At 41.7% G+C, this 72,089-nt stretch overlaps 2 protein-coding genes across 3 annotated transcripts; one reads left to right on the forward strand and one right to left on the reverse strand.

The window, feature by feature from the left end:
• Positions 1–6,601: 6,601 nt before the first annotated feature.
• On the forward strand, positions 6,602–26,520 carry LOC134211914 (CLIP domain-containing serine protease B4-like). 2 transcript variants are annotated; one of them, XM_062689303.1, is made up of 4 exons: positions 6,602–6,716; positions 25,317–25,730; positions 25,789–26,076; positions 26,142–26,520. In XM_062689303.1, exons 1-4 carry the CDS (start codon positions 6,632–6,634, stop codon positions 26,456–26,458), a joined length of 1,104 nt encoding a protein of 367 aa, XP_062545287.1. In that variant the 5' UTR covers positions 6,602–6,631; the 3' UTR covers positions 26,459–26,520. The 2 variants fall into 2 exon arrangements, with proteins under 2 accessions (XP_062545287.1, XP_062545297.1); XM_062689313.1 differs by having other exon boundaries at positions 6,611–6,716; positions 25,320–25,730.
• Positions 26,521–56,131: 29,611 nt separating this feature from the next.
• LOC134207103 (uncharacterized protein K02A2.6-like) lies at positions 56,132–58,126 on the reverse strand. The gene has a single exon (XM_062682823.1). The coding sequence runs from the start codon at positions 58,124–58,126 to the stop codon at positions 56,132–56,134; it is 1,995 nt and encodes a 664-aa protein (XP_062538807.1).
• Positions 58,127–72,089: the final 13,963 nt, after the last annotated feature.

The raw sequence follows: 72,089 nt of genomic DNA on the forward strand, positions 1-72,089 counted from the left end.
GTTGAAACAAAACCCATTCTTTATGTTTACTATTTCTAATAATGGAATACATTTTTCGTTAACACTGCAGTGAGGTGGCAGAAATTGGAAATTAAAGGTTAATACTTGTGAAAGTACTCATAGAAATAGAACTCTACACTACTGGCGGCACCAGCCATTGATATTTGATGAGACACCACTTGGTGCAAGCACGTTGACTTTGAGAACTTAAGCGTGGTTGTGACGACTGGTACCTCACCTCTCGTTCCGGTAGTGGTACTCTAGCTTCAATGAAATACCATAATATGTTGCCTGCTAGACTATTTCATTCACTTCTAAAATTTTATACCTTCTTTTTTGGAATTGGTCCCACTGTTCGCTGCCTTTCTTCGTCACGATCTTTGCATTGAACATCTAAAATCATCATTTCGTTAGGTTTTGTTTTGGATTTCCGCGTATTCTTTGAAATCTCAAAATAATCTTCAGATTTTCATGGCTAAACTATATTATTCATCCAAACATTTCTCCTGTTCCATATAATTTTGCATATAAGCAGTGTGGTACGACTTGTATGCAATGTGATTGGTAGCCACACAAAGGCTGCAAAAAAGTGGAACGTAACTATCCGGCTGGTTCCGCTACATGAAAATGTTATCAGCCTTCAGTAATCGATTTTTGACATCCCACAGATTGTTCTGCGAAAAAATTAAGAGATTTGATTGAAAAGCCGCTGAGATCTGGATACCGAGATCTTGGTGATTTACAATATAGATCTTGGCTCTGAACCTGTAATAGTAACTATTTTTTTCTTAATTGCGCCAAATCATATTTTAAATGGTGACATAGAATTCGCGCCTTCGAAAAAATAGAGCTAAGTTAACCCGTAAATGCCCAGGACAAACTTTTAATTTTGAAAACCATGTATCTCGGAGGATTTCAGAGGCTTTTGTTTGGAATTTTCCCTAAAATCAATTCATTACATTCACTCATTATTGTTTTACTTTTCTCATTAGAATACGAATTTTTGATGAAAATTCAGAATACATAAAAATTCCGATTTTGCCAAGAATGTCACAAATGCAGATTCTCAAAGAAATGGTTCATTTGGAACTGCGCGTAGTTGACCTGGTAGACCAATTGAACTCAGCTCCCGTTCAATTTGGAGACCCTAGAACATCTGCGTTGGAATTATTTGAATGGTGTAGCACTTCCATAGAAATGAAACACACATTTATGTATAACTCGGGAACTAATCAAGCAAATAAAATTAGATTTGGCATGTTTTCTTTTCAAATAATAAAAAAAAAATCTATTCAAATTATACCGCTGCGTTGACTTTTCCTTTACAAAGCTGTGCCGGCAGGTTTCTTATAGTTTTGCTGTATGATTCCGGACGTAAAAGAACTTTTGTAACAGATTATCTGTGGTAGCAAATTTTTAAAACTAAACCACCAGTTTTTCAAAAGTAAAACTATGGGGTGTCAAGTCACACCGCAGGTGGTGGAGGAAGACTTGGGAGGGCTACGCCCTCAGGGGCACCGGTAATGCTCGCAGGAATATCGAAACAGCAACGGTAACATAATGGCAAAAGGAGTGGGACAACCATCGCCTAGCCCCAAGTGTGTCTGCGTGGATTAGCAGACCTCATGAAGAGCTAAACTTTTGCTTGACCCAGTTCTGAACAAGCCAGGGATGCTCCAGGTGGTACCTGCACAGGTACGGACATGCTGCAATGCCCAGACGTGACCAGAAACGGCTGAGCACATCCTGTTCACATGTCCCCAGTTCGAAACGGAAGGAAGTGCGATGTTGGAGGCATGCGGAATAGACACTACCACCGATAACATCGTCAGCAGAATGTGTGCCAGAACTTAGAACAGTGGAGAGTGGTCACAAGAGTGACGTCCAGGATAGCTGACATCCTCAACGAAGTTGGCGCATGGAGCAGCAGCAGGCCGCCATTGCGGATATCGGACCATTAGCACTCCGTCGCAGTAAATATATGTCGATTATGTATGAGAATGCCAGTGCCAGCTACCAACGATGTTAGCTTGCGGCGACCGCGTAGCCGCAAAACGTGGCGAAACGGCAGGTTTCGGGAGAGTCCCGCTACCGGGGATCTTCTCGTCGGAGTAGGTTAGATCCGTTGTCGGGGCCTATCCGTGTCGTCCGCGATTGCAACCGAGGCGGGAGCTAAATGGTTCAACGAATAAGGTGGGAGCTGAATGGCTCAAGGGTATCGAAAGTCGGTTATCAGAGTAGGCTAGGCCCACTGCCGGGTACCAGCTGAGTGGATCGTGGCATGTGAATGCACCGGATTCAGGTCGTCGGGGAACCATTGAACTGGAAGTTCTCTCCACTCGGAATCTTCGGATCTGTCCGGTCACCCGTTGGTTACGGGAGAGCTTCCGACGTCGAGGAACTCCCCGTCGGAGTAGGATAGATCCGCAGCTGGGGACTATCTGAGTAGCTTGCGAGTACTAATGGCACAAGGAAAAAATAAATGATCAAAAGTTAGCCAAAGGGATCAGATCAGGAGAAGTATGCTTAGTACTGTTTATCCTCCAGAAGTAATGCTGGAAGGTAGTTCCCGGGCGATCAGGGTATTAGCTGGATTTAGTGGGTCGGCCTGTCGGCTTTCCGGAGGAAAAAGCGCCAGCAGGATGATCGAGACCGTGAAGAGGCGGAGCAACTGTACCGGGCTAAAACATACGAAAATTCTATGAGAAGTTGAACCGGTCACGTAAGGGCCACAGCCTGATATGTGTAAGGACATAAACGGGAACCGTCTTACGAACGAGCGAGAGGTGATCCAAAGGTGGAGGCAGTAAACTACTAGGAGAGCTATTTAAACACGGTGGTGAGGCACTGGCTGTACTGTGCCATCACCAAGATTTGGGAGGAGGAAGTTTTGCCGCAGGAGTGGATGGAAGGTGTCGTGTGTCCCATCTACAAAAAGGGCGATAAGCTGGATTGTAGCAACTACCGCGCAATCACATTGCTGAAAGCCTCCTACAAGGTACTCTCCCAAATTTTATGCCGCCGACTAGCACCAATTGCAAGAGAGTTCGTGGGGCAGTACCAGGCGGCCTTAATGGGCGAATGGTCCACCACGGACCAGGTGTTCGCCATACGCCAAGTACTATAGAAATGCCGCGAATACAACGTGCCCAAGCATAGTCTATTAATCTACTTCAAAGCCGCATATGATACAATCGATCGGGACCAGCTATGGCAGCTAATGTACGAACACGTATTTCCGGTTAAACTGATATGGTTGATCAAGGCGACGAGTTTCAGGGGCATTCTCGAGACCCATTGAAATGCGAAGATGGTTACAGCAAGGTGATGGTCTTTCGTGTCTGCTATTCAACATCGCTCTGGAAGGGGTAATACGAAGAGCAGGTATTAACACGAGTGGTACAATTTTCAATGAGTCCGTCCAGCTATTTGGCTTCGCTGACGACATAGATATTTTGGCACGTAACTTTGAGAAGATGGAGGAATCCTTGATCAAACTGAAGTGGATCGGACTAGTCATCAACACGTCGAATACGAAGTACATGATAGGAAGAGGTTCAAGAGAAGACAATGTGAGCCACCCACCGCGAGTTTGCATCGGTGGTGACGAAATCAAGATGGTAGAATAATTTGTGTACGTGTACTCAGGGGGCCCTCATTAGCCGTGCGGTAAGATGCGCAAGACCATGCTGAGGGTGGCTGGGTTCGATTCCCGGTGCCTGTCTAGACAATTTTCGGATTGGAAATTGTCTCGACCTCCCTGGGCATTAAAGTATCATCGTGTTAGCCTCATGATATACAAATGCAGAAATGGTAACTTGGCTTAGAAACCTTGCAGTTAATAACTGTGGAAGTGCTTAATAAACACTAAGCTGCGAGGCGGCAATGTCCCAGTGTGCGATATAATGCCAATAAAGAAGAAGAACGTGTACTCAGTTATTTACTTCAATCAAAGTTATTTACCTATTTTCCGGGTATTGGACCACCCGACTTGGACGTTACTGAGAGTCGTGGGTTCGAGTCCCATCGAAGGAAAGTGGTTACTTCTAATACATTTTTCAAATCAAAATCTTCCACATAATGTTTATTATTTACATGTAAGTTTTCAAAGAATTGGAAAGAAGTTTATATTTTTCTTTCCAAAACATCCTGTACGTGCGACATCAGTCTCATTCTAGCTACTGCCACGCACCGGCATACAATGAACGTACGTACAGCCTAAATAAACCGCAACATGTCGTTTGGAGTTCAGAAATCGGTTCGACCTGACGCGTGCTCGTCCTGGGGTGCCACACAGTAACGCTCCTGGGCATGATCCTGTTCGTGGCCATGGCTGTGGGAGAATAGTGGCGATGCACATGTATAGGGAAAACCACACCGTGAGTCGTTGGACACGGAATTGAAATTCAATAGTTCCACAGAAGGTTCGGCGAAAAGGTTTTCCCAATTTTGGGGCATACGATATTGAAAACTCCATTACAGTGAGAGAGTAATGCTCGCCATAGTATATTGGTTCGTTTGACCTAATGTTTGCAATAAATTGTCTACCAAGTGCTAATGATTCATATTTTGCTTTTGGTTTACGAATTTACAATTAACGAATGTCTATGAGATTATTACCACCGTTGTGCGTCTAAATTGAAAGTCTGCATTTGGCAATATAAGTGTTTCGAAAAGTGAGGATTCCTTTGTTAAAATATAATTCAACAACTTAAAACTTGAACTTAACTTCAACTTAAAACTAATGAGAATTTGGATTTGACATAATTTGAGAAGTGTATGCATCCTTGAAGTCCTCTGTGAAATGACCACCCGGCTCCATCCGCTGAACATGGGATGTCATCTCAAATCACGCTGCGTAAACAATTTCTGGCAAATCTAATTACCATTCATCACGGTATCATCAGGACTATCTTGGCGTGCGTGTTTCTTCTGCTCCCCGACTGGCATCGGGCTGCTCATTATGTCATTTAGAGCTGATGCGGTTCCGGAAAAGTGGTCTAAATGTACATGCATCCATCTTGAGAGAGAGAGGCTACATTACACTCGTGAAGCGGAGTTGAAGAACAAAGGATTCAAATTACACATACGCTTGAGATCCAGACGGGAGCTTATATATCGAATAGACTGGACTAACATTTATTGTTTATGGGAAGTGCCTTAAGTTATTAGACGGCTAAAACATAATAGTTTCTTGTAAAATAGTAGATGTTTCTTGAAAAAGGTGGAAATTACTAGTAGAGTGGAAACAATATCTGAATAGAAAATATTTTGAAATAAAAAGTTCATAAACAAAAAAGAAAATAGCGAAATCGTAATAAAAAAATGAAAATTTTAATTGAGAAATCTACAAAAAAAATTAACCAGAAAAAAGTAATAATTGCAAAGCTTTGGTACATGAAAACTAGAAGAATAATAGGTCAAAAAAAATAGGTCAAAAGAAGTTCTGACTTAACAAATCAAGGAAAAGAGAAGAGAGGCAGGGTAAAATATGCATAAAAATAATAATAATAATAAAAAAGATCCGAAAAATCCTTTGGGTAAATAGAATGATGACTTGAACAAGTGATCTGTGGACCAATATTTAGATGTCCGTTAGATCAAGAAGAACCGCAGCCGAAGAAAACGTTCCATTCTACTTACGAACTCGTCTAAATCTTCAGCACAGCATCGAGAAGCTGCACCCGAGCAATCGTGCTTTCATCGCACGTAGCCGGCGCGTATCACTGCAGCAATTAGATCCGCAATCGAGCTCATGTTTCAATCTGAGCTGCTGTTGCCGCTGCTCTGTACGCGAAGACGCTCTGCTGCGATGAGCGGAAATTCCTAAACCAGATATGGCAAGACAAGCATGGCGAGACGGACTGTTGCACTCGAAGCAGCTTAATTGATTGTCACTTGCAAGATGATTCCGGTGGCATTGCTGTACTTAACCGCTTGGAAAATGTGGACGCTGCTGTATACAAGAGAAAATGAAGTACGTTTTCGGCTGGAGCAGTACGGGAATATGAGATTGAAAGACGGTTGGGGTGGGGAGGGGGTACGACGACGATAATTAAATGACAAATTGGTAGTAGTTTGCGTCATGCGGCCAGTCATTCGTTGTAGCCTGTGGGGCTGAAATGCAGCATGGCACTGACAAATTGAGGAATTCAGTGTGACATGTATCCCAATCAATCAGCGCCTGCTATTTGGAGTTTTGACGTCATCTGAAATGGGATACGCGTTAGACTTTGGACTTGTTCTAGATTTATGGCAATGAGTTGAGAATATAAATCGGTGCTAGTACCACAACACAACTTCCAGGCAATTTTCTTAGTTTGCACTTAAGGTACTTATTCAGGACGTATCGATATTCACTGCGTTCCTCGTTCAGAGGAATGAGATAATTCACAAGTTCACTATTGAAAGCCTTTTCAGCGTTATTCAATGAACAACCGTACAGTAACCGTTTTGTGCCTCATGTGAATTTATATTTGCTCATGCATCCATCCTAATCAAATCTACCAGCAACCGCTGCCATGGCATTATTGAAGTCCGGTGATTTACACGACTGTCTTGATAAGGCGATCATCCATGGTCATCGGTATGCGAGAATGAGTGTCAGTTCGTTCCTAAATTTCACCCGAAAATGCTGCGATCGGTTGTGATTGCGTTGCTGGCTTGTGTAGTTCTTGTACAAAGTCAAACTGCTAGCAGAATTAATTCTGATAAAGGTAAATTCATATCAAAGACTGTATTTGCTAGAAATGTGTGCATTTTTTAGGAATACAGAAAATATGTGTTCCAATGGAAAACAAATAACTAGAACAAAAGCGTTAGTTATCTTCTAAACCTTAACAAGTGTGTAGTGAAATCTCAATGAAATTTGTGGTTGAGCTGTTGTACTCAATTTTGTTTAGGTGTTGTACTCAATTGAGAACTGGGTTGGTATATAATAATATATATCATGTGTGTATTCAATTGCTACCAGTAAACGCTTTCATTTTACATATTGACTATTAGTACATTATCATCTCACTTTGAAAAAATGCCTAAAGTTCAATGGCATTACATATGCCATTTGCCACAATCGGCTCCAGCAGCGATTTGACATCACTAATAATATACAGAGTATTAATAATTAATTATTCATAGATTTATTCATGGTTAATGAATAATGGGTTATTTAATCATTATTCGTCAATCATAATCACTCAAAGATATGATTTAATGATCGTTAATCATAGATTCATTTTTAATTTAATAAATCTGAATAATTATTATTCATTATTTTCATTATTTTGCGTTTAATCTTTAATCATTAATCTTAATCACAATACTAAACGTGTTTATCATTGATCTTTAATCATAGGTTTATAATTAATACACCTTTAAAAAATTGCTGGATCTGAACTCTAGAAATTTTTCGTTTTGTGAAATATATTTAGTTTTCTCAATAGGTAAGATTAATTGATTATTGATCACTATGCAAATCATTAAATTTGATTATTCATAAGCATTAATCATTAATCATGTTGATCGTTAATCATTAATCATACACATATTGTGTCAATATTTAATCATTAATCATACTCGCTAATTGTTAATCATACTCAAAACATTTTATTTATAAATCATAATCATTAATCATTGTCATCAATCAATCAACCATTAATCATAATCTTCAATCAAATTTAATCATTCATTTGAAGTTTTATTCACTATCGCTCTGATAATATATACCTAATATAATGGTTAACATGTTTGCCGCGTTAAAGCTTTGATTTGTGTAGTATTTGTATTTGCTGCATAATATATGCACAGCTTGATTTCCACTAAATTATTCAAATTCTCCAATTTTAACATTTATACAAAGTGACCAGATTTTTGTTGTGCGAATCCCTTATGCATTGTATGGGTCACCGGAGGCAATGTTAGTCTAGAATGTAACGTTGGCTCATCAGACCAGTTGTTTGAGCGTATTGTGCAGTATGTTTAGTATGTTATGTATTATGAGGTACCGTTTTGACTCAAATCCCAAACAAACTCATATTCCAATCACTCGATACTTGGAAATTTATCTTAAATATTTCGGTATTATTGTATAAATGAACATTTTTTACGGCAGGTTTACAGATTAAGGATATTAGAATTGTACAACAATTAGATAACGTTGAAATTTTTCGTTTTAGTGCATTTAAAGTAATGTTCGGAATTTGAGTTAAAGTGTTACAAATTTAAGACATTTTTTGCTATGCGTGTTCAGCATTCGACAAAGGCGCGATAGAGCTAACAAAACCAGAGGAGCCAAAGTCTTAGCCCGTCAACGATACTCGGAGCTGAAGGAGGACGTTAAACGCTCATGTCGACGGGACGAGCGAGCGTGAGCGGACTCTCAGTTCGACGAAGGAGAGATAGTCGCAGCAATCGGAGACATTCGCCTCCTCTACGATATCTCACGATGCTTAAGCGGGGCGAAGATGAATGCAACGATGCCTGTGAAAGACGCGAATGATTAGCTATTGACCGACCCAATTGACCAGGTGAAACGCTGGTTCGAGCACTTCGAACAGCTTTTTCAAGTACCAGCTAGGACACCACCAGCTTGGTGGGATCTGCCTAGGATCCGACGTATAACACGCGTCAATACCGAAGCTCCATCACTGCTAGAGATTCAAACAGTCACCCAAAGCATGAAATCGAATAAAGCCCCAGGGGTCGATCGCATATCAGCCGATATGCCCAAAGCTGACCCCATGACATCCGCTCAACTTTATTTCGTAATGTTTGGGACACCGCAACTTCCCCGGCCCACTGGATGTAAGGTATCTTATTGAAGGTGTCCAATAAGGGTGACCTGACTGCGCGCAATAACTGACGGGGCATTATGTTGCTGTGTACCGTTCTCAAAGATCTGTGCAAAGTTATCCTATCCTGGATTCAGGAGAAGATCGATGTGACTCTCCGGCGGCAGTAAGGCCGGATTCCGTGCCGGAAGATCCTTCGAATCCTTCGTCAACGAATGCCAAGAGTCCCTTTATTTGGTATTCATTGGTTCTTGAGAAAATCATCGGCCTCCGCGAGGCGCAGTACGAGGCCTTCTCGTGTAGAGACGTAGCTAATGTGAGACAAGGATGCATTATATCACCTTTACTGTTCCTCATCTTAATCGCCGAGATTCTGGTAGGTGCGATTGGCCGTGAATTAAACCGCGGGCTGCTATGGCAGCCTATAACCATGGAGCATCTAAACGACTTCGAATTGGCTGATGAAGTTGCACTCCTCGCTCATCGGCGCTCTGATATGCAGAGTAAGCTCAAAGACCTTGCCGAGCGCAGGTTTAGTCATCCACGTCAACAAAACCAAGTCGTTGGATGTAAACATGGTAATCCCTTTCGAGTTTCACAGTATCACTGAATAATGTTGAGAGTATCCAACATACTGGTAGCCAAATGGCGTCAGACTGCGGTACCATGATCGACATAGGCGCACGGTACAAGAAGACAAAGGCTGCATTTGCAAAATACGAATTTTCATGTCTAACGTGAAATCTTTGCTGTGATGCGCCAGCGAAACATGCTGTGTATCAGTTGAGAACACTCAACGGCTGCAGGTGTTTATCAACAGATTCCTTCGGTTGAAACTGAGGCAAGGCAAGTGCAAGGCAAGCAAGTCAGCAAGCAAGTGCAAGCAAGTGCAAGGCAAGCAAGTAAGCAAGCAAGCAAGGCAAGCAAGGCAAGGCAAGGCAAGCAAGGCAAGGCAAGCAAGGCAAGCAAGGCAAGGCAAGTAAGGCAAGGCAAGGCAAGGCAAGGCAAGCAAGGCAAGGCAAGCAAGGCAAGGCAGCAAGGCAGGCAAGGCAAGGCAAGCAAGGTGCAAGGCAAGCAAGCAAGCAAGGCAAGGCAAGGGCAGGCAAGTAAGGCAGGTGCAAGGCAGGCAAGGCAAGGCAAGGGCAAGGCAAGGCAAGGCAAGGCAAGGCAAGTGGCAAGGCAAGCAAGGCAAGGCAAGGCAGTGCAAGGCAAGCAAGGCAAGGCAGGCAAGCAAGGCAAGGCAAGGCAAGGGTGCAAGGCAAGGCAAGGCAAGCAAGGCAAGGCAAGGCAAGGCAAGGCAAGGCAAGCAAGGCAAGGCAAGGCAAGGCAAGGCAAGGGCAAGGCAGCAAGGCAAGGCAAGTGGCAAGCAAGGCAAGGCAAGGGCAAGGCAAGTAAGCAAGGCAAGGCAAGCAAGCAAGCAAGGGCAAGGCAAGCAAGGCAAGCAAGGCAAGTGCAAGGCAAGCAAGGCAAGGCAGCAAGGCAAGGCAAGGCAAGGCAGGCAAGTGCAAGCAAGGCAAGGCAAGCAAGGCAAGGCAAGGCAAGGCAAGGCAAGGCAAGCAAGCAAGGCAAGCAAGGCAAGGCAAGGCAAGCAAGTAAGGCAAGGCAAGGCAAGGCAAGTAAGCAAGGCAAGGCAAGTAAGTAAGTAAGTAAGTAAGTAAGTAAGTAAGTAAGTAAGTAAGTAAGTAAGTAATCTGAGACAAAGTTTGGCAGAATGAAATCATTCAGTATTGATAGTTACAATCAATAAAATATGATTATCAAGTGCTTATATGAAAGTTCTATTCTTGCGCTACCTGATAGAAACAATTGATCTATAAAAATATGTTAATTCATGTTTTGTAAAGATTTCCGATGTGAAAATGTGCTTAAGTGTTCGGAATATGAAACAAACCGGTAGTCGCTAGACAATCAAAATATTCTTCACTGGTCTACTGAGTTTTATCCGTTGTCTTATGTAACCCGAGCAGGAGAAATTGGCTCAATAATGCCTAATTCTGTTATTGATACTTTGCTCTGTTATGAACTCGCCTTGCATAAGAGGTAAAATACTGAAGGAGTCATACCAAAAAATAATATTCACGATACTTCATACATATCACACTTTTTATAAGAATCCTATTTCAATACCAAATGCAAAACAAAATCATTATTCGTTTGGTATTGAAATACCTAAGCATGTTATACCTCAAGTTTTCTGCATATAAGTTTAAGGTATTATTTTTTGGTATTTTACCCCTTCTACAAGACTAGTTCATACCAATTTATGTTATCGAGGTCGTCGCTCCTGCTCGGGAAGTGTTCAGTCCGAATAATCATTACGTGGAGACAGTGAAATACGTGAGGGACCGAAATCCTTATAGCACTTATCTCATCCTGTTCATATACTTGACAGTAAGCCTTTTGATCATTGAAATAGAAAGTAGGCTTTGGAATTAAAATAACAAAAATAAGAAGAAAAAAATCGCCACCCCGTAAACGCGGACTTCCAGGTGCCTTTTGTTTGCGTGTTCATCATAACTGTTCAAAAAGTGACTGTATTTTAATTACAAATTGCAGTGAACTAAATAAGATCAAGATATAAATCAAAGGGATCTCTACGCAAGGTGCGTATTTAATTATTCACAGTGGTAATTTAGTCAATTGATCTTCATTAATTCAAATATTTAGTTCAAAAATAGCTGTTCGGATTTTGGATCTATGATTTAAAATCCGTCCACGGTGGGTGGATTTCGATTCAGTAGGTAATAAGTTTATCAATTATTTAATCATGTTTTATGTAGTTTAAAATGCATAAAAGCGAAACCATTTTAAAATAGGAACCCTTTAAAAATGCACCTGTTTTTACGAAGAATCTTTTATTGCATTTGATTCGTATTTTCTAAAAACTTTCAGAGACACGTATTTTCTTAAATGTACGCATTTGAATGCCCTAGTAGTCTTTTTCTATTTTCGGATGTATTAGGTACTCTCCTATTTTTTTTTTGTTGATTTTTAGATATTTGCAGATTCAACGATGCTTCAGATTTCACATATATTTGATCTTTAGAATGCTTGAGATTTTTAGGATTTTTGCCTTTCAGATTTGAACAAATCAACTCTACTTTTGTGGCTTCTACAAAATACCTAGATTCATTAATATTTACAAAAATTGACCATGTTAATTTACTTATGTTAAAAGTAATAAAAGTATACACTGCCCAAGTTCTCTCTTCTGATTATTTGGATTATAGATTATAGATATATAGATTTTCAAGACATTCCATTTCCTACGGATTCCATATGTTCTCCAGACTTTACAGATTTATTAAGGAATGCGGCACATTTTTCAGGACGTCAGGACGTGATGCGGGATAGTAGTCAGAGGTCAGGGTAGTAGTCAGAGTCCGGGACTGTCCCGCATAGTTCGGGAAATTTGGTCACTTTACATGAAACGCATTTTTGGACATCCGGAACCGCTAAACAACTCACTTTACGGTTCCTTTCACTCAAACCCGCCCTTGCGTGGAAGAAGCCAAAAATAAGTAAAATGCCAAAAAATCCGGTGAGTACTTTACCTTTACTCCCGTGTTGAATTTTCACCCACTATGAAGTTCCACCAACTCAAATTTATGTATGTTATTATCACTCACCCGGGACTAGGAGAAAATAACTTAAATTTGGCTTCTTCCACGGAACAGCACACGTTGAGTCGATGCAGTTCTCTTTGTTTATAATAACATTCAAAGGAGAGAGTGAGAAAACTACCTACTTAAAAATACTACCTGAGTTAAAAATGTGAACTTCGTACTCAAAGTTGAGTTCTTTAATTTTTTTGTTGGGTTCTTTATTTTTTCTGTGCAGATAAAAATCGACATAATAACGAACACGGTTTAAAGAACGCAAACACAAATCAAAACAATTATTATAACCGACGTTTGTCCTATGAAATGGGTCTCTTCGTTTCATGCTCTCGAGAAATATTTGACATGTAGCACGTCAAATTTGATGTTGTTAAGTGGATAAGTGGTCATTTGGCCGAAAGGGTCGTTTGACCGAAAGAGTCGTTTGGCCGAAAGGGTCATTTGGTCAAAAGGGTCATTTGGCCGAAAGGATCGTTTGGCCGGAAGTGTCATTCGGCCGAAAGGGTCATTTGGCTGGAAGGGTTGTTTGGCTGAAAGGGTCTTTGGCCACTAGGTCAAGACCCATCTGCCCGAACGGGTTATTTGGCCAAAAGGGTCGTTTGGCCAAAAGGGTCATTTGGCCGAAAGGGTCGTTTGGCCGGAAGGATCATTCGGCCGAAAGGGTCATTTGGCTGGAAGGGTTGTTTGGCTGAAAGGGTCTTTGGCCGAAAGGGTCATTTGACCGTTAGGGTCGTTTGGCCGAAAGGGTCATTATGCCGTTTGGGTCGTTTGGCCGTAAGGGTCATTTGACCGGAATGGATTGAAAGGGTCATTTGGCCGAAAGGGTAGTTTGGCCGAATAGGTCTTTTTGAAAAGTGAGAAATGAGAAGAAAGACGTCTCACTTCTCACACTTTATTTTTTCTCCTCACTGTGAAAAGTGAGAAGCGCGAAACGAGTAGTGAGACGTTACACTACCCACTTCGCACTACTCGCTTTTTACATTGAAAAGCGATAAATGAGGAGTGAGAAGTTAGATGGCCAAATGACCCTTTCGGCCAAATGACCCTTTCGACCAAATAACCCTTTCGGCCAATTGACCCTTACGGCCAAATGATCCTTCCCCGTCTAAAACAGTTCTGAGATCGCAGAGGAGATGCTCTACCATTATGCCCCATGGTCATTAGGTCGAATGATTGTAAGGCGGAATGGTAATTGAGACGATTGATCATTAGGTCGAGCGAGGTGTAGGAAATGAAAAGTGAGAATCGCCAATTGGTAGTGAAAAGTTAGTTTTTTGGTTTTTTAAATTCATTTTACCTTTTCCTTTTTCGTTTTTTCTTTATCCATCTTCCCTATTTCTTCTTCCTTCTTTCTTCTTCTTCCTTCTTTCTTCTTCTTCTCCTTTCATCTTCCTCCTTCCTTTTTCCTTTTTTCTTATTCCTCCTTTCTTCTTCCATATACCTTTTATCTTTGGAATTTTTCTTTCTTCATTTTCATTTTTTTTTTCATTTTCTTATCCCTTTTCTCTTCTTCCTTCTCCCTTCTTACGTCTGCATTCCTTGTTCTTTTATCTTACTTATTTTTTCTTCCTTCTCTCGTCTTAGTTCTTCCTTCTCCATTCTACCATCTTCCTAATTATTGATTCCTTCTTCATAATTCCTTCCTGCTTCTTCCTTTCTTCTAACCCTTCTTCATACTTCCTTTTCCTTTTCCATCTTCTCGACCTTTCTTCTAAATATAGATAAAGAAGTAATCTTATAGTACGAGGAAAGAAAAAACACAACGACTTTTTTTCGACATGATCTGTGCAACATTGACTGCAGTACAGTAGCCGTTCGATAACTGCAAAATGTTTACTTTTCAGTTAACGAATGCCGTTCGATAACTGCAATGCATTCTCGACGTCAAACGGTTGTCAATCGACGTCAGATGCAAAGTGCGTCCAAATGTGCAGCGCAATGCAGCTGTCATTGAGTCTGACATCAGTTTGAAGTTTAACGGTTCGATAACTGCAAAACTGTTGCAACTATCGAATTGCAGTTAAAAAGCATTGCAGTTAAATGACTTGCGGTTATCGAACGTCTACTGTACATTATTTTTTTCTGATGTGGCACATTCACCAACTGTTTATAATGCGAGGTTCTTTAAAAGTACGAATAAAATGAACTCCTCTTGAATCGAAATCCTTCCACAGTGTACGGATGTTATCCCAATACGTACACCTATTTAATGACACGATATCTTAATTGAATATATTTCGTCGTTTTCAGTCTGATATATTCAAACGTGTTTATATTCGCATTGCCCGATGTTTCGGCCCGTTTATTGGGTCTTTTTCAACGGAAAATGTGTTCCGCCGTTCTTCGTACACTAAACAACTATAAACATATATGCTAGGATTGGAGCTTTTGGTATTTGAACACATAAATTTATTGTCATTAACATAATTTTTACATTAGATGGGACACTGTTTAATAGACTGGCCCAGGAAACAAAAAGTTATCTAATTCCACGGGGCACCCCCCAGGATTGTGTCTTTGGGTGAGAAAATCAATGTCTGAAAATTTCAGCTCAATCGCTTGTTGCATAAGCTGGCGCATTTGATTTGAAGTTTGTATGGCGATTTCAGCCAAAATGTATAGGAAAATTCACCTCCGTCACTCATTCGATCTGGAAATTGGTTCTGATTGCTCGATTGACCTCAGAATTGCAAAAACGGCAGTTGGTATGCTACAGAAAAATTTCACAGAACATTGTATGATGATTAAATGAACTTTTATATAGGTTTCGGCTGATGCGATTCGATCAAAAAACCCAAAAATACACAAATCAGCTCCTAATAAATCAGCCGAAAATTATCCAGCTTTTTATTATAGCTTCGGATCAACTATGGGGATTCAATTTTGACACATGCTGTGTACAACCTTTATAGCTGCGTTCTAGTAGTCATTGAAACATTTTCAAATGTCAAAATTTCTGAAATTAATATTTACATTATTAAAACATCTATTCCCTTTTGTGTAGGCTTTTAAATTCAAATGATATGGTGTATCTAGATGTATTTGGTACCATTATTAAATCAAACCATATTCAATATTGCAGGTGAGATGTACCCAAGGAAAATGGACATTTTTTCCTAGCTAAAAATACTGAAAAATATGTCATATCTTATGCGGGTTTTGTAGTTTTTTGTGGAATGTGCCGCCTCTTTAGGAATTATCCGGCTTGGGAAAGCCTATCTCATTTCCCTCGGATGCACCGTCCGCTATGAGTGAGTTGATCTCGTTGTAGGAGTAGGTACAGGTACTCTACCGAACAGGATAGGATTTCGGGCGGTCATTAATCGAAAATGTCATGTCTTCCGAATTATTTTAAAATATTTTCTCTCCATTGTCAATACTCTAATTAAGAGAAATTCTGAATTTGAAGTCTCTAGGTGCACTAGTTCCAAAGATATAAGGTGGCAAAGTCAGAAATGGGTAAAAAAGTTAGCAAATTTTCTGAAAAAATATTTTATTTTCAACTATTTATTGAAATATTTTTTAAATGTTTTTTCTTCAATGTTAATACATCATTACAAAGGTTATTGTATAAGCTTTTAAATGGTGTGCAAAAACTAATGGTTACACTGTGAAAAAATTGAAAAAATGCGGAAGCAATATTTTTTCCAAAACGACGCTATTTTCAACTTTGATAGTGAAGAACTTTTTTCCTCAGGAATCCCCGGGTTCTTTTATGATACACATCAAGGACAAAGCTTCGACTAAAATGTCCTGAAAGAATTTCTTGCCAGTATTTGCAATTAACAGAGTTAAGTCACTCTGATTTTTTTTCATTTGTTTTTTACCGTGTTTTGCCTCTCTCGTACTCCAAGGTTAATGCTCATTCCAAAAACGAATGTTTGATAGAAGGCCCGGAGACCCCTAGTGGTATATATCAACTAACTCAGCGCGAAGAATTGAGGTGATGTCTGTATGTGTGTGCATGCGCGTCTGTATGTATGTGCGCAAAAGAACGCAATCGCCATTTAGACACTTATTTGTGTCCGATTTTCTCGCAACAAGTTTCATTCGACGGGAAATCTAGTCCCATCGTTTCCTATTGAAAATGGGTCAGACTGAACTATGCGCTCAAAGGGTATGGTCAAAATACATTTATTGGTAATAACTTCGACTTTATTTATAACCATTTGAGCTCATTTAATTAACTTTTCAAAGGAGTAAATGAATAAAACCCCCAATGCAATGCAGCACAACGGTAACGGAAGGATTTAACAGTTCGCTCATATATTTCCTGTCAAATTTTACCATTTCCGTCGCCATTCCGCTGAAATGCGTTTGGGGCTTGAGTGGTTTGAGTCATTCTCTAAACCTAATTTTCTGAGCTATTCATTAGCTACTGATGGAGAACTAAATATGAGATTTCATAATATGTAAATATTTATAAATCTCCTGGAATCAATAATTCCCGACATGTTTATTGCAAAAGTAAAGACGAACAATATCTTAGTTAGAACGGAGCGTATGAAATTCCTGCTAGTGTTCATGAATGTCTGGCTAATGGTAGGGAAATATTTATTCACTCATCTACACTTTGAGGTTCACTGGCTGAACAACCAGCGGAAAGTCAATATAAACAGTTGAAGAAATTTAGAACTCACAATGCAAGAAAAAGATCTAGAGAGGCAAATGTTGACATTTTCCTTCGTGCCTTACATGAATCAGATCCATTTTAAGCTCGATTTGGATAACGAGGAGACGTTGGAAAAAATTTTCACTTAGTTATTCTTATGCCATGCGTAATTTTGTAATATTTGAAGATTTTCAAAAGTTCTTTATCTTCTAATACTTTAGATGAATTTATCTCATCTTCCATCGTTGATGGAATTGAAGAAAATATCATTGAAGACTTAAACCTTGACACAGAAAAAGAATGATGCTGTATATAACTTGTAGAAATCATGAAAACAAATCAAAAGTAATTCAAATAGTGTTGTTATTTAAATTAAAAGAATTTTGCTTTTCGGAAGAATGGAGCATTCTTACATTCCACAATGAATGTCCACATTTTTGAGAATATATTAATCTCATTTTTTGAATAACTTGTACACGTAAAATGTCATGGGATTGCGATTTCTAATTTGCTAATACCCTTTTTCAAAAGTTATTTTCAATTCTGATTATTTGATTAACATTTAATGCTTTATGATCCTTCAGATCCTAGTACTTTGTCAAACAAATTGTTCTAAATACAAATTGTGAGGCATGAGAGTGAGAACAAAAAATATCACGGAATGTCATGAAATTAATGTCATTTAACATGATCGCCGCCATAATGTCCATAAATTGCTGAACTTAGTTTTTGTACAGCCCCCTTCCTTCTCCTTAAGAAAACGCACGAAATTTCAACTTCCCAAATAGGTTTGCTTTGTCACGTTAATCGAACCTATGAAAAAAATAATTACGTAATTCATAGACGATCCCCAAAGGGGGGGGGGGTTGGAAATTGTATATTCATGCTATTTCGACCATACACAGCTAAAACTAAGTGGAAAATCACTTTAAAAGTCCAATTTTATTTTTGACCGCTCGCTTGTATGGGGATCCCCCATAGTGAGGAGTAGGTACCGTAGCCGAATTGGACAAGAGTGTTTTACCGACAGAGTTTAAATCTGGGGATATGTCACGTGATCGCCGTGAGTCAACAAGTCAACAACATCACAAATATCCGATTTGAGTAATATATAACGAAATTCTGAATTCGAACGATAATATAGAAACTTAAGCAAGAACCAAAATTTGTTTCTTTGTGACCATAATAACAGCTCGCGATCCCCTGACGGTTGTTACAACTTGAGAACTTATGCATAAGATGATAAACTTTTGAGTGTATGCAATACATATAAGAATTGTAATAGATTTGATTCCAAGTTAGATTCCCTAATTATGTCTTTAGGCTAAAATTAGTAAAACGAATAATCGACGAACAAGCAAAAATCACATAAATGGTCAAAACCAGTGAAAACAAGGTTTGACTAGGTCCAGGCAAGGCCCCATTTATTTTTGTTCCAGCAGCTTTTTTCCCAGTAAAAGACTCTTCAGCCAGACAAAGCGACAGAGGACGATCCGGAGTGATTAGCACTCGAGTTCATCCCAGCCGATATTGTTAATGGTATCCCTGCAAGCGGTGTATTCCTTCGCAGTCATCATCCATTGCGAATGCTATATTTTGTCATATAATTATATTTGTCCAGTGGATTCTCGCTATTGAATTTGCTGGAATTCTAAGTCTGCTGTCTATCCAACCATATTTTGGCCTTCGTAATGGGATATACAAATTTCGCAGCCGAAGGTTTTTCTACTGGTGATACAAAATTTGTTAATGTGAAGAACCACCAGGACAGAGAGTTCAAGTGTAATCCTCCGAGGGTGTCGTCATCCAAAGGGAATAGGACAAGTTCTTAAATAGGTCCAAAGTGCTTTATCAAAATTGAACGGAATTATAATTCCTCGTCTTTCTGGAACTGTCTCATTTTGTACCTAACAACAGCGTCCTCAGCTGGAGATGTGGGGACAAATTAGCTGCAACCACCTGCAACCGAGCCCGAGATCCCAATTTCTTGATCTCGATAGCAGATTTTATGACTCTATGATAACAGAAACAGTGAAATAGTAATCTTGAATTTAAAGACCTAAAACAATAAAAATAATCAAAATATATGAATAATAAACTATGGACGACTCGCTACGATACGCTTCAAATGAACAAGGTGAAAATTTTCGCTTCATTAACAATTCTGTAGGATTCCTAGGCAACGAGAATTAAACCATAATCATTGTACACAGCTAGTGTCAAAATTGAACTGCCATAGTTGATTTATGGCTAGCGTAAAAACCTGGATATAAAAGTTCATTTAATCATCATGCAATGTTCTGTGAAATTGTTCTGTAGCATACCAACTGCCGTTTCTGCAATTCTGAGGTCAATCGAGCAATCAGAACCAATTTCCAGATCGAATGAGTGACGCAGGTGTGTTTTCCTATACATTTTGGCTTAAATCCCCATACAAACTTCAAATCAAATGCGCCAGCTTATGCAACAAACGATTGAGCCGAAATTTTCAGAGATTGATTTTCTCACCCAAAGACACAATTCTGGGGGTGCCCCGTGGAATTCGACAACATTTTTTTCTCCCCATAGTAATCTGGGCCAGTCTACTGTTTAACATCAATACACTGTGCACTTAGTAATGTAACCACATATTATTCACTTCTCCGGCTGTCTTCGCAACAAAAGCCGCTTTCGCATATCTCTGAATGTAGGATCTCTAGGGCTACGTAACATTTTTAATTTTTGTCAATTTCCAATTTTTTCAACTTTGCCTAAGGTGGTTATACAACAAAGCCAGAAATCGGCCATCTTGGAAACCACGTGCTTTTTATAGTGATTTTTCAAGAGCACGAATTGAGAGAACCACATTGCCCACGGGGATGAATCATTCGTAGATCGTTTGCTTACTTATGCTAAACAATCGACTTTAATTTCAGCATTGTGCGAGAATTATTACGCTAGATTTGAACTTTTGATAATAGGAGTAGAAAACCGTGTGGTGAATTCAAAATTCACCACATGGCTTGATTGTATAATCACCTTAACTCTGAAACGGTGCGGTACGTTTAAACCTGGTTTAATGCCTAAGTGGAGGTGAAGAATTTGGTCATTAAAGTTTAAGGCCTACTTCCTATTACCAAAGTAGAAAAACATTGCTCCAAAAATATACACATGATAAGATGACAAATTGCAAATAATTAATTTCTAAACCCTTTGAATTTAATCATAAACCATAAGGTGGACGGATTTCGGTACTGTACGGATTTCGATCCCTCACGGTATGTATCTCCAGAAGATCAATTTTGATTAGTGTGCAATTCGTGAACATTATCTAAGTTTCTTGATCAGGGGCATCGAGACCGTCTCCGCGGCTGACAACCGTTTGGTACACTACCCGTTGAAAACCATTTCGAAACCGTCCTAACTTTCATCAGGTGTATTAAGTATTTTGGTAATGCTTGAGTTTCCTAGCGCTTAAAATACCAAAGCCATAAGTATAGTAATTCAGGTTTAGGCCAGTTTGTTTCGAAAAGTTAACAGTTCCAGCCACGGAAGCAAATGTCAGATACTATATGAGTAAAGTCTTATAATTGAGATACTGCATGTTCCAATATCCAATTCATGACAAATTTTAAAATTATTTGCAAAAAAACCTAAAAGGTAGAAAATAATTTGAAAAGTTTTGAAGCAAATAGGGTATCTGTTCCATTATTATTAACATGCTCCTATATCAATAACAATCGCATAAAGGCAATTTAGGCTCAATTTGTGTCGTGTTTTGTTGTTATTCGACGTGCTCACTGCTGACAAAAATCACAAAAATGAGAAGTAAAACAATTTGCGCACCAATTCTTTGTTTTCGAATGGTATTGATTTGGGTACATGGTATGAATTCAAGGAGCAGTTCCCTTATTTAATCGGAATTCAGCAACATAAACATGGGCAAAGTATTGACAGTTATGGAAATAAGTAGGTATTCAAAGACTACTTCGATATATTTATAAAAACTGTACACAGCTGAATTACCCCTTTTGATTTTTTTTGCTAGCGTAAAAAGCTAGATTGAAAAATAATGATCTGGAGGGTGTAATAGAATTTGGATTGGTGGTGTTGACTGATGGTGTTGGTGGTGCTGGTGATGGTACAGCATCTAAAGAATACTGGCATACTGGGCAACATGCACAATGCTCATCTAACCAACCCATCACTGCTGTATGGTTTGGTTGGAAAGTTGCCCGTAAACTATAAGCTCAAATGGTCGGCTTACAAAAGCACACAATTCAACGTCCTTTACACGTTTGGTCAGTTTATGTCAACTCTAGTAGAGCTTGCTCATGATGAAGCAGATGATCTCTCAAGTAACGAAAAGCTTCAACAAAAACAAAACTAAAAAAGCGAATCTTTGTTCAAATGGGGAACAGACGGCTTTGGCAGGTTTTGTTCTATTATTGGCCTGGGGTTTTTTGTCAACCGAATTTTATGAAATTTGGCCACAATATTCTGAGTCCATGGCCGATTATGTGAATCAAATCGTGATGACGGCACATCAATTGGACGGTATTGGATTCGCGATTTCAGACGTGTGGGTTGGAACGTTATTACTGGCTGGGCTTCCTGACGAGTATCGTCCCATGATCATGGCCCTCGAGAACTCAGGTACGCCAATTACAGGAGATGCTATCAAGACGAAGCTGCTTCAAGAAGTCCAGGTGCCATCTGTGGACTCGGCGCTGGTTACAAAAGAAGCAAAACGCAATGGTAAGCCAGTGAAGAAATCTGACCACCCCAAAGGTCCAAAGTGCAGAAAATGCCATAAGTATGGACACATCGCTAAAGAATGCAAAACTACATCAAAAAGCAACGCATTCTGCACAGTTCTTTCCACGTTCAATTCTGCGGACGACGAATGGTTTTTTTGATTCTGGCGCAAGCGTACACATGACGCGGAATCAAGCGTTGCTGGAGAACATCAAGCATTCTTCCGGCACAGTTGTAGCAGCAAACGGAGGAAGCATGAAGGTGAAAGCAACAGGTTCAGCGATGCTCAAGCCACAGTGTCAGAACGAGGCAATTCCGGTGAAGGAGGTTCAACTGTTACCGGAGCTCAGTGCAAATCTTTTGTCTGTTAGCCAAATTGTCAAGAATGGGCAGGGCACACTGTGATTTTCACGAACGACGGATGCAGAGTGGTCGATGTGGACGGCGATATTATTGCCACAGGTATCCATGATAACAATCTCTTCAAACTGGAACAGCATAAACAGGTTTCGAGAAGCGTGTTAGCTTGTTCGGCATCTGGAAGCTTGGAGGTTTGGCATCGGAGATTGGGCCACTTGAACATCAAGAGCGTTCGGCTACTAGCCATTGGAATGGTAGATGGCGTGAAAATCAACAGTGGTAACCATGGCAACTGTAAAATCTGTCCCATGGGAAAGCAGAGTCGGCATCCATTTAACAAGCAAGGCTCTCGTGCTGCTGAAAAACTCGCTGTTGTTCATTCCGACGTATGCGGTCCAATGGAGGTGAGTTCCCTAGGAGGTAGTCGATACTACATAGTTTTCGTAGACGACAAATCTCGGCGCATGTGGGTTTATTTCCTAAAAACAAAATCTGCGGAAAATGTATTGAAGGCGTTCAAAGAATTCCACGTGATGGCAGAGATGCATTCCGGTTCAAAACTCAAAATATTGCGAACCGATAACGGAAAGGAATACGTGAACCGTGATTTCGAAAATTATTTGAAACAGTACGGTATACGGCATCAAAGAACTAATGATTACACCCCGGAGCAGAATGGCATGGCTGAACGAGCGAACCGATCGATTGTTGAGCGTGCTCGGTGCATGCTATTCGAAGCAGGGCTACCAAAAGCTTTCAGTTCAGGAAGCAGTTTAGACGGCGGTATATTTGTTAAATCGGTCACCAACTCAAGGGCATAATACTACTCCTGAAGAGGCCTGGTGTGGTAGAAAGCCGAATATGTCCCATGTAAGAATTTTTGGAACCAAAGCAATGGCGTTTGTACCAAAACAAAAACGAAGGAAGTGGGATCCCAAATCCCGTGAATGTATCCTGACTGGTTTCGATGAAGACACCAAGGGGTACAGGCTCTATGACACTAAATCCAGAAATATCATAAAAAGCCGGGAAGTAACGTTCATCGATGAAGCCAGTCAAGAAGGTGAAAAAGTATTGCATGACATTTCACGACGTCGCATGCTAGTGCAGCTAGACATCGAAGAAACCGTTTCATTGTCTCCGGAAGAAGCCCCAACGCTACCACAGCACGATGAGCCGGAGGAAGATGACGAATTTTTCACCGACTGCGAAGCAACTGATGTAAATGAAGATAGTAGCAGTGACAGTAACTTATCAACCGATTCCGTGATCACTGTGACTAACGTGCTCCCACCGCAACTATCTTCAATTCCACCTCGGTCACAGGTGTGGAGGCGCAGTGGTCGGGAGCACAAGCTACCAGGCAAGTATGATGACTTTAAATTAACAACAAAAGGTCTGCCGCATATAAATCCTCCACAGAGAACCACCCAAGATGCCATTCTCGACAATCCGATCGCGAGCACACTTGACCAGGGCGAATTCAGCGGAATGACAGGATCCGAATCTCGTGCCGATGCTAGGAGCAACAATGTCGATCCAGTATCACACCAGGAGGCATTTTCCAGAAACGACTCCGAACGCTGGAAGATGGTCATGAGAGAAGAATACGATGCGCTGATCAATAATGAAACATGGACATTGACGGAGCTACCGAAAGGTAGAACGGCCATCAAATGCAAATGGGTCTATAAGACGAAGCACGATGCTAGTGGTAACATTAACCGCTACAAGGCACGCTTGGTGATTAGAGGGTACTCGCAGCGAAAGGGGGTGGATTACGACGAAACGTATTCCCCAGTTGTTCGTCACAGTTCACTACGCTACCTATTTGCAATTGCGGCAAAATACAATCTTCAAGTAGACCAAATGGATGCAATCACCGCATTCCTGCAAGGAGATCTGGAGGAGGAAATTTTTATGGAACAACCACCTTGTTTCGTGAAACCCGGAGGAAGACAGTTGGTATGTCGATTGAACAAGGCACTCTATGGTCTTAAACAGTCTAGTAGGGTTTGGAACATCAAACTCGATTCCGCGTAAAGAAACTAGGACTTGTTCAATCTGAGTACGATCCGTGCCTGTACTGCTGGATCAAAGATGGAAAGATTTTGTTTGTTGCGGTATACGTTGATGACGTGCTAATTTTCTCCAACAATGATGCTCTGAAGAACGAATTAAAGGACAAGTTGCGTAGTACATTTCAGATGAAGGATTTAGGTTCTGCAACCTGTTGCTTGGGAATCCGTATCACCTATAACGAAAGTACTATATCGTTGGACCAGGAAGCATACATCGATTCCATCCTACGAAGATTTGGCATGCACGAAGCAAAAGCCGTTTCCACTCCAATGAACACTGCTGAAAAGCTTTCGAAAGATTTGTCGCCGCAGTCAGTAGAGGAGGCTGAGCGGATGAAAATAATTCCGTACCAGGAAGCTGTCGGATGCTTAATGTATTTGGCACAATGTACGCGTCCAGATATTCTTTTCGCCGTAAACATCCTTAGCCGCTTCAACAATTGTGCTGGACCAAAGCATTGGGAGGCTGTGAAACATCTTTTCCGTTACCTGAAAGGGACAAAAGATATCTCATTACAATATTCTGCCACCGGTGACTCAAAGCTTGTGGGCTATTCTGATGCAGATTGGGCTTCCGATCTCGACGACAGAAGATCAACAAGTGGTTATGTATTCTTGCTACAAGGGGGAGCAGTATCATGGGGCTGTAAGCGACAGCCCACCGTTTCATTGTCAACATGCGAGGCGGAGTACATGGCTCTGTCGGCAGCGGTACAAGAGGCGGCATGGTGGGGAGGTTTAGTGTCGCAGTTTGGCCAACATTATCCAATCGAGCTGCGCTGTAACAATCAACGAGCTGCGCTGTAACAAATCACTTTGTGTTCAAACGTCAATCGAACAAGTCGTTCTTATTGCGCACTACCAATAAAATCAATGGACATATTTTATTGATATAAAATTTCAAATATAAGAAATTAAAGAAGGTTCAAAATCTCACTAAAGGTAAATTCATCTGGGTGTACTACTTGGGTACCATCGTAGAAGTTTGCACGAAATTACTCTAAGTTTTGTGTCAACCATGAACAATTAACTTGTGAGAAAGCTCGAAGAAACTGTCTGGTCTAATCCTAGATTATTTTAATTTGCCCAACAACATTAACCGGCAATCTATTTCCAGAAGCATCTGAAGGAGACATCTGTCAGGCCGGGGATCATGTCGGTCGATGCGTGCCATTGAAAGACTACCCGGAATATGCCACAATACTGAAGAAACCGCTGCGAACTCCGCAGGAAACCGAGTTCCTATATGCGCGGTTGTGCGGCTATACAACCGATCGGAAAGGACTGGTCTGTCGACCGGTGAAAATCAACGAGGCTCAGTGTGGAAGACAGTTCACCGATCGTATCATCAAGGGAAACTTGACGGCCCTGGATGAGTATCCGTGGATGGCACTGTTTCAGTATCGGAAACCGAAGGGTGTGCTTGGTTTCCATTGCGGAGGAGCGCTGATAACCAAGCGGTACGTGCTGTCGGCGGCGCACTGCTTCGTGGGACTGCGATTCGGATGGGAAGCGGTCAAAGTTAGATTAGGTGAGTCGAACATAAGACCTGAGAGATTGGTCGTACAACTGTGCACTTTATATTACAGGTGAATGGGACGTCGAATCGGATTTCGACTGTACTGGCAGTGGAATTGAACGGAACTGTGCTCCACCGGTGCAGGAGTTCGATCTGGAACGAATCATACCGCATGAAGGATTTTCAATCAAGAGTAGCAACAGAGCAAACGATGTAGCGCTAGTTCGGTTGTCAGGCGATGCTCAATATAGCAATTTTGTGGTGCCGATTTGTCTTCCTGAGCCGGGTTGCGTAGCGAAGGTAAATCGCCTGTTCGACGGTATATTAGTCGCATCCGGATGGGGAAAGACCGAAAATGGTGAGCGATCTTCCGGGAGTTCCTCTAAGCTTCTCCTTCATTACCCAATTTAAATCTTTTTATAGCCTCAGCAAGTCGGTTTAAACTCTACACTAAGTTGCACAGCTCTAAATTTGAAGATTGCAAAACGAATTATGCTACACGAAATCGTATCCCCTTAACAGAAGGGCATTTCTGTGCAGAAGGATCTCATGGGCAGGACACCTGCAATGGCGACTCTGGAGGACCATTGATGAAAGAAATTAGCGAACAAGGTCGCTACTATGTGATTGGTGTTATCAGTTTTGGTCCAACAAAATGTGGACAGCTTCTGCCTGGAGTGTACACAAAAGTAGAGCACTACTACAAATGGATCGTGAAAAAGATGATAGAGACTTCGTGATAACGTTGCGTAAAACCGTGCAGCACATTCGAGTAAAATAAACGATAAGGTTAACAAGTTCACGTTTTGAAACAATTCGATGTTAAATTCAAAATTTTATGAATACGAAAGTACGATGACCGAAAATCAGTCCTTCTTCGAAAGTAGTTTCTACGTCCATACTGACGTTTGAGTGGGTGTTACACATTCTGTTCTCAAGATCCAGATGATAAACTGAATTCCAGGAGCTAACAGTTGATTTGCTTCTCTGAACGAGTAAACAGAAGCAATGACAAGCACTGAATAACGGGCGATAAAGACTTTGTTGTCATAATTAGAGCAAAATGTTCTTCTATCAGCGCATTCAAAGCACTTTGATCAGTAAACAACATCGAGCCCCTACTGAGCGCATCCAAAAGCATCTGTTGGGTTGTGGGGATTCCCTTCTGTAAACTGGGGTGACGCACGCGGTTGCCATTTGTAAAAAAATGAATGATGCACCGTTAGCTGCTTCGACTGTGGATGCACAGATGCAATATATGGCCCAAATAGCTACGGCACACATCATTGCATTGTGAATACAGCATTGTATCGTATAATGCGGTACACGGTTCCAGCACAACCGTAGAATCCGGTGCCGTAGGATTGGCGGAAGTAGGTGTAAGTCATGATCCTTTTGACCGATATTTTTGCGGTCCTTCGGAAGATAAGTACACTTTTCCATATAATAACATAATATAATTGTTGAGGTTGACGTAACGCGACGAGACACAGTGCGCCAATTGCGGCGCTATTCAGGGCGACAACGAAAACCGCTTCCGCCGCTGAAAGATTAGCAACTTCCGCCTCTGCGCTACACTTTGCCCAACCTTCCGGCATTTCAGCCAAACCAATATTCTGTGCAACAACGCTTCGCAGCGACCGCAATTCTTCCTCATAGCGTAATACTTACGCCTGACGAAATGTGGGCCCTGCTGACAAGCAGTCCAAAGAACTCTTCTTCCGAGAGAAATGACGTAGCTCACTATGAGTCTGTTCCGCCGGCTGTGAAGCTGTCGAACCAAAGAAAAGCAGATCAACTTCGCTTTCTCGTTAGTAATGAATGAGCCATGTGAAACCACCAGTTCGAGCTTGTTTTGAAACGGAACTACCATGGCGAACTTACAATCAAGCAATTCTTTACGTTTATCAGATAGCGTTTAGACGACTTGTGGGACTGGAGCGAAAGATTGCGAAAGATCCTTCACTTGGGGATCAAGTGCATACAAAGTAACTCAAGTCGAACTGGACTTGATCAACCGAAATCGCTTGTGGTTTCTGCCATTGGGAGTGGTTCAGCATCTACGTGAGCAAAAGGATAGGCTCATTTGGGACGCCAAGGCTGCGATCAGTATGGGACATTAGGGGAAATATTTCATTCAGGTATTATCAGGGAACATGGCCAACTCTTCCAGTTCCGGTCACCATTTCGTTCTGGTATCCGGTTAGGATTTCGTTTGGAATTCGATCAGAATTGTATCCCCTGTCAGAATTGTATCCGTTTGGAATTATGTCAAGACTTCATCTGAAATCTGGTGAAAATTTCGTCTGGAAGACAGTCAGCGTTATTATTCCTCCCGGACCCGTCATGGGAGACTCGGTGGCCGATTCGGTCGCGTTAAAGGTGCCTAAGCGCACTGCTCTTGGAGGCGCGGGTCACGCCTCCAAGCTAAACCTGTGCGCCGGTCATATCATCGGCGGCGGTGGCGTGGTGGTCACTTTTGCCCCGGCGGCGGTGGCGTCACGGCGGCGCGCCGTTGACTTTTATCGGCGGTGGCGTGAACCGGCGTGGATGAAAAATTTAATGACTGGAAAAATCAATTTTAATGCGGGTTTTTGGAATCGCCCGTATACAAATCGACTTCAGTGGATTAAAATTGCAACATTCTACGTTTGCCGATCATCAAGCAGCACATTCTAAATAGTCAATTGCAGGCGACACTAATCAATACTTGATTTCAAAATGTTATTTATAATAAAATGATACGATCAACATAAATAAAAATAAAAACTAGCTGAGTAAGACTGGGGATGACCAATCAAATTTAATATTTTTCCTGAAATTTGGTTAAAAAGTTCTTTGTGTAAGTCCCTGAAGGAATGTCTGGAGGAAACTAGATTATTCTTTAGGAAATTTGTACAGACATGTCTTAGTAGAGTTCATAAGGAATTCCTTCGTAAAATTCTATGAGAATTCCTACAGAAATTTGTATGGGTATTCTTTCTAAAAACCATTCACGTTCTCTTTGGGAAATTCCTTTAGTAGAGCTAATCCTGCAGGAATTCATTCGGAAATTTATTCAACTATGAACTAATTTCCGATGGAATTCCTAAAAGAGTTTTCCAAAGGAATTTCCTAAATATTTCCTGAAGTAATGTCAGAAAAAGTTTATGAAGGCAATACGGCAATATTTTTGAAAAAATTCCGAAAAAACTTTGGGAACTGAGAAAAATTAGTAGGAACCCTTCCGGAAAATTTCGAAGAAATCCTCACAGACATGTTCAAAGTAATTCCTAACAGAACTTCAAATAAATTTCCGAATAAATTTTCAAAAAAGCTTTGAATGGATATTTAAGGGAATTCTAAAAAAAAAAATCAAAATAAGTGGAGAATTTACTTACTTTACTTATGGATCCTGTACACCTCCGGTGGTGCAAAGGGCCGACTTGAAAGATCTCCATCCTGAGCGATGCCCGGCTATCGCTTTAACCTGTTGCCAGGTTAGATTTCCGTCGACTTCTTTTATTTCCTTATTGAGGCTTCGCCGCCATGAGCCTCTGGGTCTGCCTCTGCTGCGATGTCCCGCTGGGTTCCAGTCTAATGCTTGCTTACAGATTTCGTTTCCGCCCCTACGTAGAGTGTGGCCGACCCAGCCCCACTTCCGATCCCGAATTTCTGTTGTTATCGGCCTCTGGTGAAAACGACGATGGAGCTCGTTGTTTGAGATCCAGTTGTGAGGCCACCAGGCCCGAATTATATACCGCAGGCATCTGTTAATGAACACCTGCAGCCGTTGAGTGTTCTCCACTGATACACACCATGTTTCGCTGGCGTATAACAGCACAGATTTCACGTTAGAGTTGAAACTTCATATTTTGTTGCGTTCACTTATCTGCCTGTTTTTCCAGATATTTCTTAAACTCGCAAAGGCAGCCCTTGCTTTCTTGATCCGTGCGCCTATGTCGATCTTGGTACCGCCGTCTGACGCCATTTGGCTACCAAGATATTGGAAGCTTTCAACATTCTCCACTGGTTGCCCGGCTACTGTGAAACTGGAAGGAGTCACCGTGTTTACATCCAACGATTTGGTTTTGTTGACGTTGATGACTAAACCTGCCGAGGAGGAGCGATCGGCAAGGTCGTTGAGCTTACTCTGCATATCAGAGCGCCGTTGCGCGAGGAGTGCAACGTCATCCGCCAATTCGAAGTCGTTTAGGTGCTCCATGGTTATAGGCTGCCATAACAGCCCGCGGTTTGGTTCACGGTCAATCGCATCTACCAGAATCTCATCGATTACGATGAGGAACAGTAACGGTGATAGAATACATCCTTGCCTCACACCAGCTACGACCCGGATAGGGTCGGACAGGACCCCATTGTGCAGCACTCTACACGAAAAGGCCTCGTACTGTGCTTCGATGAGGCCGATGATTTTCTCAGGAACCCCTTGCGTCTCAGGGCGCCCCACATATTCTCGTGATTGAGACGGTCGAAAGCTTTTTCGTAGTCAATGAATACCAAGTAAAGGGACTCTTGGAATTCGTTAACCTGCTCCAAAATGATGCGGAGCGTGACAATATGGTCCACACAGGATCTTCCGGCACGGAATCCGGCTTGCTGCCGCCGGAGAGTCGCATCGATCTTCTCCTGAATCCGGGCTAGGATAATTTTGCACAGAACTTTGAGAACGGTACACAGCAACATAATGCCTCGCCAGTTATCGCATACAGTCAGGTCACCCTTTTGGGCACCTTCACTAAGATACCTTGCATCCAGTCGACCGGGAAAGTTGCGGTGTCCCAGATATTACGAAATAAACGATGCAGTAGTTGAGCGGATGTCATGGGGTCAGCTTTGAGCATCTCGGCTGATATGCGGTCGACCCTGGGGCTTTATTCGATTTCATGCTTTGGATGGCTGTTTGAATCTCTAGCAGTGATGGAGCTTCGGTATTGACGCGTGTTATACGTCGGATCCTAGGCAGATCATGCCGAGGTGGTGATGGCCTGGTTGGCACTTGAAAAGTTGTTCGAAGTGCTCGAACCAGCGTTTCAGCTGGTCAGTTGGGTCGGTCAATAACTGATCATTCGCGTCTTTCACAGGCATCGTTGCATTCATCTTCGCCCCGCTTAAGCGTCGTGAGATATCGTAGAGGAGGCGAATGTCCCCGGTTGCGGCGGCTCTCTCTCCTTCGTCGGCCAGAGAGTCTGCCCACGCTCGCTTGTCCCGTCGACATGAGCGTTTTACTTCCTTCTCAAGAGCCGTGTATCGTTGACGGGCTAAGACTTTGGCTCCTCTGGTTTTCGATCGCTCTATCGCGGCTTTGGCTTCTCTTCGCTCCTCTATCTTCCTCCAGGTCTCATCGGTGATCCATTGTTTTCTCTGGGTGCGTAGTTCGCCCAGATTGTTCTCGCTGGTGGCGATGAAGGCATTCTTGATGGCGGTCCATTGGTCTTCCACGCTGCCACCTTCCGGAATATCTGCAGCACGCGTCTCCAGTTCTTCAACGAAGGACCGTTTCACCGTGGCATCTTCCAGTCGGCGTGTATTGAATCGTCGTCCAACTCTTTCCTCCTGCCGACGAATCCGCGCAATGCGCAGGCCTATTTCGCCGATGAGGAGGTGATGATCAGACGCGATATCGGCACTACGTTTATTCCGTACATCAAGAAGGCTCCGTTTCCAATTTCGGCTGATGCAGATGTGGTCGATTTGATTTTCTGTAAAGCCGTCACGGGAGACCCACGTGACCTTGTGAACCGGTCGATGAGGGAAGAGCGATCCCCCGATCACCATGTCGTTATTACCACAAAATTCTGCGAACAGCTCTCCGTTTTCGCTCATTTCTCCGAGACCATGGCGTCCCATAATGCGCTCATGGTTCGAGTTGTCGGATTCGATCTTCGCATTGAAGTCGCCCAAACAGATCTTGATATCACCCTTCGGAATTCTATCTACGACGGCATTGAGTTGACTGTAGAAGTTCTCTTTGTCTTGCAGATCGGCAGCATCGGTTGGCGCATAACATTGGATTATAGTAAGGTTTCGGACCCGTGTTCTAAATCTGGCAACGATTATCCTTTTACTTATAGGTTCCCACTTCATAAGCGCAGAGTGTGCCTGAGCGCTTAGTAGGAAGCCAACTCCGCGATGCCGGGGAGCGTGTTCACCTCGTAAACCAGTGTATAGCAGAACTTGTCCCGACGGCGTTCTGTGTTCTCCAAAGTTTGGCCAACGGACTTCACTCAGTCCCAGGATCTCAAGCTTCATGCGGCGTGCCTCATTGGCAAGTTGTGCCAATTTACCCTGCTGGGCTAGGGTTAAAACGTTCCATGTTCCTATTCGTGTCCGTTGTTTCGCGCTAAGAGTCGTCGCCGTAAAATCAGTCCGTATTCTTTCATTATCGGATTCTCGAACAAATTGATGTTTCGGGAACAGTAGGTTGTTGGCCCAAGGTTCCCTATCCACCGGGATGGGGCTGCCATCTTAGGTATAGCTTCCGGGGAATAGCATTTCATACTCAGCCGCTGGATGCCAGAACAGACGCTGTTGGAGCCGCACCTCCTTGGTGGACAGACGCTCGATCAGTCGGGTCAAATTTGTTTAAAGTCCCACCCAACACCAGGACTAGGCTAGTGCGCTTTGAGCGGCACACGGTCGCTTTGATAGGGCCTGCTTGGGGACACATGCAGCTTTTTATAGAAGTTCAACAGAGCACACTGTCGAACCCCACCACATCCTAGGCAGACCCCACAGTACGCACCCTCTCACTCTAGCTCAGAGGTTCCCAAACTGTGGGTCGCGACCCCCAGGGGGTCGCGGGCTGTTCAGTGGTGGGTCGCGAAAGACAAATTTAAATTCATAATTTTGTTACTGTTAAGAAAATTATTTTGAGTTTTTAGATACGCATGTCGACTTAGCAGTAAGGTCGAAATACGTATCTGTCAAGGTACAATTAAGTGGTGGAATTAAATGGGATGGTACAAACTCGTCTTATGACAAATGGTTTTCTTACTATTTTGTCCCACAAATCTATTCCATATTTAGAATTAGGATCTAAGTAATGATTGGATGATTAAAGAACAACAAACCTGACGAGGTTAACGGCCTTTTTTTTGTTATACGATATTTGGGCAAGTAAAACGAAGTCTTATACAATCCAAATCTAAACCCCGAACCCAATCCAAAAACAATCCTAATCCAATTCGAATCCAATCTAAATCAAATCCAAATCCATTTAAAATCCTAATCCTAATCTAATTCAAATCCAATTTAAATCCAATCCTTATCAAATCGAAATCCAATCTGAATAAATTTCAAATCCAACCCAAATCCAATCCAAAAACTTGACGTAGTTTTGACAATGATGGGATATAAAGCAATTAATTATGATTTGTCCAATCTAACGCGATCTCATTTTTATCTAATTTCACAAAATCAATGCATTTGGTACCTGATGGGTCGCAAGCAATATGGGGTTCTGCTAGGTGGGTCGCATATCCAAAAGTTTGGGAACCTCTGCTCTAGCTGATGTCAGAAGGTCAACAGTGCCCAGGCTGCACTACCAGCTAAGTACGCAACCCTTAGCTGGCGGTCAATTGTCATCGGAAGACCCGTGGAAGCGTGAGTATTGGAACTTGTGAGGACCAGAGCTATGTTAGGCGCCCCTTTCCCGGATGTCAACTCACCATTTCGCAGCCCAATAAGTGGAGAATGTCGTGAAGAAAATTCCTGAGGATTCCTGCCCGTTCTTGGGCCGCCAGTCGCCAGTCTCCCTGCACACCGGTTGCACGAGCATCTTCCTTGATTGCACACAGACACCGAGTCCGGGGTCTACCCCGGAGCCGGCATCATCTTCCAGGCATTTGAAAGGTTTTTTGCTGGTCTCTCTTCCGGCATACACAGTACATGTTCAGCCCACTGTAATCTGCCATATTTTATCAGCCTGCCTTTGTCTGCATTTTTATAAACTTGGTACAATCGTGATTCATTCTTTCGTCTGCGCCATTTACTATTCTCCACCGCGCAGTATTTTCTGCTCAAACACTCCGAGAATTCGATAGTCTGCATCTTTTTGCCAATGTCATTTGGCCGAAAGTTGTTTGGACGAATATACCATTTTGCCGAACAGACCATTAGGCCAAAAGTCATTTGGCCGAAAGGGTCCTTTGGCTGAAAGGGTCGTTTGGCAGAAAGGGTCATTTGGCCGAAAGGGTCGTTTAGCCGAAAGGGTCATTTGGCCAAAGGGTCATTTGGACAAATGGGTCTTTAGGCCGAAAGGGTCATTTGGCCGAGAACATCATTTGGCCGAAAAGGTCGTTTAGCCGAAAGGGTCATTTGGCCGAATGGGTCTTTAGGCCGAATAGGTTATTTGAAAAATGAGAAATTAGGAATGAGAAGAGAGACGTCTCAATTCTCATTCCTCATTTCTTACTTCTCACTGCAAAAAGTGAGTTAAGCATGAGGTGAGTAGTGAGACGTCTCACTACCTACTTCGCACTACTAACTTTTCACAGTTATCGGGATTGATCGCCGTGCCGTACCAGCAAAACGAAGTACATGGTCGCTGGCAATCAACGTGGGTCATTAGTGGTGGTGGTAGCAAAATGGTGCTGGATGATGAAAAATTTGAAGTGGTAGAAGAATTTGTGTATCTTGGAACATTAGTGACGTGCAATAATGATGTTACCCGCGAGGTGAAAAGGCGTATTGCAGCTGCAAATAGGGCTTATGACGGACTTCATAACCAGCTTAAGTCCCGTAGTCTTCAAGCGAAAATAAAACTCGCGCTGTTTACTACTCTTATTCTTCCGGTGGCTTTATACGGCCATAAGACATGGTCGTTGAAGGAGGCTGATCGGAGAGCTTTCGGAGTGTTTGAGCGTAAGGTGCTGCGAACAATACTCGGCGGTAAACAGGAGAACGGTATCTGGCGGCGTCGCATGAATCACGAGTTGTACCAGGTGTATAAAGGGCTGGATATTATTAAGCTTATTCAACACGGCAGACAATGGTGGGCTGGTCACGTTGTTCGTATGCCGGAAGAACATCAAGCGAAGATAATGTTTAGTACAGAACCAGGAAGAGGCCACAGGCTTCGTGGAAGGCCGCGTACACGATGGCTTTTTGCAGTTGAAGAGGACCTGAGGGCGCTCAATGTTCAGGGCGACTGGAAGCGATTGGCCAGGATAGAATCCAGTGGAGAAGGATACTCCATGCGGCGTAGGTTCATCTAGAGCTGTAGCCCATTAAGTATCAAGTAAGTATAGGTAGATTCCTAAAGTAACCAAAGAATTTACTGGAGATATTTTCAAAGGATCATGCGGAAATTTTTTTTTCTAGAAGTTGCTTATGGTAGATTTGAAAGAATCCTAAGGTAATTTCAGAAAAAAATGACAAGGAGCTTGCTAAGGAACCCCTAGAGGAATTTCAAAAAAAAAAAAAAAAAAATCCGAAGAGTATCATCCACTGGAATTTCTCAATTAATTTTCGAAGAAATTCCTAAGCAAATTTTCAAAACTTGATGAAATTTTCAAAGTAATCCGTAATTGAATTTCTGTAGGAGTTTTTAGAGAGTTTTTGGAGGAATACTGAAACAATTACCTAAGAAACTCCTCAATTATTTTCCGTAGATATTTAAAAAAGAATTTGTGAAGGATTTTCAGAAGGTATATCCGTGTTTCTGAACGAAATCTTGACGGAATGTCCAAAGGAAATGGCGGAGAAATCTAAGACTATCAGAAATTCCTTCAGTAGTTACTTTGAAAAATCCTTCAGGAGTTTCTTGAATATTCTTTCTGGAACTTGTTCAAGAGTTCTTAAGGAAATTTTGTCTCAGAACTTTGCAAGGTATACCTAAAAAGCTCTTAGAAGAATTTCGAAATTTTCGGATGAATATCTCAACGATTTTCCCACGGTTTTCCTTAACAAATTTCTGGAAGAATGCTTGGATGAATTTCCGAACCAATTCCTGAGGGAAATCCCAAGAAATATCCGAAAAAATCCGAAAGACTTTCTGGAATTCGTTTCTGGATGAGTCTTGTAGGACTCCCTGGGGCAAATTCCGAGGAAAACTGCAAATCGATTAAAAAAAAATCCTAAGGAATTCCTGGATTTGTTTAGGAATTATTTAAGACCTACCAGTAGGCATTTCCTCTGAAATTCTATTTATTCATAAATTCATGTACAAATACCTTCAGACATTCCTTTATCGATTTCTCTGGAAATTCCTTTAGGTATTCTTTGGGGAAGTCTTTTAGAAATACCTTCAAAAATATTTTAAGCAGTTCCAACGGGAATTATTTTTGAAAATCGATTCAGACTCTCTTTATTAGGAAACTCCTATACCCCCCAGGAATTTCTTCAAAAACTCCTCCAAAAATTCATTTGATAACTCCTCACGATTTTTTCCTCTAAAAAAGTGTTGATAAACAATTTCCAAAGAAATTCATTATAGTATTTCCAGAGGAATTTCTTAAGGAGTCTTTGAACGAATTTCTAGCTTATTTTTCGTAGGGATTCCTGAAACATTTCTTTCGTATACATTCCATAATGAATTTCCTAAAGAAATTCGTAAAGGGTGTTCTGAAGAAATTCGTAAGGAATTTTCGGAGAAAAAGTATTTTGTCTTAAACTGTCTTGTACTTGTCTCGACTAAGTAAATTGATTTTTTTTATTGCGATTAGTCATCGGCGTAGCAAAATTATGATCGGCGGCGCGCCGACCCAAAATCGTCGGTGTGAGTAAAACCACCGGCGGCGGTGCGGCGCGACACGGCGGCGCACAGGTCTACTCCAAGCCAGGGTTGGGAAAAATCAAATTTTCAAAAAATCGAGGATGATCAAACTCACCCGTGATCTTACTTTTAAATTATCAAATGATAAAAACTCCCCAGCGATTAAGAATCGTTTGAAAATCGTATCTTGATTTGAAGCACTTACCGTTACATTTTGAACACTTTTTCCTTACTACCATGAAACCATAACGTCAAATAGAAGATATAACGTGACTGTTGACAATTAGCTGATCATAGTAAAGATTAATGTTTGAATGAAAATTCTGTGCTTATTATCGTTTGAGTACATTATTTGAGAAGTTGTCGCCGGCGACAACTCGCCTACTGTTTTCACGTGAAAAGTTTTCACATGAAAATTGCAATCATTATCGCCTGATTATGATTCAGCACAACACTGCTCCAAGCAGCTTTTGCAAAGCAACGTATATTCATTGTTGTTAATCGACGATACCGGCAATCCGCCAAAGAAACGAAAGAAGCAGCAGTCGCAGCTGCCGCAGGTGCAGCCGGAGCGGTATGGCCCCGCTCCCTTCTCCTGGATTCCGCCAGCAGCAAGATGAGCATCCTCTACCCCCGGAGAATTCAGCTCCGCTCGGCTCGGCTTCGAAGCTGCAAATCCCGGTTCGACCAGATCTACATTCTGGGCCTTTTCATCATAGAAAATGGCTTCTAGGATGGGCCTGGCAAACTGGAACTCTTGCTCGCTCAAGATTGAAATCATTGAGCTCAGCGATTTCCTTGAGTAGTTGGAGATTGACGCGGTGATGAAAACTGAAACCCACCTGAAGCTCGATGTAAGTGCAACAATTCCGGGTTTTAGATTGGTGAGATTCGATCGAACAAGCTCCAGAGGGGGAGGAGTGACAATCGCCTTGCGGAGCAACATCGCCTGCCGCCTGCTGCCGAGCTTCAAGCTCAAAATCATCGAAGCCGTTGGAGTGGAAGTCACCTCCTCCGTCGGAGCCGTCACGTTCATCGTGGCTTACTGTCCCACACAAGCCAAGGTCGACGACGGCACGTCGGCCGAACTACGGAGGGATATAGTCGAGCTCATTCGGGGCAGTTCATCATCGCCGGAGACCTGAACACAAAGCACCAATCGTGGTGAAACACCGTCTACACCATTCTGAGCCCTGACAGCCCTACTCGGTCTAGGGCCCATGCAACGCTCGACATCTTCATCACGAACATGAACCATCACGTCTCCCAGCCGGTCGTCTTCCAGGACGGACCACTATCCGGTGGTGGCGGTAGTTGGATCTTCGGTGAATCGGCACGAGCCAACCCGGCGTAACTATCACCAAGTCGACTGGGGTCGGTTGCAACGTCGACGAGCAGCAGCATGTCATCCAGGAGGCGCTTTCTCTAGCCCGCGAACAGCATGTTCCAAAGGCACCGCAAGTAAGCAACACCCTAGCCATCGAAACACTCACCAAAGATTTGATCCGTCTGCGAAATGCAAACGTACTGAGCTGCCTGCGCTTAAGACCCGGTGAAATCGTATGACCAACATTGTCCAGACCTGAATGGTGGACCTCAGAAATAGTGAATTTTCCAATAAGATCCGCGCTCTCCCAGACTGTACTAAGCCGTTCTGGAAGCTAACCAAAATTCTAAAATCTTAAGCCTCGGCCCATTCCACCTTTGGTCCCATTAGACAGCACTGGCTCTTCAGGTCGTCACTTCGTCAACCCGCACAATCTTGGACAGAACATCGTCAGTCCATACGAAGCAGCCGTTAGAGAGCTTGATAACAACATCCATCTTATTCCCAACGTCCTTTCGGAGGAGTTGGAGATCACAGCTGGCGAATTGGTGGCCTATATCAAATCATCGAAAAACATGAAGGCCGCAGGCTTCGACAGCATCCTGAATCTCGAGCTCAAACATCCATTCTTCAAGCACCTTTCGTTGTTCTTTTTAAACAGTGTCTCTGTCTCAGCTACTTCCCATCGTCCTGGAAATCAGCCAAAGTCATCCCCATCCGGAAGCCTGGGAAGTATCCTTCCTCTCCGAAAAATTATCGCCCCATCAGCCTTCTTTCAGGGTTATCCAAGCTGTTTGAAAAGGTAATTCACAGCCGATTACTTGAGTCTGCCGAACACCACAACATCTTGCTCGAGGAACAGTTTAGTTTCCGACGTGGTCGTTCGACCATACGCCAACGTCCACCATGGCTCTAAAACATCCACCATGGCCTTACTCGATGTCGAGAAAGCATTCAACAATGTATGGCATGATGGCCTGGTGTACAAACTACAACGCTACAATCTCCTCAGCTACCTGGTGAAAATCATCAACAATTACCTGTCGGCAAGGACATTCCGGGTCTCAGTCAGCGGAGCTAGTTCCAATGCGCACAACATCGTCGCGGGCGTCCCCCAGGGTAGTTCCCTCGGGACCCTGGTGTTTAACATATTCACATCCGACATGCTAGAACCTCAAGAAGGTGGCATTCTGTCTCTGTTCGCATATGACACCTCCATCGTCTACAATGGTAGAGTGATCAGAGCGCTTGTGACAAAACTCCAACGAGGGCTGGATGCCCTGACAGAGTACCTCACCAGCTGGAAGATCTGTATCAACGCGGTCTTCATTTTTTCCCACTATAAATCCCCTAAACTTGTTCCGCCTGGGGACTGTAAAATCATCCTCAATGGCGACTGTGGAATGGGCCAATGAGGCCGACTACCTTGGCTTGACCCTCGACAGCAAGCTTGTTTTCAGGCAACAGGTTGACAAGACGGTGACGAAGTGTAACGTTTTGCTGAAACTGCTGTACTCTTTGATCAACCGCCGGTCGTCATTGACCCTGAAAAATACGCTTGCTGTCTACAAGCAAATCATCCTTCCTGTGATCGAATACGGCATGCCGGTCTGGATGAGCTGCTCAAAAACTAATCATCTGAGAAGCTACAATGAGTTCAAAACAAGTACCCGAGGATGATCCTAAACACTTCTTCCAGGACACGAACTTCTGAGGTCCACCGTCTGGCCGGGATCAAAACATTACACGAGCGCTTTGGTGAGTGTAAAGATCGGTTTAGGGATCGTTGCATGCACTCCGACCAAGAAGCTATTAGGGCGCTGATTTCATTTTTTTATCTATTGCGTTCATTTGACAGACTCAGGCGTGTATAACACTTAACGGAGCCGGGACTTTATTATATTTACAATCGATATCATCTTATTATCAACAACTAGTAAGGGACAAGGGGCATAGATCAAGATACTCGTGGCGATTTAGGGTTAGATTGGTATTACAGCTGCTCATCCGGGTATTTAGGCGAGAGGCCAAACACTGACAACATTGTAAAACACAGATGCTTGGAAATAAATATAAATTTAACTAACTGGCATGACGAACGCATCAAATTGGAAGGAATCGAGAAGCTTTTGAGAATTCAAATCTAGATTTTATCAAGAGATTTAAGACTACATACTCCGAACGTGATGGGCACATCGTCTGGTGTGGTAACCACTATGGACGATTTGGTGAATCAAGAACCAGAAATCACGACAGGATTCAAACTTTTGAAACTATTCTGGATTCCACTTGAAATCTGGTTATGATTCCCGTTTGGAATTCGGTAAGGATTCCATTCGGAGGCCGGTCAAGATTCTCGACTGCAGTTTGGTCAGGATTCTTGACTGCAATTTGGTCAGGATTCTGTTCGGAACTAGATCAAGATTTCGTCCTGAATCCGGTCAAGATTCTGTTAGGAATCCGAATCAAATTTTCGTTCGTGATCAGATCATCAGAAATCCGGTCAAGATTACGTTTGGAATCCAGTTAGGATCCCGTCTGGTGAAAATTTCGCCAGGAATCCGGTCAAGATTTAGTTTGGAATCCGGTCAGGAATCTGTCTGGAATATGAAATTTTCGTCTTGATGGTCAAGATTCCGTCTAGAATTCGGTCGATAATTCGTTTGTAACCTGGTCAGGATTCCGTCTGGAATCTGGTGAAAACTTCGTCTTCTATCCGGTTAGGATTTCTCTTGGTATCTGGTCAAGATTCCCGTTTGGAATTCGGTCAGGATTCTGCCTGAAATCCATTCAAGATTTCGTTCGGAATCCAGTCAAGATTTTGTCTGGAATCCATCAAGAATTCTGTTAGAGATCCGTTTAAGGATTTGTTTTGAATCTGGTCAGAATTCCGTCTAGAATCTTATGAAAGATTGGGCTGGAATCCTGATAGGATTCTGTCTGGAATCCGGTTAAGTTTTCCGACTAGAATTTTGTCAGGATTCCTTCTGGAATCTGTTAAGGATTCCGTTTGTAATCCTGTCTATATTACCCCTGGAATCCGGTCAAGGTTTCGTCTGGAATCCGGTCAAGATTCGGTCTGCAATTCGATTAAGATTCTGTTTGGAAACCGGTCAAGATTTTGTTCGATTCGAATCTTGTTTAGTATTCCCTCTGGAATCTGTTGAGGATTCGGTCAGGGACCTGGTAGGGATTTCTTCTGGAATTTAGTCAAGAACTCTTCCAGAATTTGGCCAATATTTCATCTGGAATTTGATGAAGATTCCATTTGTAATCCGGTCATGATTACGTCTGGGATTCAGTCAAGTTTTCGTCTGGAATCTGGTCAAGATTCCGTGTGAATTCCGGTCAAGATTCGGTCTGGAATTCGATTAATATTCCGTCTGGAATCCAGTCAAGATTTTGTTTGTCTCGAATCCGGTAAGGATTCTGCCTGCAATCTGGGGAAATATTGTCTGGAGTCTGGTCAAGATTCCTTCTGGAATCCATTCAAGATTTCGTTTGGAATCCGATTCTGATTACGTATGAAATCCACAAAGAATCCTATTTTGATTCCAGACTAAACTTTCTCAAGATTCTAGACGGAATTTTGCCCTGATTCATAACGAAAACTCAAACGGATCCCTTGCAGAATTCTTGCCGGATTCCTTGCGAAATTTTCAATAGATTTCAAATGTAATCTTGACCGGATTCCTGATGGAATGTTGGTCGGATCCCGAACGAAAACTTGATTCGAATTCCTAACGGAATCATGACCGGATTCAAGACGGAATCTTGATCGAGTTCCAGACGAAATCCTGACCAAACTGCAGTCGAGAATCTTGACTGGAATCCGAACGGAATCCTTACCGAATTATAAACGGGAATCTTGACCAGATTTCAAGAAGAAATCCAGATAAGATTAAAGACGGAATCCTAACCGGATTAAGGACGAAGTTTTCACCTGATTCCAGACGGAATCCTGATCGAATTGCAAATGAAATCTTGACCGCATTGACCGGATTCAAGACGGAATCTTGATTGAACTCCAAACGGAAATCTGACCGGGTTTGAGGTTCATTTCGTCTGGCATCCTGTTAGGATTCTCTCTGGAGTCTGATCAAGATTCCTTCTGTAATCCGGTCAAGATTCCCGTCTTGAATTCGGTCAGGTTTCCTTCTGGAATCCATTCGAGATTCCGTTTGGAATCCAATTCAGATTACGTTTGAAATCTGGCCAAGATTCCATGTGGAATTTGTTGAAGATTCTTTTAGAAACCCGTGTTATCCACAAGCTGCAATAGCAATCAAGATATACAATTTAGAATCAGATTTGTATTTCGTCTAGAATCCGGTCAAAATTCCGTCCGGTTTCCGGTTAGTTTTACATTGGGATCCAGTCAGAATTCTACCTTAAACCCGGTCAGAGGAATCCGGTCAATGCGGTCATGATTTCATTTGGAATTCGAATTAAATCAGCATTGCGTCTGGAATCTGGTGAAAACTTCGTCCTTGATCCGGTTAGGATTCCGTCTTTAATTTTTTCTGGATTTCTCTTGAAATCTGGTCAAGATTCCCGTTTTGAGTTCGGTAAGGATTCCGTTCGGAATCCAGTCAAAATTCTTGACTGCAATTTGGTCAGAATTTCGTCTGGAACTCGATCAAGATTCCGTCTTTAATCCGGTCAAGATTCCGTTAGGAATCCGAATCAAGTTTTCGTTCGGGATCCGATCAACATTCTATAAGGAATCCGGGCAAGATTTGTTTTGAAATGTAGTGAAAACTTCACCAGGAATCCGGTCAAGAATTAGTTTGGAATCCGGTCAGGATTCTGCCTGGAATGTGGTGAAAATTTCGTGTTGAAGGTCAAGATTCCGTCTAGAATTCGGTCGAGAATTCGTTTGTAATCTAGTCAGGATTCCGTCTAGAATCTGGTTGAAACTTCGTCTGCTATGCGGTTAGGATTTCTCTTGGAATCTGGTCAAGATTCCCGTTTGGGATTCGGTCAGGATTCCGTCTGAAATCCGTTCAAGATTTTGTTCTAAATCAAGTCAATATTTCGTCTGGAATCCGTTAAGAATTCTGTGAGGGATCCGTTTAAGATTTCGTTTTGAATCTGGTCAGTCCTGAATCCGGATAGGATTCTGTCTGGAATCCGGTCAAGTTTTCCGACTAGAATTTGACCAGGATTCCTTCTGAAATCCGTTTAGGATTCCGTTTGGAATCCGTTCCAGATTACGATTGGAATCTGATAAAAATTTCGTCTGGAATCCGGTCAAGATTCCGTGTGGATTCTAAGCATATGCGGTATTTCGATAAATTTCGTTTCAGGTGGTTCGAAACGAAATTCCGCGGAATTTCGCGGAATTTGAGCATGGCGAAATTTGATTTTTTCATTTCGTTTCGTTTCGTAAAATTACAAAAATTTCGCTAGAAAAAACTAGCTTCTAACGAAATTTAACGGAATTCCGCGGAATTTCGAAACAAATTCAAACCTAAACCATAATTTATATTATCAAAAATTTTGGCTGCGCCGCTGAACTAAATCATAAAACTATTTTCAAAACTTTATGTTATATATATATTTTTTATTAACACCTATTTCTTCTTCTTCAATGGTTCTATTTTTCAACTGGAACTTGGCCTGCTTTTCAACTTAGTACTTAGCACTTCCTCAGTTATTAACTGAAAGCCTTTCTATGCCCGCCATTCCATGAGTATGTATCTTGTGTGGCAAGTACAATGGATATGTTCAGGGTGTCGAGAATGTTTCCAACTCGAAAACATCGACAAATACGTATTTAGTTTTCTTCTATAAAACGTCTTCAGTATTTTGTTAGAAATATCTAACAGAAACGAAAAAGAATCTTTAACTATTCTATCCCATTTATGTAAATGTAAGGTATACCGGGGCAAGTTGAAATGCGGGGTAAGTTAAAACAGAAGCTGTAATTTATATCTGAAATGACCGTATGCCCTGATTATTTTTGTCATCAAACTACTCCCCTAAGCGCACCTTCTGACTGACATTCCAGGAAGAATTCGGCTACTAGAAACCAACTATTTGACGTGCCAATGAAACAGGTCTCAAAATGATGTTTGGAATAGTTTTTCCATCAAATTTGCATGGTAGGCAATCATCCAATATTGAATAAGCATAATGATTATGAAAAATCAATGAAAACCCCATTTTACTTTTTGAAATATGGTCGTTTGAAATTGATCCGCATTTTTAACCTATCGGGGCAAATAGAAATGCGTGGTGTGGGGCCAGTTGAAACAACGATTCAAAACGTCACCCTCGCAATTTAAACTAATATTTTTTATTTCCAGAATTCAACATGGTCTGTAAATACATTCGGAGAACATAAATTTATGAAAAGGTCCAAACTTCTGAAAATAAATTTAATAAATTTCCGTCCATCCCGTCATGAATGCCCTCCTACGATCTTTACTAAAGAATAGGATGAAAACGGTCATGGTCTACGGTCTAGTTTAGAGATCAACTTCTCCTCGTAGTGAGCGGCACTCAAAAATATAAATCATAGAGCATGTAAACATTTCAGTAACTCCACCATTCACTTCCGCAGCCCCCTCTTTCTCTAATCGAGGAGTTTATGAGAGATACGCTGGTTAATTAATGTGAATTTTTGGAAAATCCACAACCGAATTAATTAGGCACACAATCAATGTGACCAGGACGCTGCATTTCTCAACTTCGTTTTACAAATTTATTACAATTCATACAGCCTTACAAGATTTTTTCCATGTTTTTTAGGGCCAAAATCTATGCGGAATGCACTTTTGGATGATCGATTTTCACGCCAGTGACGCAATCTAGATAGGCGTCCCGCGTTCCGCAGGACGCTTGCTGGTCATATTACACACAATTCAAGTGAACCAACTAATGAACCATCCTGAAAAGTAATCCGAGTGGTCACCAGTAGGACGTAATCAATCTGCACGCAAAAAAAGCGTTCATGAGTTCGTGAACTAACAAGTTCACGGTGTATTTTTTCGTGAACAGCAGCCACGGATTCGGGAACACAGTCACGTTTTCTGGAACGTTCTGGAAAACGTGACTGGTGTTCCTGAATCCATGAATTAAATTACGGTGTATTTTTGCTGGTTCACGATTTTTTTGCGTGTGATAAATTTTCAGTGTAGTGCGATCTCTAGAATTTGGTCCCTGAAAATTACGTTTTTGCAATTCCTGATCATAATACCTGGTTTACAGTTGTCATTTGAGTGATAAAACGGCCTACTTTTCCATACCAACAGAATGGGTGCTTTAATGACCATTATGCAACTCAAATGGGTTGCATAATATTCATTAAAGCACTCATTTGGGTGCTATAATGAAAAACCTACATTGGGACAGAAGTTACATGACTACTTTTAGCTGAATTAGTTTGGGTGAGTGTTTAAATAGTGTACTCTAAGCGTCTCGTAATAAATGAAATGGTTTGTTGGACATAACATCACAATTTTCCAAAGGCAATTGCATCCATCGCTTCATAGCTTTTCAAGCTATGCAATTTGGCAGATAAGATGGAATCTTATTGTTCTCTGCCGCAACATAATTTATTCGCATGAATGATCATGTGGAGTAAATACGCTTGTACAATTTTGGTATAGATTTATCATATTAAAGCCCATTTTTCGTCATTGCAAAAAATAGCGTGTGCAACTCGTTGCAAAACTCGATTTTTTCAGCACTCGTAGTATTTATCCAACTCGGCAAGCCTCGTTGGATAAACGTACAACTCGTGCTGAAAAAATCATCTTTTTGCAACTAGTTGCACAAACTACTATTGTGACTTTGTTGTATACTGCCCTTTTTCGCATAAGATTTCCATATTTTAGTTTATTTTTGTGTAAAAGAGTTCCAAAGTCTGGAATGTGTCTTTTATGAGCGTAAATATCAAGATGAGACAACACAAATGGGATTTGATTTTCAAATTTCTAGAGCCAAGCCTACTATTTTATCAATTTTCCTTAAACAGGGGACAATTTTGAGCTCATTTTTGAAAGAACATAAAAACCGTCAAAAATTTAGATGGGACTCTTTTGCGAATCCTGGCACTACAGTCACCTTGACAACCTTGAGTCTCACTAAGTACATATATTTTATTTAATACGGCAAAATTAAGTTATGTTTGTATATAGCGCAGTGTTTCAACTTGCCCCGATATGTGGGACAAGTTGAAACAATGCATATAAAAAAATATTTTCAGTATTCAATTTTTTTTTTAAAGTTTGGTAAGGTTGCTTATTTTTTATGCATAAGGGGCCAAAGCCGTACTATCAAACACCGCAAACGGATTAAAAATTTATCAAAGGATGATTTTTTTACAGCACTTCTAATTTCAACTTTGAAAAAACCGTTTCAACTTGCCCCGGTGTACCTTAATCAGATATGAATCAGATCAGTATAACTTTGTCAAAGAGGCAAAACGGTGGCGTGGATTCCAAGGGCCATTGTGAAGTATTTTTGAGCGCATTTTTTCTTATTGAAGATTGATTTTTTCACCTCCGCTTAGGTCTCAAACCAGGTTTAAGCACCGCTTAAGAGTTAAAAAGGCCCTAAGCCAAAGGGATAAATTGACTGTAAGCACGTGACCGGCATCGTTATTGGTCATGAATTGGAAACTCCGAAGCAAATACAATGAGAATATTTTTTTTTTTTTATACAAAATAGATTATACAATTGGTGAGCTGGGCATATTTGCTGTATCTCAGCAAATTATGATTAGCAACTGTCGTATTCCATCCGAAAACGGCTGAATGGAATCCGCCGTTGAAGAGCGGTGCGACTGTTCGTTTTAAAATTCGACAACAAACTGACGGTGCAATCTTCGTCGTTGCTACTCAACCCGATGGCGCTACCAACACCATCTCACACTGCGGTGCGTTGCCATACCCCGCCGCGCAACCTCTCTCAGCCCTTCACAAGCTACCGATTCCTTGGCACACGCTTAAATGAAGCAAAGTTCGTCAGAAAATTCAATATGTTGCTCTCCATACTCTCAAATACTCAATCATGCACAGATTCTTTCACGATAGAGGTCAATATTAGTGCATATGCAAAATTGAGAGTTCGAATCAAGTCTAATGTAAAACTTGCCACATTGTACGGTAAATTGGGGCACGCGAAATATGTGATTTCACGATTGGTATATTTGATTGCTTATGTTTAATGTACTATCCGCAATAGCAGAATCAATTCATAGTCTAGAATCACTTATACAAACTAAAATCATTAGCCGCTTACTCTGAATACTACATCTTTCTCCTTCCCTACTCTTTCAGCTTTGTAAGAATATGATTTCAATTTTATAAATATTTCATTATGAAGAGAAATCATACCCAAATTGTTCCAAAATAAATTAGAACAATTCTTAATATTGTAGCACCATCAAAATCTAATGCAAAGAAGAACAAACTTGATATGTTAAGTACCGTCATATTTTTGCTAAAAACTAATAATGATTGTGGGTCACATTTTAATTTTTTTTCGGAATTCTACTTGCTTCTGCACAATTCGGAATACACTAAAAATGCCTCGGAGTCCTGCTCGGTACTCACAAAGAGCAATCCTCTATAGAACTTGCAAACGTAGTCCTACGTCAACATTCTTTGGAGTTTTACTCACTCTGGAATAAATAAAACAACGCCTCGGAGTCCTTTTGCAAAATGTATTCCTTCATAGAAGCTTACGTCTGTGATCCTACGTCAACATGTCTCGGAGTTCTACTCGCTCCGGAACGAACAAAATTGTCTCGGAGTCCTACTCTGCATTCGTGTGGTCTTCTATAGAATACCCAGACGAACATGTCTTGGAGTTGCATCGGAGTCCAGCTCTGCATTCGCAAAGTATACTCTTTTATAGAACACACAAACGATGTCCCACCTCAAAATACTCGCTCCGGAATAACCAAAAATGCTTTGGAGTCCTTCACATTCGCAAAGTTTACTCTTCCATAGAATACACAGACGTATTCCTACGTCAAAATGCCTCGCCTCGCTTCGGAATGAACACAAAATGGAATAAACACAATTTTTTCGGAGTCGTGTTCTGTATTCGCAGAGTGTGGTCCTCTATAGCATACCCAGATGTAGTCCTACGTCAACATGCCTCGGAGTTCTGCTCGCTCCGGAATAAACAAAAATGCCTCGGAGTGCTTCACATTCACAAAGTGTACTCTTGTATAGAATACACAGGCGTCGTCCTACGTCAATATGCTTCGGCGTTCTACTCGCTTCAGAATAAACACGAAAATGCCTCGAAGGTCGACTCGCATTCACAAAGTGTACTCCACATAATACACAGACGTAGTCCAGCGTCAACATGTCTCGAGGTTCTACTCGCTCCGAAAAAGAAACAAAAAATATCTCGTAATCTTGCAATGCATTCGCAAAGTGTACTGATCTACGGAATACCCACATTCAGTCATACGTCAAAATGTCTCTGATGTGTACTCGCTCCGGAATGAACACAAAATGCCTTGGAGTACTGCTTTGCATTTTCAAAGTAAACTTTTTTTGTTGAATACACAGACGTAGCCCTACTTCAACACGCATCGAAGTTTTACACGCTCGGGAATAAACACGAAAATTCCTCGAAGGTCTGCTTCGCATTCACAAAATGTACTCTACAGACGTAATCCTACGTCAACATGCCTCGGAGTTCTACTCGCTCCGGAATGAACAAAAATTGTCTCAGACACCTGCTCTGTATTCGCAAAGTATGGTCCTCTATAGAAAGCCCAGACATAGTCCTACGTAAACATGTCTCGGATTTCCACTCGCTCCGGAATCAACAAAAAATGCCTCACATTCGCAAAGTGTACTCCTTTATAGAATACACAGCCGAAGTCCTATGTTTACGGAATGAACACAAAATGTCTTGGAATCCAGCTTCGCATTTGCAAAGTGGTCACAGACGTAGTTCGACGTCAACATGCCTCGGAGTTTACTCACATTCACAAAAAAACGCCTCAGAGTCTTCATTCACAAAGTGTACTCCTCTATAGAATACCCTGATGCAGTTCTACGTCAAAATGTATCTGATGTTTACAGGCTCCGGAATGAACACAAAATGCCTTGGAGTCCTGCTTTGCATTTTTAAAGTTTACTCTTCTTTTGAATACACAGACGAACCCCTACTCCAACATGCCTCGGAGTTCTACACGCTCCGGAATCAACAAAAAAAATGCCTCACATTCTCAAAGTGTACTCCTCTATAGAACACACAGCCGTAGTCCTACGTCTACGGAATGAACACAAAATGTCTTGGAATCCTGCTTCGCATTTGCAAAGTGGTCACAGACGTAGTTCGTTGTCAACATGCCTCGGAGTTCTAATCACATTGACAAAATAAAATGCCTCGGATTTTTTACTCACTTCGGAATGAACACAAAATGGAATAAACACAAATTTTCTCGGAGTCGTGCTCTGTATTCGCAGAGTGTGGTCCTCTATAGCATACCCAGACGTAGTCCTACGTCAACATGCCTCGGAGTTCTGCTCGCTCCGGAATAAACAAAATGCCTCGGAATGCTTCACATTCACAAAGTGTACTTTTGTATAGAATACACAGACGTAGTCTGACGTCAATATGCTTCGGCGTTCTACTCGCTTCAGAATAAACACGAAAATGCCTCGAAGGTCGGCTCGCATTCACAAAGTGTACTCCACATAATACACAGACGTAGTCCAGCGTCAACATGTCTCGAGGTTCTACTCGCTCCGAAAAAGAAACAAAAAATGTCTCGGAATCTTGCAATGCATTCGCAAAGTGTACTGCTCTACGAAATACCCAGATGCAGTCATACGTCAAAATGTCTCTGACGTGTACTCGCTCCGGAATGAACACAAAATGCCTTGAAGTACTGCTTTGCATTTTCAAAGTAAACTTTTTTTTGATGAATACACAGACGTAGCCCTGCTTTAACACGCATCGAAGTTTTACACGCTCGGGAATAAACACGAAAATTCCTCGAAGGTCTGCTTCGCAATCACAAAATGTACTCTACAGACGGAATCCTACGTCAACATGCCTCGGAGTTCTACTCGCTCCGGAATGAACAAAAATTGTCTCGGACACCTCCTCTGTATTCGCAAAGTGTGGTCCTCTAAAGAAAACCCAGACGTAGTCCTACGTAAACATGCCTCGGATTTCCACTCGCTCCGGAATCCTGCTTCGCATTTGCAAAGTGGTCACAGACGTAGTTCGACGTCAACATGCCTCGGAGTTCTAATCGCATTCACAAAATAAAATGCCTCGGAGACCTGCTCGCTCCGGAATAAACAAAACAAAATGCCTCGGAAACCTGCTCGTTCCGGAATAAACAAAAAATGCCTCCGGAGACCTGCTCGCTCCGGAATAAACAAAAAAATGCCTCGGAAACCTGCTCGTTCCGGAATAAACAAAAAAAATGCCTCGGAGACCTGCTCGCTCCGGAATAAACAAAAAAAAATGCCTCGGAGACCTGCTCGCTCCGGAATAAACAAAAAAATGCCTCGGAAACCTGCTCGTTCCGGAATAAACAAAAAAAATGCCTCGGAGACCTGCTCGCTCCGGTATCTTTTATTATATCCTCGGGAGACCTGCTCGCTCCGGGATCATGTTTTATTAAACACTCGAAGACTCGCTTCGGTAATTTTTTTTCTATGATTTCGGAGACCTGCTCGCTCCGAAATCCACAACATGAGAGCATACTTACCATTTAGTAACTAGCACATTAATGGATGTGGCAAGCACCATTTTCATGCGCTAGTTACAAATATAAAACCAAACACTACCGACTGCGACATGTCGTATTCCATCCGAAAACGGCTGAATGGAATCCGCCGTTGAAGAGCGGTGCGACTGTTCGTTTTAAAATTCGACAACAAACTGACGGTGCAATCTTCGTCGTTGCTACTCAACCCGATGGCGCTACCAACACCATCTCACACTGCGGTGGCTGCAAAGCGCTAGCGTTGCCATACCCCGCCGCGCAACCTCTCTCAGCCCTTCACAAGCTACCGATTCCTTGGCACACGCTTAAATGAAGCAAAGTTCGTCAGAAAATTCAATATGTTGCTCTCCATACTCTCAAATACTCAATCATGCACAGATTCTTTCACGATAGAGGTCAATATTAGTGCATATGCAAAATTGAGAGTTCGAATCAAGTCTAATGTAAAACTTGCCACATTGTACGGTAAATTGGGGCACGCGAAATATGTGATTTCACGATTGGTATATTTGATTGCTTATGTTTAATGTACTATCCGCAATAGCAGAATCAATTCATAGTCTAGAATCACTTATACAAACTAAAATCATTAGCCGCTTACTCTGAATACTACAGCAACTACGATGCGTACAGTTAATCAAGCTAAACTAAGCTGTTCTTTGACTGTTTGCACATTATGTATGGAACATTGCAGAGTCGTGGGCATTTCTAAATCTTCGCATGAAATTTGCAGAAAAAAAAATCCAGAAGATCATTAAAATTGATGAAAGTTCTGGTTGCTTTCAGCTCATACTGACCATAACATCTGTTTCTTGCACTTAATTGAAGTCGATTGATGATGAAAATTTGGCAACAATTTTTGCATGTCTCATATGCACAAACACATGTACAAGGACAAACAAACAATAGCTCAGTTCGTCAAGCTGATTGTATATAAGACTATGGGCCGAGTCTCCTATAAAAAGAATTTGGAAGGAATGATAGCCTTTTTATCTAATTCATATCTGGCAAACTGCTGCCGTAAAAACTTTGCGGTCACAATTGTGAAATACAAACAAGATTCTTCGAGTGAGCAAATGTATGCTATTATCAATTCTCTATTTGCGTATACGCACGGAGTATACCACTGGATAAAAAATAAAATCTATGCATTCATATTCTAATTTCGAGTTAGCTCAATACCATAAAACCACGCTGATAAGTCAATATGAAGTATGCTTCTGTATAATCACATAATTCTTAAGTGAAATAAGGTTTTTAACGAAATTTGAAACGAAAAATCACACAATTTCTATAATTTTATATACTTACTAATATAAAACTGAACTGATTCATCAGTTTCGGGAGCACACGCTTCACGATGTATTCCTTTGAAAGCGGCACAAATGCTGGGGTATTGCCTTGTTGCCAATGGTATAAATATAAACGGGAACGCGGCGATTTATTACAGACTGCTTCCTCTGTTATAATAACTCTATTGGTCGCAAAACAGTCAGTTATTTGACTTTGAAAAGTGATATCAAAATTCCGTACATAATATAAAACCAATTTAATAAAAATTCCGCGGAAAAAAAATTTCGTTTCGTTTCGTAAAATTTTGAATTAAATGGACCTTGATTTCGTATCGTTTCGAAGTCACGAAAGTAAATACATATTTCGTTTCGTTTCGTTTCGTTAGGAAAAAGTGTGTTATCGCATACCCTTAGTGGATTCCGGTCAAGAAACCAATCAAGATTTTGTTCGTTTCGAATCCGGTTTAGTATTCCCTCTGAAATCTGTTGAGGATTCGGTCAGGAATTTGTAACGGATTTCTCCTGGAATATAGTCAAGAATCCTTCCAGAATTTGGTCAACATTCCATCTGGAATTCGATTAAGATTCCATTTGGAATCCTGTCATGATTACGTTTGGAATCCGGTCAAGTTTTCGTCTGGAATCTGGTCAAGATTCCGGTCAAGATTTTGTTTGTTTCGGATCCGGTGAGGATTCCGTCTGGATTCTTGGGAAAATTTCGTCTCGCATCCTGTTAGGATTCTCTCTGGAGTCTGGTCAAGAACCTTTCTGTAAACCGTCTGGAATTCCGTCAGGATTTCTTCTGGAATCCGTTCAAGATTCCGTTTGGAATCCGGTTCAGATTACGTTTGAAATCCAGTCAAGAATCTGTATCGTCTAGAGTCCGGTCAAAATACCTTCTGGTATTTAGGATTTCGTTTGGGATTCAGTAGGATTCCACCTAAAAACCGGTCAGATTTCCGTTTGGAATTCAGTGAAGATTCCGTCCAGATTCCACCTGGAATCCAGTATGGACTATGTCCGGACAAGATTTCATTTGGAATTCGGCCAAGATTCCGTCTGGAATTTGGTGAAAACTTTGTTCTTAATCCGGTTAGGGTTCCATCTTGAATCTTTTCTGGATTCCTCTTGACATCTGGCCAAGATTTCCGTTTAGAATCCGATAAGGATTCCGTTCGGAATCCGGTCAAGATTCTTGAATGCAATTTGGTCAGGATTCCGTCTGGAACTCGATCAAGATTACGCCTTGCATCCGGTCAAGATTCCGGTAAAAATCCGAATCAAGTTCTCGTTCGGGATTCGACCAACAATCCATCAGGAATCCGGTTAAAATTACGTATGGAATCCAGTCTGGATCCCGTCTGGATTCTTGTGAAAATTTCGCCAGAAATCCGGTCAATATTTAGTTTGGAATCCGGTCAGGATTCTGTCTGGAACATGTTGAAAATCTCGTCTTGAAGGCCAAGATTTCTTTGCATTTTGGTCAATAATCCACTCAGAATCCTGCCAAGATTGCGCCTGGAATCCGGAATCTGGTATATAAAGAAAAAGCATTGAGGACAGAAGGCCAAAATTGCGTTGGAATTAGACAAAATAATATTTAATTTTTTTTATTTTCAATACAGGGTTTTCAAGTGAGTTTTTTTTTGTTTTGCGGCTTACAAATGTTTTTTTGGTTTCAGCTGCCTACAATTTTAAGACAAAATTTGGGATGTAAACCATGAAAACGGCGCATTTTACCCAACCGGCGCATTTTATACATATTTTTTCTGCTATTGGTACCCGGTAAAAATCGTTTACTCATTAATGGGTACTTTTTCTCTGCTATCTCTTTCTCTCTGCTGGAAAATTTACCCTTTTTTGGAAGAATAAGTGAATTTACTCATTTGAATGAGTAGATCCACTTATTCTCTAAAAATGGGTGATTTTTTCTGCAGAGAGAAAGAGATAGCAAATAAAAAGTACCCATTAATGAGCAAACGTGTTTCTCCGTGATATTAGGGGAACTGTTCCGATTTCCATCTCATCGCAAAACAAAGAAATACAACACCAATCTTGTCGCTCCTTTTTGCTTACCCGTGTGCTCACTGGTGAAAAAAATCACAAAAATAAGAAACAAACTGTCGTGTCCTCAATTTCACGAGCGAACTTTCTTCCACGAAAATCGTTTACTGAATGACTCCTCTGCTTTGTGCACCACCTCATTTCCGCTATGGACTTTGCGTTTCCATGTTGCGTTCGAGTGTGCGTTTTTCATTGTTGTTTTTCCTTCAGAAACTTTTTATACACTCAGGTAACGAAGCTAACAGAATAACAAAGAGGCGCAATTTCAAAATTGAAACAGCGCGTTTGCTGTCAGATTGGTGGTTCCAATCGGGTACAAGGTTTTAAAAGATAGGAGTATTGCGCCACTTCTATATGCAGGCACTTTAAACGTAGGCTGATATTGCAGGCTCGTTCAAGTAGACTGATGCTACGTCGTACGCTCGTTACAATCCAGTCAATTTGTTTCCTAAACTTTGTTATTATTTATTCTAGTTATAAGTTCAGGTTTGCGGAGCAGATTACAATAATCATTCCCTTGATGTTTACTATCCAGGACAATTATTTTATATGTATACCGCCTCATTTACTACATTCTTTCCCATCTCCACTGTAAACCACAATGTCTAGATTTTATTTCCTATCTATATGACACAGTAAAGGGTCTCGCACAAGGGATACGTTTTATCGGATCAAACTATTTTTGTTTCCGTTTTGTTTTGGGAAAGAAAGAAAAAAAAATCAACCTGCTGTTAATAACCGCCTGCATACTATAGATAGTGGAATATATAGATGAGATAAATCCTCTGTCTCCAAACGAACTGTTAAACGTGTCTCCAAACGAGCATGACGTCACGATTTCAATGGAAATGTTAAGGGCTGTGACGTCATATGCGCGCGTGCATGGTCAAAAAAAATCGACTCAGCCATGCTTTCGCTCATCTATAGATTCTACTATCTATACTGCATACCGTGCTTATCTAGGGTGTTTTAATAGAAGTTGGCAAAATAAAACTGAATAATAACCCGTTTTAGTACAACGTGTATGATGACATTTTATTTCACCCATTTCGCCGATGAAACTATCAATGCTTATTCTATTTACACAGGGTCGGTTATGCTTGCCTTTTGTTCGTGTTAGTGCCCAAATACAATTACCGATTCCGACACTTAACGAACACGTTTATGCTTTATTGTCCGAACCTGTATAACATACAAACCGAGACAAACATTGACTGCTGGTGAATAAGCACATTCTTCAACTTATGACGTCAGAAATTTCATGTTTACAAGAGTGAAATAGCCAAGGGTTCTTTCACAAATTACGTATTATGAATTCTGACAACATGTTAAAGCTGAACAGAAACAATACAACCCGTCCGTCTTCGAATTCACTCATACAATGGGGTTCCTCTTAGGAAAACTTCATTTATTATCATAATTAACGCCTCGACACGATTCTATCGCTTGGCGACTGCTATTCTGTCTCCGTTGGTAGGGAAGTGTCAAAGGTACATCGCATGCAGCAACCCAACGATAAAATCGCAGCGTTGAAACCACCTAGATTTGAGGGAGCCTTTATGATAATATATTATAATAAAGTGTTTTATTATTATTAAATATTATTTATTCACTTTCACCAACACCTTTCTAAGGTTTTTTTTTATCCTTACCTAGTTAACAAATCATTGGTCACTTCTTTTATCCTTACCTAGTTAACAAATCATTGACACTTTAAACGTCAAACTATTCTTACTGTTTACTACTTTCTTTCGTGTTTTCCCCGTGGTCTCCATAGTTTCAATTTTTAGGTTTTCTCCGGTTTTAATTTACGATTTAGTGAAATAAGCGATATACAAAATTATCGTTGAATCTAGTAGGCCTTTTCATCAAGTTTCTGTTACGAAGTGGTCGCGAATCTTCCGATTGCTGGACAGCAAAACGATTGGCATCATAAAGTTCTTCATCGTGTGCTGGGCTTTCCGTTTCTTCCGCAGCTGGGGCCTCAGCAGAAGTTGTCTCCATTACCGGATCCTTTTTAACTTCCTGAATATTTCTAGCATATTGTACTCCTGTGCTGCTTATTACCACTACCTTTGGCCCTTCTCTAGCAATTACACGGAAGCGTTCCGACGAGAAAGTCGAATCGGTTTTACTTCGCTTTTGACGAGCCAGCAGAACCACATCCCCAACTTTGATGTTCGATTCTTTGGCACCCCGAACTGAATCAGCATATGTCTTACTGGACAGCTTTGTTGCAGCATCCCGGTCACGAACCTCATCTCGATCCAGCTCCTTGGTCAACGAACTGCTCTATAAACTGGGGAACGTTCCACGATGCTTCCAACCGACCATTAATTCGAACGGTGTCACTGCAAGCCTAGAGTGAGGAACCAGTGTGTTGTGCCGGTGAACAAACTCTTGGAGAGCGTGTCGCCAGTTCCTTCCATCCAGTTTTGATGCCGACAGTGCCTTAATAATCCCCTGGTTCTGTCTTTCGACTGCCCCATTGGACTGGGGACTTAAGGGGATCGACTTTCGTACATCAATCCCTTTGCTTTTCCAAAATTCGATAAATGCTGCGCTCTGGAATGGGGGACCATTATCACTCTGCAAGATGATAGGCAATCCCCAAGTCTGGAAAACCTCGCATAATGCAGCATTTGTACTCTCAGCATCCATGGCCTTCATCTCTACCACATGAAGGTACCGAGAATACACGTCGATCACAACCAAGAACTCTCCTGTACCAAAACGTGGAACCGACAAGAAGTCAATTTGAAGGCTCTCCCAAGGTCCTTCCGGGAGTTCTCTTGACACTAGCGGCACAGGCGGATTTCGTTTGGACAGTAACGCGCACGTTTCACAATTCTTGATGAATAGCAAAACTTCCGCTGACATCTTTGGCGACCAAAAAAATTGGCGCATTATGCGTTTCATAGCCACCTCGCCAATGTGTCCTCCATGGGCAGATTCCAAGGCTTTCCTGCGAAGAGTCCGAGGCAACACCGCACGTTCGTCCTTAAAAACTAAAAATCCAAGGCAATGTAATGTTTTTTTATGGGCTTCGTAAGCTCGAATTTCAGGCGTCCATTTTCTTTTATTTAGCGCTTCACGGACTGATTGCAATTCTTCGTCGCTTTCTGACATAGATTCAATTTCACTCCAAGTAAGTTCCATGGATCCTGAATCCAGTGCATACAGGAAATGTTTCTCGTTATCATCATCAAACGGTATGCACTTCTGCGTTTCTGGAATCAGTCTGGACAATGCATCGCCTACATTTTCATTTCCCGGTATGCGTTGAACGGTGAAGTCATAGGGTTGTAACCTCAAGGCCCAACTCTCAGCCCGTGTCACTGCTCTTCTTCCCAAACGATGATTGGTATGGAAAATATACTGATTAGCCTCAGCATCAGTTCGAATCACGAAGGATGTTGTCAGCAGATAATAGTTAAACCGCTCAACGCCCCACACAAGAGCAAGCGCTTCTTTCTGCGTTTGCGGATAACGTTGCTCTGTTGGCGAAAGCACTTTAGACGCGCAGGCAATGATTCGTGGTTGCCCATCTTCATTGTACTGTGCTAACACCGCTCCGAGGCCCGTTGGTGATGCATCCACAAAGAGTTCGATGCGATCCGCTGGGTTGTAGTATCCAAGACGCTTTATCGTTTTCAGTGCTTCATTTTTCAGGTATTCAAATTCTCGCTCCTCGTTTTCGGTCCAATAGAACTTCTCGGAAACTGCCAATGCTCGTAAATGCTCCGTTTTAGTAGCACGGTGTACGATGAATTTATCCACAAACGTGATCAATCCGAGAAAGCTTTTGACTTCTGATGAACTAATTGGAGTCCTGAATTCTCTGATCGCTGAAATTTTTCCTTCCTCCACCATCCAACCTTGTGGCGTTAATGTAAAGCCTAAAAACCCTAAAATCTGGCTTCCAAAAACGCACTTACTTTTGTTCAACATCACGTTGTGATTCGCCAAGCACGCGAGGACGGAGGCCAAATTCTCGTCGTGCTCTTCTTTCGTTGACCCGAAAACCAAAATGTCATCCTGGTAATTCCTGCATCCTTTGCATCCTCCCAGCACCTTCCGCTGCAATGTCTCCTGGAACACATCTGGCGCGTTACAGAGACCGAAAGGGAGTCGCACACACCGGTACATCCCGAACTCTGTGAAGAAGTTCGTCAGATGTCTTGATTCTTCATGCAGCTCGATGTGGAAGAATGCGTTAGTAATATCGATAGTGGAGAACCAAGCTGCACCATCTAGCTCTGCCAAAATCTGCTCCAACGTCGGCATGGCGAACGGAGTCCGATAAATGTATTTATTAGGTCCTCTTAAATCAATAACTAACCTGATATCTTCCTTCCCTTTAGGTACTACCAACATGGATGAGCAGAAGGAAGTATCCATCCCATCTACTACTGGTTCTATGATGTCAGCTTTAATCAGTTCCTGTATCCTTTTTCCACAAGAGGCTTCACAGCGAATGGAATATTAAAAGATATTCCGACAGGGCGGTCTCGACTTATCATAATGGATCTTCACCGGAGGAACGTTGAACTTGGGAAAAACATCGTCAGTAGTTACTGCTGCAATTTCTCCAGCAAATGGAGATTCTTGCCAATCAAGTTCCTGGTTTCGTACGGGCACGTTGAGTCCGAGCATTAGAACGCTGTACCTCGACGCGGTTGTTCTACTCAAAAGAGCACGTACCTCGTTGACCACATAAAATTTCTCCAAAAGTACTGGCCTGTCATCTGAGATGTATAAATATGCCAGAAATGTCGCTGTTACCTTGATAGATTCAGAGGACGCGTACGCCTTCAACGGTCTATCCGAATCGTGGTTCACTTCAAACACCTCGGTTCTGTACTTGGGATCTGAAATCAACCTATGGAATAATTCCTCGGTGAATGTGTTGACCTGGGCCCCAGAGTCGGACAGCGTAGTCCGGCCACCTTTGCGAATATGATTTCCTCGTTTGCCGACTTGTATACAGACTGATCAAGTGGTTTTGACAATGAACGGTCCAGCTAGTGAAACAAAAGTATCAAACCATCAAATACCATTCCATAAAAAAATGTGTATTCGATACTTACAATATTAATGCTTTGAGCAACAAAATCGTCCTTTTTTGGTTCAATTTCCAAAACTGTCCTCCGAGAGGATTCATATTTTGTTCCAGAAAATGGTTCATTGGAATCAGTGAGCTTGGTTGTTCGGACTGTTTTAACCGAGATAGGAGTACTCGGATAAAGTTGACGACATGGTTGTGTGTTATTTTCTATGTCGTTGCATACACGGGATACCTGTGCAGTAATACAACCACAAAATATGTGTTAAACATTTTCTTAAGCTTGTTTATTCTGATAAAAATTGTATATAACAAAGAACACGAACGGTACAACAGATTCAAATTAAATTTCTCATTCAATTCTTTTTTTTCGACTCAACGTTACTTTTACAAGTTCTTTCCAAACTATCTTTAATAATATCATTTATTGATTAAATATTTAATATTTCGTTTTAGGTAATTACACTCATCTTTACTCAAGCTTGTCTTCTTTCCCCGCACTTACCGTATCTATGCCAACATCATCACCCTCAAGTTTTTCCACGGCGGCGATTTTAGCGGAAACACCATCCAAATTTTCAGGAGCTGGACGTTTGAAGCTACTCGACTTACAAGCGCGTTGAATATGTCCCGCCACTCCGCATTTGTTGCATATTTTGTGACTCACTGGGCAGTTGTTTGCAGTATGGTAAACACTATAGCAGCGCCAGCATCTTTCCCCGTTTTGAGAAGGAATGTAAGATTGGACCCGACTATTTGAATATGGCAGCCTACCTCTAGGAGCACGCCAGTTGGCTCGTCGCGCCGGATATCCACGACTGTTCATGCCTCCACGAGTAAAACGATTTGGGTCCCAATTGTACGTTGTTTGGACCGGTGCGATCAAAGCCGGCGATGCTTTTCAGACTGCTTACCACGTTTTTGTAGTACGTACTCCTCATTGAGCCGTATTGCTTCGAGTTCACGAACCTTGTCAACGAGATCGGTGAATTTTCCCTTGCGGCTCAGCAACTTTAAAGCCGTAGTCCGCACGTCCCTGCTAATAGCGTGCTCTGCAACTGTGGCCACTATTTCTTCGAACTCCTTATCATCGTCATATTCGCATAACCGAGCTGTTGAACCTACTCTCAAGATGAAGTTAAGATCAGACTCATCGTGCTTCTGTAGCATCAATGACAGCCGACGCCTCATCAACATAACATCGGATCCAGAACCAAAGTAGGTCTTTAGACGATGCAAAGCGTTAGAGAAGGGTTCGGCGTCAGGATCTGGTGCGTCGCAAGCACTCTTCGTATTGCGGAATATTTCAAGCAGTCGTGGTCCTGCCTTCACTTTAAACACTGTATACATGGTCACTTCATCCTCGATACCAGCCAGTTTCATCGAATCAATAAGCAAATCTTTCCATTCTTCAAATGTTTGTCGGTGTATCTGTTCGTCGGCCGCTGCCTTGCACTCCGGTACGTTGATCGACGCTACAGATAACTGGTTCATGGAACATAGGAATCTTGACTCTTCCAAACTGCGAGACGCATTGGGAGTGAACGCCATGTGCCGAGTGCTGCTGAATCCAGTCTGTGCATCGAAGTTTGATTGCTGGCTATCCGGATTGCTACCTGTATCCCTTTGTAAGGCCAGCTCGAAGCGCTTCAATTTCCTTACGAGATTTTTCGAGTTCGCCTGCCATCTTCTCTCTTATCGCTCTTTCTTCGGTCAGCTGTTTTGCTAACGCTGCCGATAGTTCGTCTTCCACTTCTTCCTCTATATACTTCGGTGCTCGCACATATTTTCCTAAAATCAAACAGAGAACAATTTTCTTACACTTACGAGCCACAACCTGGAGTCTTACGCGCTCCATCTTTATATTAATCGTTTTGATAAAGTGCCAGTTTTAATTGCATCTAGTAGGGTAACGGTACCAATAGTAGAGGTATTAGTAGATCCACAAAAGAAAATATTTTTTAAAAATTGATAATTATGGGAAATTTATTGCTTTATTATCTTAGTCAATAGATATACTAATAAATTTGCTAACAAAAATGAGATAGATGTCATTTAACATTAACAATTACCAAATATTGCTTGCACCACTATGGGTACACTGTTCCTTTAGTGGCGGTAAAAATTAATTTTGGTTCCTATAGTGGTGCTATCCATTGGTTTCTTATGAGACTCGCCACTATTGGTACAGTTGCACCACTATAGGTGCAAGGGTGTCAATTTTGTTAAGGAAAATCATTGTTTTCAATAGTTTTTCAAGCGAAATATTAAGGTAAGTTGCATTTAAAAGGATATTTAAAGCACGACGCATCAACTGAAACCATCGTAAAGTGTATAAATATGATAAATCTCATTAAAACCCCACTACCTCCACTATTGGTGCTACCTCCACTAAGGGTACGGTTACCCTATACAATGCGAGAAATAAATAATCGTTATAGATTTTTCACATCTAAGATTCGCTTACTGATTCCCTCTGTTATTTATTTTGATTTTTTTGTTTCAGAGTCCTGAGGCTGGCATCCCATTTTTTTTTCTTAGGCCAACTAACTATACATATTTTTAGGACCCGAGACATGCACGATCTGTTTTCCATTTTTTTTATTGCGGATATCGTTTGTTCTACATAATTGTTTACCACAGAGACCTGAGACTTGCACGCTCTGTTTTTATTTTAGTATATCATTTTTTTTTTTTTTTCGTATGTGGTTTATTCTACATATTGTTAGCTACAGAGACCTGAGACTTGCACGCTCTGTTTTTTCGGATATAATTTGTTCTACATATTGTTAGCTACAGAGACCTGAGACTCGCACGCTCTGTTTTCATTTTTTTTTTCTTTCCATTGCGGGTACAGCTCTCGTTTTATATACTGTTAGCTACAGAGACCTGAGACTTGCACGCTCCGTTTATATTTTACTTATTATTATTATTTTTTTTTTTTCAAATAACACTGATCTACATTATTCGCACTTTGTAGAATCCTGCTCACTACACGGTATTTCCTGCCATTACTCACCTGCCGACTGCGCCATGTCGTGTCCTCAATTTCACGAGCGAACTTTCTTCCACGAAAATCATTTACTGAATGACTCCTCTGCTTTGTGCACAACCTCATTTCCGCTATGGACTTTGCGTTTCCATGTTGCGTTCGAGTGTGCGTTTTTCATTGTTGTTTTCCTTCAGAAACTTTTTATACACTCAGGTAATGAAGCTAACAGAATAACAAAGAGGCGCAATTTCAAAATTGAAACAGCGCGTTTGCTGTCAGATTGGTGGTTCCAATCGGGTACAAGGTTTTAAAAGATAGGAGTATTGCGCCACTTCTATATGCAGGCACTTTAAACGTAGGCTGATATTGCAGGCTCGTTCAAGTAGACTGATGCTACGTCGTACGCTCGTTACAATCCAGTCAATTTGTTTCCTAAACTTTGTTATTATTTTTTCTAGTTATAAGTTCAGGTTTGCGGAGCAGATTGCAATAATCATTCCCTTGATGTTTACTATCCAGGACAATTATTTTATATGTATACCGCCTCATTTACTACACAAACCAAATTTCTTTTCATTGCTCTGTTTTTGATGGGATGGAAATAGGAGCTATGGGATGAAGTGCCGAACCGTTCCCCTATCTAAAATATGCATAATTCGGAGCAAAGCTGTCCTTGTCACCGATAAATTTAAAAGCCAGCTGCTGGGCGGCATAAAAAGGTCAATCAAGCTGCAGTATGATACGGCTGGACTGCTGATGCTGGTGGGTTGCGCTCGGTGGCGTCGCCGGGATGGGTTTTGTTGATTTCCCTGCTCTGTGACAATGTTGTCACACGCTTCAATGGCTGGAATTGGACTTCGCTTGTGTTGTGCACTGCCGAATCAAGCGGGAGCCTTTGTTGATTTTCGGCTTTGGAAAACTATACAAAGCCCGGTCCGGAGCTGATGATGCTACAAACATCTGATTGATGACGGTTGAAATTTATGCAGTTCCTGAACACGCGAGTAACATTGTTTGCAACTGGTAGCCGGGGATTTAACAAAGTTGATTTATTCGGCACAATTTAGTGTGGTGCGAAACTAGTGAACCAATAATGTTCATTAGTTTTGTTCCACGTACGGTGTGATATGATTGGCTCATGTTTGACCATGAAATGGTTATGACATCGTAGTCAACTGAGCACCACAAGTCTTTAAATTAAACTTGTGCCGTTTCATGTGTTCCAAAAACGAAAATTTTTACCTTCATGGCTTTCTAATGCTTATAGTCCTCTTAAGTTTCCCTCGCCATTTTATCCTCGTTTGATTTCTCCATAAACCTATGAAAACTACAATCGTCGACCATTTCATGATTTCAAATTGACGTCTCCTCGGTCCTTACAGTCGAACCATTTATGCGTGTAGCCGCGGTGGTTGCTTTCGGATAGGACGGTTCTCATAGCAGCAACATGAACGCCATCTCAAACAAGGAACGTATCCGAAAGATAAGTATGGTTTAAATTTTTATTAGCATTCATAGTGGCTTATATGCGTACATATAGAATTGCGATTATATTGCTGGGACGAGTGAGCTGCACTGCAGGCACCCGAAACCCGAAGATTCACCATAGCATCAGTGTAGCATTCGAATGTGTTGCCTTGCGGTGGCCAACGATTCAGGAGTTAGTTACAATTCCGTTTAATGTAATCGATAATCGTTATTGTTGTTGCTTCAATAGTCGCGTTGCGGATAAAGTACTTTGCATACGAACGGAAATTGGAAGACAGTGGCGAATTGTTATTGCTCTTTTGGTGGAGCACGTTCTGATCAGTATTGACTATTAGAAGAGAGGGAGAATTGACGCAAATTTGTTTACATTGTGTTTGAGTTATTTTATATTCACTTCAATCTACCGTATCGTTGAACTAAATCCCTGACAGCACCGACCACACCGTATAAAATTGGATCTACTTTTGGATCAATTTGAAAAGTTGAGGATAACCAAACAAAAACATCAAAGCCACTACTGATTAGTTTGAAATTCAACTTTGAATATAAATGAAAATGAAGTTGGATTCACGGACGGCTGAACGACAGCCACAACATAATTGAGACAAACATGTTACTGCAATATTTTCCCCACCATGCTATCCCCAAGAAAACGAAGCTATGAACTGTGTTCCATGTATCCAATGAAACAACATCCGGTATTGCCCTCGACTACATCATGATGACCGAACTGAACATTCAGGCAGATTCGTTTTTGCTACTACTTGAGACATGCACCTACAATAGATGAACCAAAACAGCATGATTAGTTTAGTTTAAACATATGCCATTTGATTTATATTAATAATCAAGGAATAATAATAATAATTACTATCATTTACCCCTCCCCAGGCCACTGCAAGTTGTGGGCGCGTGAATTAAGAGGCCAGTTGTCGGTTGTCGGTGAAAATATCGAAATTTATTTTGGCAATAGTAATGAAATTTATTGCATTTAAGTACGTTATACACATTTATCCAGATTTTAAAAATTGTTGTTTTTGCTTGCAACTTGGCTTATAGCCTGAAATTAGGCAATACACTGATGATTTGGCTTGATATTCCACCGTTTCCAACTGGGCGAAAAAAAAATTAGCAACCTTTTAGAAAAGTGAAAATAACCGCTACGGTGGAATTGGAATCATTATTGAATCACAAAATAGAGTAAATTTGCTTTGTAAATACGTAATGCACTTACCTATCCGATCGTTTAACTTCGATTTATAACACTTTGCAAATGACAAAAACAAAAACTTTGGAGTGGAGCGTCTAAGTGCTTCGGAAATGAGCACAACAAGATCGTGCTTATATAGCACACGTATGACATATGTCAAAATGACAATATCTGTTTTCTGTTAAAAGTTACGACGGGGTGCCGACAACCGACCACAATCAGCTTGACTGAGCAGATTAAGCGAAAAACGTACTTTTAAAGGAACTTTTGGTTACTTGGGCCTTTTTAAGAATTAGAGTGTTAAGCATGATCTATATTTTTGCGTGTTAACACTTACCACAAATAAATTTCAAATTTTTAGGTTCAATATGCTCTCTTGGATGATATGCAAGTGAACCGTCATCATTGCGAACGTTTTTAAAGCGCGGTGTTGGCTGTCCCGTTACACTCATGTTTCTCAGGCCGAAAGGACAATTGGTTGTCTTTGATGTTCAGTACCAATGTTGGTTTTCAACCCAGTCCAACGAACCCTCGATGGCGACGGCGATAATCCAGCACCTTGTATGATTCGCAATGACTTGGACGTTCCCTGCCGATTTTCGTTCGCTAAAAGAGGTGACTTATACAGGGGATGGACAAAATAATTAGGATAGGCAAATTTTGGGTAAAATTATATGTGTTGTAACTATCTTAGTTATCATCCGATTTTGACAATTCAGGCATGCCCGAACTAGAAAATTAATGCAGTTTGACGGTATGTCCATGGAACCGACTATGGCCAACGGATTCCGGAGATATTCCGGGTTTTTCGGAGGTAGGTTAAAAACCGTAAATTTGAGGTGGATATTAGAAGAAGTTGTGGTTGAAAATTGAATAATATTAGTAACCACAAATGAAGAAGGGCTCTTGCTGATTGGAACCATATATTGAGATTTGGAATCGGACCAGAATCAAGTGAGATATGGCCATTTCTTTAAAATCGGTTCCGATCGATACTTATCAAAGGGGTCAGGCCACAATTTCATTTGAATCTCGCTTTTTGATAGATGGTCCACTATGATTTTATACTAGAAGGCCTCTAATGTGTCAAGAATGAAAAACCAATTGAATAAACGGATCCTGGAGTCGCTGGGATGTCCCCGGGGAACCTGTGAATGGGGACATTTAAGTTTTAGCACCAAAATCAGTCATTCGACGGCTCTTTTTTCATGGTTTTCGATCAGGAAGCGAAGTATGAATATATAATGATCCATTGACGGATCTGACCGCTTCCAGGATAAACAGATTGGCCCCGGGGAACCTATTGAAGGGGACATTTTAGTTTTTCCACCAAAACCAGTCGTTCGACCGCTCTTTTTTCATGGTTTTCGATCAGGAAGCGAAGTATGAATATAAAATGGTCCATTGACAGCTCTGACCACTTCCAGGATCTACGGATTGGCCCCGGGGAACCTGTTGAAGGGGACATTTTAGTTTTACCACCAAAACCAGTCGTTCGACGGCTCTTTTTTTCATGGTTTTCGATCAGGAACCGAAGTATGAATATAAAATGGTCCATTGTAGGCTCTGACCGCTTCGAGGATCTACGGATTGGCCCCGGGGAACCTGTGGAAGGGGACATTTTAGTTTTAGCACAAAAACCAGCCATTCGACAGCTCTTCATTCATGGTTATCGATCAGGAGGCGAAGTACGAAAATAAAATGGATCATTGACGGCTCTGACCGCTTCCAGGACCCAAGGATTGCCCCCGGGGAACCTGTGGAAGGGAACATATAAGTTTTAGCACCAAAACCAGTCATTCGACGGTTCTTTTTTCATGGTTTTCGATCAGGAAGCAAAGTATAAATATAAAAGGACCATTGACAGCTTTGACCGCTTCCTGGACCTAATGGTTGCCCCCGAGGAACCTGTGGAAGGGGACATTTTAGTTTTTACACCAAAATCAATCATTCGACAGCTCTTCTTTGATATAAGCAAAGTATGAATATAAAATTGACCATTGATGACTCTGACCGCTCTCAGGACCTACAGATTCCCCCCGGAAAACCAGTGGAAAGGAACATTTAAGTTGCAGCACCAAAACCAATTACTCGATGGTTTTTTTTTCGTGATTTTTGATCAGAAAGCGAAGTATGAGTATAAATTGAACCATTAATGGATCTGACCGCTTCCATGACTTACGGATTGCCCCCGGGGAACTGTGGAAGGGGACATTTTAGTTTTAGCACAAAAATCACCTACGGATAGCTCACGGGGAACCTGCCTACTTCATACTTCGCTTCCTGATCCAAAGCCATGAAAACAGAGCTGTTGTATGACTAGTTTTGGTGCTGAAACTAAAATGTCCCCTTCCACAGGTTGGTCCCTTTTATATTCATTTCTCGATTACTAATCGAAACCACTATAAGAGACCCGACGAATGACTGGTTTTGATGCTTAAAATAAAATGTCCCCTTCCACAGATTCTCCAGGAGCAATCCGTGGGTCTTGAATTCAAACTTCACTTCCTGATCGAAAATCGAATGACTGGTTTTAGTGCTAAAACTGAAATGTCCTCATACACAGGTTCCTCGGACCAATCAGAAGGTCCTGGAAGCGGTCAGAGCTGTAAATGGTCATTTTTAATTCATATTTCGCTTCCTGGTCGAAATCCATGAAAAAAGAGCATTCGAATGACTGGGTTTGATGCTAAAACTAAAATGTCCCCTTCCACAGGTTCCCCGGGGCCAATCCGTAGATCCTGGAAGCGGTCAGAGCCGTCAATGAACCATTTTATATTCACACTTCGCTTCCTGATCGAAAACCATGAAAAAAGAACTGTCGAACGACTGGTTTTGGTGGTAAAACTAAAATGTCCCCTTCCACAGGTTCCCCGGGGCCAATCCGTAGGTCTTGAAAGCGGTCAGAGCCGTCAATGGATTATTTTATATTCATGCTTCGCTTCCTGATCGAAAACCATGAAAAAAGAGCCTTCGAATGACTGGTTTTGGTGCTAAAACAAAAATGTCCCCTTCCACAGGTTCCCCGGGGCCAATCCGTAGATCCTGGAAGCGGTCAGAACCGTCAATTGACCATTTTATATTCATACTTCGCTTCCTGATCGAAAACCATGAAAAAAGAGCCGTCGAACGACTGGTTTTGGTGGTAAAACTAAAATGTCCCCTTCCACAGGTTCCCCGGGCCAATCCGTAGATCCTGGAAGCGGTCAGAGCCGTCAATGGACCATTTTATATTCATACTTCGCTTCCTGATCGAAAACCATGAAAAAAGAACCGTCGAATGACTGGTTTTGGTGGTAAAACTAAAATGTCCCCTTCCACAGGTTCCCCGGGGCCAATCCGTAGGTCTTGAAAGCGGTCAGGGCCGTCAATGGAATTTTTTATATTCATGCTTCGCTTCCTGATCGAAAACTATGAAAAAAGAGCCTTCGAACGACTGGTTTTGGTGGTAAAACTAAAATGTCCCTTTCCACAGGTTCCCCGGGGCCAATCCGTAGATCCTGGAAGCGGTCAGAGCCGTCAATGGACCATTTTATATTCATACTTCGCTTCCTGATCGAAAACCATGAAAAAAGAGCCGTCGAACGACTGGTTTTGGTGGTAAAACTAAAATGTCCCCTTCCACAGGTTCCCCGGGGCCGATCCGTAGGTCCTGGAAGCGCTAAGAATCGTAAATTGACCATTTTATATTCATACTTTGCTTCCTGATCGAAAACCATGAAAAAAGAGCCGTCGAATGACTGATTTTGGTGCAAAAATTTAAATGTCCCCATTCACAGGTTCCCCGGGGACATCCCAGCGACTCCAGGATCCGTTTATTCAATTGGTTTTTCATTCTTGACACATTAGAGGCCTTCTAGAATAAAATCATAGTGGACCATCTATCAAAAAGCGAGATTCAAACGAAGTTGTGGCCTGACCCCTTTGATAAGTATCGATAGGAACCGATTTTAAAGAAATGGCCATATCTCACTTGATTCTGGTCCGATTCCAAATCTCAATATATGGTTCCAATCAGCAAGAGCCCTTCTTCATTTGTGGTTACTAATATTATTCAATTTTTAACCACAACTTCTTCTAATATCCACCTCAAATTTACGGTTTTGAACCTACCTCCGAAAAACCCGGAATATCTCCGGAATCCGTTGGCCATAGTCGGTTCCATGGACATACCGTCAAACTGCATTAGTTTTCTAGTTCAGGCATGCCTGAATTGTCAAAATCGGATGATAACTAAGGTAGTTACACCACATCTAATTTTACCCAAAATTTGCCTATCCTAATTATTTTGTCCATCCCCTGTAGATGTGATTGGTAGTTTCTTATTGCTTTTTGAAATCGGATTCGGTACCATTTTCTTTGTCACTCCATTTGCTGATCGTTTCATTGCTACTGCTTGAACTGTCTTCTTCGTCTTCCTCTTCGCTTCGCTTCTTTCTTCCGGTCAAATAACCCTTTCGGCCAAATGACTCTTTCGGCTAAATGACCCTTTCGGCTAAATGACCCTTTCGGACAAATGACCCTTCCGGCCAAATGACCCTTTCGGCCAAAGGACCCTTTCGGCCAAATTACCCTTTGGGCCAAATGACTCGTTAGGCTAAATGACCCTTTCGACTAAATGACTCCTTCGGCCAAAAGACCCTTTCGGCCAAACGACCCTTTCGGCCAAATTACCCTTTCGACCTAATGACCCATTCGGCCAAATGACCTTTTCGGCCAAATGAACCGTTTGGCGAAATGCCCTTTCGGCCAAATGACTTTCGACCAGATGAGTTTCGGCCTAATTGTTTGTTGGGCCTAGTGGCATTCGGCCAAACGACCCTTCCCCGCTTACAATGACCGAAATTCTTTCCCGGTACATTTTCTCAATTTCATTTATTCGAATCATGTGTGCCTTCTACTCCTGTAACTCTCTTTGGAGCTCGATCTCCTTTTCTTCTATCTTATTCGGAGACGAGCCAGCCTCGGGCTGAAAGTCTACCTAATAAAGACAATCATAATAATAATAATTCTTCTATCTCCTTCTCTCGTAACAGCCGTTGCCTCCCCAGCTCCTTCTCACGTAACTCTTTCTATCCTTCAGAGCATTCTCCATCTCCATCTCCAACAGCAACAGCTCCGCATCCATTTTTTCCTCCAGCCGCTTATTTTCCGCTTCCGCTTCTCGTAGTTTTTATCCACGCCTGGCGGCAGAGACGGCGGAACACGTTCGGACGACATGGTTGACAACTTATCATACTCTTCAGCAATTAAAAAAAAGACAGGAACACCGTTTTCAACCAGAGGTCGTACAGACTGATCACTTAACACCTAGACAACGAACAGGACATATAACACCCAGTAGACCGGTGGAGAATTTTTCGATCACGAAAAGTTTCGGGGCGGGATCGAACCCACACTCCATGACCCATGTGTTTAGACGATTGACCAGATAAATCGTTTTCCACTTTGAGTTTCTAATGTTACTATTTTTGTTATCTGCCTATTAAGGAAATATTTTCCTAATCTATTTGCTTTTTGTCGCATAAAAATTGTACCCATCGAGTTTCAATATTGCAATTCTCCATCATTGGCACACAACGTGTACCTAGCTTTCGTATTGCAAATGTCCCCCCTCCCCTCGAACAAATCCCAAACGACGGTTTATGAATACATCGGCATCGACTCGGGCGGACAACAGCTCGCATAATCCACTCGCACCAGGCTCACATGTTCTGGCTACTCCCGCTCCCGGTCAGTATGTCGTTTCCATAAACTGACAGCTACTTTGTCACCAAAGACGACACCGACGACGCCGTCGACAAACAGAAGAGCTTTCTTCACAAATAAATCTCGCTTAACTTTTCAAAAGGTCCTAAGTAACATTTTTTTCATGATTTAATTTGAGTACTGCAATCAAAAGCTTTCATATTGATCTGTTGATTGCACTATTCAAATTAATTTATGAAAAAAATGTTACTTAGGTCCTTTTGAAAAGTTAAGCGAGAAATCTTCCTCCGGTGCTCCACCAATACCAGTATAGTTGCAGTGCAGCAGTAACTGTTTGCGATAACGTTCGTGTACCCTGGTTGCGAGAAAGCAAATTTGCCTTATCGTCGTTGTTCGCAAGCAAATGCGACTCACACACGTCCCCGAAGACATCTCTTCATATCGTCCCAACCGGGGTGTTGTTGCCATGCTGGCCCAGAGCTGTGCGATTGCCAAGGCTAACCGTTCTGACAACCGACCAGTTCAGAGTATTTGAACTTGGCCGCAGTCATCCTACTCCTATCCCGGATCCTCATCAGCAAGTCAGGTCGAAGGAAACATATTTTCCTATGCAAATTATTGGACGTCCATTAGAAGTCCGGACGTCTTATTTGCCCGGCACGTTGTATTAGAATGTTGGAATTTGAAAAGTATTCACTATTTGTATTCCATAGATAGCGGTTATAGCATTCAAAGCTATATAATGGTAAGTTGCACGAGTTATGTATATTGCAGTCAAACTCTGTGAGGTAAATTGAATCAAACTGGACGTCAAAAAATAATCTGTAGTTGAATATCTGTACTACAGGTAGTGATGCTTTGTCGACGGTTCACAATTCATCTGATATTACCATGCAATCATGATCAATCGTCACAGATTCACTTAATTATGAATTCAAGGTAATTTCAAGTAATTGATGTCAATATCAACATGTGCTCTGTGCTGATACTCAACTGAATACTCCATAATGGTAGATAATCTTATTTCCAAGTCCTTATATCGAATAACTCTCACGTGTTGCAAAATCTGTAAAATGATGGGACATCCGACACATTGTAATCCACCGATTAAAATTCCTCTTGTTCCATTGTTTGGCCAGTTTTTTTCCACCTTCGCACCAGGAAGCAGCTGATCGAACAGTTTTGTTGTTTGTTTGTCGCATTTCTGTCCTCCCGGATCCAATATCCCGTTTGTTTTTGCTCGTGTTTCAAAGCGCAGTATCAATGAATGGACCACCACCATTGATGACCGACCATGTGGCGGGCAAATATTTAAACTATTTCCTATCACCCCGGTGCGGTGCTTCCGGTTTGCTCTGGCCCGGATAACGACCGTGTCATCGCCCATGGTATGGTGTGGAATTTTGCAGATCACGCGATAGGGATGCAGACAATTTGCCATGCAAATGATGTCGTTCCGTGGCATACACAATCGACGGAATCGGTGATTAATGGATCAATAGAGTCCTCTGGGAAGAGAATCCGACTATATCTCACACGGACCCGGGATTTCTGGTATTCATTTCTTTAATAAAAGCGTTTAGTAAGGATAGGGAAGTTTCCGGTGGACAACGTGTTTTTTTAATGTAAAAATTTGTACAACACATAATGCTCTGAGTGTCTTGGAAGGTCATCATCTGATAACCCTTGGTCTCTACACTGTCGCTTTTATGATTCTTGCCTAGTTACTGCTCATCAACGCTGTATTAGCTCCGAGTTTCTGTTAATAAGGTCCTCGTCTAGTCTA

Source organism: Armigeres subalbatus, chromosome 1, assembly GCF_024139115.2.
Source record: "Armigeres subalbatus isolate Guangzhou_Male chromosome 1, GZ_Asu_2, whole genome shotgun sequence".
NCBI classification, from domain to species: domain Eukaryota; kingdom Metazoa; phylum Arthropoda; class Insecta; order Diptera; family Culicidae; genus Armigeres; species Armigeres subalbatus.

What these genes read in the sequence shown, in the direction of transcription:
- LOC134211914 (XM_062689303.1), top strand. Translation starts at nt 6,632, where the DNA reads ATGCTGCGATCGGTTGTGATTGCGTTGCTGGCTTGTGTAGTTCTTGTA. An exon ending in CAGAATTAATTCTGATAAAG is followed by an intron (nt 6,717 to 25,316) that starts GTAAATTCATAT and finishes ATCTATTTCCAG; the next exon opens with AAGCATCTGAAGGAGACATC. An exon ending in AGCGGTCAAAGTTAGATTAG is followed by an intron (nt 25,731 to 25,788) that starts GTGAGTCGAACA and finishes TTTATATTACAG; the next exon opens with GTGAATGGGACGTCGAATCG.
- LOC134207103 (XM_062682823.1), bottom strand. Translation starts at nt 58,126, where the DNA reads ATGCCGACGTTGGAGCAGATTTTGGCAGAGCTAGATGGTGCAGCTTGG.